Genomic DNA, 72,089 nt, shown 5'->3' on the forward strand with positions numbered 1-72,089 from the left:
GATGGTTATGTTTCCTGACCATAGACAAGAGTTGTCATTTGATTAACGGGATCACATCAGTGGAGAATGATGTGATTGACTTAACCCATCCATTAGCTTAGCACGATGATCGTTTAGTTTGTTGCTATTGCTTTCTCCATAACTTATACATGTTCCTTTGACTATGAGATCATGCAACTCCCGAATACCGGAGGAACACTTAGTGTGCTACCAAATGCCACAACGTAACTGGGTGACTATAAAGAAGCTCTATAGGTGTCTCCGATGGTGTTTGGTGAGTTGGCATAAATCGAGACTAGAATTTGTCACTCCGTGTATCGGAGAGGTATCTCTGGGCCCTCTCGGTATTGCACATCACTATAAGCCTGGCAAGCAATGTGACTAATGAGTTAGTTGCGGGATGATGCATTATGGAACGAGTAAAGAGACTTCCCAGTAATGATATTGAATTAGGTATTGAGATACCGACGATCGAATCTCGGGCAAGTAACATACCGATGACAAAGGGAACAACGTATATCGTTATGTGGTTTGACCGATAAAGATCTTCATAGAGTATCTGGGAGCCAATATGAACATCCAGGTTCCGCTATTGGTTATTGAACGGAGACGTGTCTCAGTCATGTCTACATAGTTCTCGAACCTGTAGGGTCCGTACGCTTAACGTTCGATATTATGAGTTTATGTGTTTTGATGTATCGAAGATAGTTCGGAGTCCCGGATGTGATCACGGACATGATGAGGAGTCTCGAAATGGTCTAGATATAAAGATTGATATATTGGATGACTATATTCAGACACCAGACGAGTTCCGGGGGTCATCGGAAAATTATCGGAGTGTTGGGTGTTATCGGAACCCCCGGGGGAACTAATGGGCCAACATTGGCCTTGTGAGAGAGAGGAAGGGGCCTTAGGGCTGGTCGCGCCCCCCTTGATGAGTCCGAATTGGACAAGGATGTGGGGTGGCGCCCCCTCTTTCCTTCCCTCTCTCCCTCTCCTTCCTTCCCCCTTCCTCCTCCTAGTAGGACTAGGAAAGGGGAGTCCTACTCCTACTAGGAGGAGGACTCCTCCTCTCCTGGCGCGCCCCAAGGGCCGGCCGGCCTCCCCCTTGCTCCTTTATATACGGGGGCAGGGGGCACCGGAGAACACACAAGTTGTTCATTGATCTCTTAGCCGTGTGCGGTGCCCACCTCCACCATAATCCACCTCGGTCATATCATCGTAGTGCTTAGGCGAAGCCCTGCACTGGTAGCTTCATCATCACTGTCATCACACCGTCGTGTTGACGAAGCTCTCCCTCGACACTCAGCTGGATTGAGAGTTCATGGGACACCACCGAGCCGAACGTGTGCAGATCACGGAGGTGCCGTACTTTCGGTACTAGGATCGGTCGGATCGTGAAGACGTACGACTACATCAACTGCATTGTCATAACGCTTCCTCTTACGGGCTAGGAGGGTACGTGGGCAACGCTCTCCCCTCTCGTTGCTATGCATCACCTTGATAGATCTTGCATGTGCATAGGAATGTTTTTGAAATTACTGCGTTCCCCAACAGTGGCATCCGAGCCAGGTCTATGCGTAGATGTTATATGCATGAGTAGAACACAAAGGACTTGTGGGCGTTGGTATATACATATTGCTTGCCGTCACTAGTTGGTTCTTGATTCGGCGGTATTGTTGGATGAAGTGACCCAGACCGACATTACGCGTACGCTTACGTGAGACTAGTTCTACCGACGTGCTTCGCACACAGGTGGCTAGTGGGTGTCAGTTTCTCCAACTTTAGTTGAATAGGATTCAATGAACAAGGTTCTTTCTGAAGATTAAAAATCATTCACTATACCGCATTGTGGTTTTTGATGCGTAGGTAAGAACGGTTCTTGCTCAGCCCGTAGCAAGCACGTAAAACTTGCAAAACAAAGTAGAGGACGTCTAACTTATTTTTGCAGGGCATGTTGTGATGTGATATGGTCAAGACATGATGCTAAATTTTATTGTATGTGATGATCATGTTTTGTAACACAGTTATCGGCAACTGGCAGGAGCCATATGGTTGTCGCTTTATTGTATGAAATACAATCGCCATGTAATTTCTTAACTTTATCACTAAGCGGTAGCGATAGTCGTAGAAGCAATTGTTGGCGAGACGACAACGATGCTTCGATGGAGATCAAGGTGTCAAGCCGGTGACGACGATGATCATGATGGTGCTTTGGAGAGGGAGATCAAAGGCACAAGATGATGATGGCCATATCATATCACTTATATTGATTGCATGTGATGTTTATCCTTTATGCATCTTATTTTGCTTAGTTCGGCGGTAGCATTATAAGATGATCTCTCACTAAATTTCAAGGTATAAGTGTTCTCCCTGAGTATGCACTGTTGCTACAGTTTGTCGTGCTGAGACACCACGTGATGATCGGGTGTGATAAGCTCTACGTTCACATACAACGGGTGCAAGCCAGTTTTGCACACGCAGAATACTCGGGTTAAACTTGACGAGCCTAGCATATGCAGATATGGCCTCGGAACACTGAGACCGAAAGGTCGAGCGTGAATCATATAGTAGATATGATCAACATAGTGATGTTCACCATTGAAAACTACTCCATCTCACGTGATAATCAGACATGGTTTAGTTGATATGGATCACATGAGCACTTAGATAATTAGAGAGATGTCTATCTAAGTGGGAGTTCTTAAGTAATTTGATTATTTGAACTTTAATTTATCATGAACTTAGTACCTAATAGTATTTTTCATGTCTATGTTGTTGTAGATAGATGGCCCGTGCTGTTGTTTCGTTGAATTTTAATGCATTTCTAGAGAAAGCTAAGTTGAAAGATGATGGTAGCAACTACACGGACTAGGTCCATAACTTGAGGATTATCCTCATTGCTTCATAGAAGAATTACGTCCTGGAAGCACCGCTAGGTGACAAACCCACTGTAGGAGCAATGCCAGATGTTGTGAACACCTGGCAGAGCAAAGCTGATGACTACTTGATAGTTCAGTGTGCCATGCTTTACGACTTAGAACCGGGACTTCAACGACATTTTGAACGTCATGGAGCATATGAGATGTTCCAGGAGTTGAAGTTAATATTTCAAGCAAATCCCCGGATTGAGAGATATGAAGTCTCCAATAAGTTCTACAGCTGGAAAATGGAGGAGAATAGTTCTGTCAGTGAACATATACTCAGAATGTCTAGGTACCACAACCACTTGACTCAGCTGGGAATTAATCTTCCTCATGATGGTGTCATTGACAGAGTTCTTCAATCACTGCCACCAAGCTACAAGAGCTTTGTGATGAACTATAATCTGCAAGGGATGGATAAGACGATTCCTAAGCTCTTCACAATGCTAAAAGCTGCGGAGGTAGAAATCAAGAAGGAGCATCAAGTGTTGATGGTCAACAAGACCACCAGTTTCAAGAAAAAAGGTAAAAGGAAGAAGGGGAACTTCAGGAAGAACAGTAAGTCAGTTGCTGCTCAGGTGAAGAAACCCAAGTATGGACCTAAGCCTGGGACTGAGTGCTTCTACTGCAAAGGGACTGGTCACTAGAAGCGGAACTGCTCCAAGTACTTGGCGGAGAAGAAGGATGGCAAAGTGAAAGGTATATTTGATATACATGTTATTGATGTGTACCTTACTAATGCTCACAGTAGCACCTGGTTATTTGATACTGGTTTTGTTGCTAATATTTGCAACTCGAAACAGGGGCTACGGATTAAGCGAAGATTGGCTAAGGACGAGGTGATGATGTGCGTGGGAAATGGTTCCAAAGTCGATGTGATCGCCGTCTGCACGCTACCTCTACATCTACCTTTGGGACTAGTTTTAGACCTAAATAATTGTTATTTGGTGACAGCGTTGAGCATGAACATTATATCTGGATATTGTTTGATGCGAGATGGTTATTCATTTAAATCAGAGAATAACGGTTGTTCTATTTATATGAGTAATATCTTTTATGGTCATGCACCCTTAATGAGTGGTCTATTTTTACTAAATCTTGATAGTAGTGATACACATTTTCAGAGTATTGAAGCCAAAAGATCTAGAGTTGATAATTATAATGCAACTTATTTGTGGCACTGCCGTTTAGGTCATATTGGTGTAAAGCGCATGAAGAAACTCCATTCTGATGGACTTTTGGAATCACTTGATTATGAATCACTTGGTAGTTGCGAACCATGCCTCATGGGCAAGATGACTAAAACTCCGTTCTCCAGAACAATGGAGTGAGCAATAGAGTTACTGGAAATCATACATACTGATGTATGTGGTCCAATGAACATTGAGGCTTGCGGCGGATATCGTTATTTTCTCACCTTCACAGATGATTTGAGCAGATATGGGTATATCTACTTAATGAAACACAAGTCTAAAACATTTGAAAAGTTCAAAGAATTTTAGAGTGAAGTGGAAAATCATCGTAACAAGAAAATAAAAATTTCTACGATCTGATCATGGAGGAGAATATTTGAGTTACGAGTTTGGTCTTCATTTCAAACAATGCGGAATAGTTTCGCAACTCACGCCACCCGGAACACCACAACATAATGGTGTGTCCGAACATCGTAATCGTACTTTACCGGATATGGTGCGATCTATGATGTCTCTTACTAATTTACCGCTATCGTTTTGGGGTTATGCTTTAGAGACGGCTGTATTCACGTTAAATAGGGCACCATATAAATCCGTTGAGACGACACCTTATGAACTGTGGTTTGACAAGAAACCCAAGTTGCTGTTTCTTAAAGTTTGGGGCTGCGATGCTTATGTGAAGAAGCTTCAAGCTGATAAGCTTGAACCCAAATCAGAGAAATGTGTCTTCATAGGATACCCAAAGGAGACTGTTGGGTACACCTTCTATCACAGATCCGAAGGCAAAATATTCATTACTAAGAATGGATCCTTTCTAGAGAAGGAGTTTCTCTCGAAAGAAGTGAGTGGGAGGAAAGTAGAACTTGATGAGGTAATTGTACCTGGTCCCTTATTGGAAAGTAGTTCATCACTGAAATCAGCTCCAGTGATTCCTACACCAGTAAGTGAGGAAGCTAATGATGATGATCATGAAACTTCTGATCAAGTTACTATCGAACCTCGTAGGTCAACCAGAGTAAGATCTGCACCAGAGTGGTACGGTAATCCTATTCTGGAGGTCATGTTACTTGACCATGACGAACCTACGAACTATGAGGAAGTGATGATGAGCCCAGATTCCGCAAAATGGCTTGAGGCCATGAAATCTGAGATGGGATCCATGTATGAGAACAAAGTGTGGATTTTGGTTGACTTGCCCGATGACTGGCATGCCATAAAGAATAAATGGATCTTCAAGAAGAAGACTGACACCGACAGTAATGTTACTGTCTAGAAAGCTCGACTTTTTGCAAAAGGTTTTCGACAAGTTCAAGGAGTTGACTATGATGAGACCTCACCCGTAGCGATTCTTAAGTCCGTCCAAATCATGTTAGCAATTGCCACATTTTATGATTATGAAATTTGGCAAATGTATGTCAAAACTGCATTCCTTAATGGATATCTTAAAGAAGAGTTGTATATGATGGAACCAAAAGGTTTTGTCGATCCAAAAGGTGCTAACAAAGTGTGCAAGCTCCAGTGCTCCATTTATGGACTAGTGCAAGCCTCTCAGAGTTGGAATATACGCTTTGATAGTGTGATCAAAGCATATGGTTTTATACAAACTTTTGGAGAAGCCTGTATTTACAAGGAAGTGAGTGGGAGCTCAGTAGCATTTCTGATATTATACGTAGATGACATATTGTTGATCGGAAATGATACTGAATTTCTGAATAGCATAAAAGGATACTTGAATAAGATTTTTCCAATGGAAGACCTCGGTGAAGCTACTTATATATTGGGCATCAAGATCTACACAGATAGATCAAGACGCTTAATTGGACTTTCACAAAGCACATACCTTGATAAAGTTTTGAAGAAGTTCAAAATGGATCAGGCAAAGAAAGGGTTCTTGCCTGTGTTACAAGGTGTGAAGTTGAGTCAGACTCAATGCCCGACCATTGCAGAAGATAGAGAGAAAATGAAAGGCATTCCCTATGATTCAGCCATAGGTTATATCATGTATGCAATACTATGTACCAGACCTGATGTGTGCCTTGCTATTAGTTTAGCAGGGAGGTACCAAAGTAATCCAGGAGTGGATCACTGGACAGCGGTCAAGAACATCCTGAAATACCTAAAAAGGACTAAGGATATGTTTCTCGTTTATGGAGGTGACAAAGAGCTTGTCATAAATGGTTACGTTGATGCAAGCTTTGACACTGATCCAGATGACTCTAAGTCACAAACCTGATACGTATTTTTATTAAATGGTGGAGTTGTCAGTTAGTGCAGTTCCAAGCAGAGCATTGTGGCGGGATCTACATGTGAAGCGGAATACATAGCTTCTTCAGAAGCAGCAAATGAAGGAGTATGGATGAAGGAGTTCATATCTGATCTAGGTGTAATACCTAGTGCATCGGGTCCAATGAAAATCTTTTGTGACAATACTGGTGCAATTGCCTTGGCAAAGGAATCCAGATTTCACAAGAGAACCAAGCACATCAAGAGACATTTCAATTCCATCCGCGATCAAGTCAAGGAGGGAGACATAGAGATTTGCAAGATACATTCGGATATGAATGTTGCATACCGATTGACTAAGCCTCTCTCACGAGCAAAACATGATTAGCACCAAGACTCCATGGGTGTTAGAATCACTACAATGTAATCTAGATTATTGACTCTAGTGCAAGTGGGAGACTGAAGGAAATATGCCCTAGAGGCAATAATAAAGTTGTTATTTATATTTCCTTATATCATGATAAATGTTTATTATTCATGCTAGAATTGTATTAACCGGAAACTTAGTACATGTGTGAACACATAGACAAACAGAATGTCATTAGTATGCCTCTACTTGACTAGCTCATTGAATCAATGATGTTGTCATTTGATTAACAGGATCACATCATTGGATAATGATGTGATTTACTTGACCCATCAGTTAGCTTAGCACGATGATCATTTAGTTTGTTGGCATTGCTTTCTCCATAACTTATACATGTTCCTATGACTATGAGATCATGCAACTCCTGAATACCGGAGGAACACTTAGTGTGCTATCAAATGTCACAACGTAACTGGGTGACTATAAAGATGCTCTACAGGTATCTCCGATGATGTTTGTTGAGTTGGCATAAATCAAGATTATGATTTGTCACTCCGTGTATCGGAGAGGTATCTCTGGGCCCTCTCGGTAATTCACATCACTATAAGCCTTGCAAGCAATGTGACTAATGAGTTACTTGCGGGATGATGCATTACAGAACGAGTAAAGAGACTTGCCGGTAACAAGATTGAACTAGATATTGATATACCGACGATCGAATCTCGGGCAAGTAACATACCGATGACAAAGGGAACAACGTATATCGTTATGCGGTTTGACCGATAAAGATCTTCATAGAATATGTGGGAGCCAATATGAACATCCTGGTTCCGCTATTGGTTATTGACCGGAGACGTGTCTCGGTCATGTCTACATAGTTCTCGAACCCGTAGGGTCCGCATGCTTAACGTTTGGTGACGATTGGTATTATGAGTTTATGTGTTTTGATGTACCGAAGATAGTTCGGAGTCCCGGATGTGATGACGGACATGATGACGAGTCTCGAAATGGTCGATACATAAAGATTGATATATTGGATGACTATATTCAGACACCGGATGAGTTCCGGGGGTCGCCGGATAATTATCGGAGTGCCGGGGGGGTATCGGAACCCCCGGGGGAACTAATGGGCCAGCATGTGCCTTGTGAGAGGGAGAGGAAGGGGCCTTAGGGGTGGCTGCCCCCCTTGAGGAGTCTGAATTGGACAAGGAGGGGGGAGGCGCCCCCTCTTTCGTTCCCTCTCTCCCTCTCTTTCCTCCCCCCTTCCTCCTGTACGACTAGGATAGGAGAGTCCTACTCCTACTAGGAGGAGGACTCCTCCTCTCCTGGCGCACCCCAAGGGCTGGCGGGCCTCCTCCCTTCCTCCTTTATATACGGGGGCAGGGGGCACCCTAGAACACACAAGTTGATCATTGATCTCTTAGCCGTGTGTGGTGCCCGCCTCCACCATAATCCACCTCGGTCATATCATCGTTGTGCTTAGGAGAAGCCCTACGCCGGTAGCTTCTTCATCACCGTCATCACGCCGTCATGTTGACGAAGCTCTCCCTCGACACTCATCTGGATCGAGAGTTCGTGGGACATCACCGAGCCGAACGTGTGCAGATCGTGGAGGTGCCATACTTTTGGTACTAGGATTGGTCGGATCGTGAAGACGTATGACTACATCAACCGTGTTGTCATAACGCTTCCTCTTATGGTCTATGAGGGTACATGGAAAACACTCTTCCCTCTCGTTGCTATGCATCACCTTGATAGATCTTGTGTGTGCGTAGGAATTTTTTTGAAATTACTGCGTTCCCCAACATGTTTGAGCTTGTCAAAAGCAACACATGAAAATTAGTCCCAAATTGATAGATATTCAAGAAGGATATAATAAAAACTTCCATGAAGATCATTGGGCAAAATAAACTTGATTTTTAGTAATAGTTTTGAGATATGATGATGTGATATGTGAGTCATCTTGATGAGTAATTATGCTTTAGTAAGAATATTGGTGTTAAGGTTTGTGATTCCCTATGCAAGCACGAAAGTCAATAGTTATGAAATGAAATTATATCCTACTTATGTTGCATTATTCTGTGTTAGTTATGCTTAATGCTCGCTTATGAGATTATTCGTTTCTTGGTTGGTCGCTTCTCAATCTTTTGCTAGCCTTCATTTTGAACTTAGTATGATCACTACTTGTGCATCCAAAAAACCTTTAACCTAGTTTTGCCACGTGAGTCCACTATATCTACCTATATGTGGTATTCTTTTGCCTTTCTAAGCAAATTTGCATGTGCCATCACTAATTTTCAAAAATAAACTTCTCTTTTGTGTGTTTGTTTCGCTAGCGTAGCGGTGAGGGGTGTCTAATATTTTCCATTCTAGATGTGTTATTCTCAAGATGAGTGTTTATTCACTTGTCATTGCACGAGAGTAAGCCAAAGTTATTAGGGATGCCTAGTCCCGAAATGAAAAAAAATGAATTTACTTTATAAAATAATACATTCCTTGGAAAATGTTGGTATGGAGGGCACCCGTGGATACAGTTAACCATGGAAAGTGAAAGTATGGTGGAAAAAGGAATAAACTTTATTTTCTGTTTGGGAACCGCCTATGATATATCTAAGCATGGAAAGTATTGGGAATTCTAAGTCGTCTTCGTTGGTGGTATGGATACACCTCCCAAAATATTTGTATCTCTAAGTTTTTCGCTTTGAGCTCTGGCACCTCTACAAATCCCTACTTCCCTCTACGAAGGGCCTATCTTTTACTTTATGCAATTTTTATTTTTTTAATTTGAGTCTCCGTATTCTCTTATAAAAGCACCAACTAGGTGGCAATATGATCGTACTTGAGTATTGGATATAGCTAATATGCGAGTGTGTTTCATGAATGGATCAATGGTTGAGCATGATGGGCGAAGGAGAGCTTATTTTCGCGTTGATATTTTGAAAGACATGGTTGCTTGTTGATATGCTTGAGTATTTAAAGTATCATGTCAAAACTAGACTATTGCTTTGAACAATATAAAATTCCAAATGTCCATGCTATAAGGAAAGAAATATGATATGGCATGTTAGGCAACATACCACACCAAAAATTCTGGTTTTTATCACTTCCCTACTCGAGGATGAGTAGGAGTTAAGCTTGGGGATGCTGATACGTCTCTAACATATCTATAATTTTTGATTGTTCCATGCTATTATATTATCAATCTTGGATGTTTTATAATCATTTTATAGTCATTTTATATCATTTTTTGGTACTAACCTATTGACATAGTGCCAAGTGCCAGTTACTGTTTTTCCATGTTTTTTACATCCCTGAAAATCAATGTCAAACGGAGTCCAAATGCCAGGAAACTTTATAGAGAATTTTTATGGGCCAAAAGGAACACAACGGGCCCTGGCTGCCCCTGGGGGGTGCCCCGAGGGAGGCACAACCACCAGGGCGCGCCCTGGTGGGTTGTACCCACCTCGGGTGCCCCCCGGACCGCCTCTTTGCTCTATAAATACCCCAATATTCCAGAAACCCTAGGGGAGTTGACGAAATATTGATCCAGCCGCCACAGAGTCCAGAACCACCAGATCCAATCTAGACACCATCTCGGATGGGGTTCACCACCTCCATTGGTGCCTCTCCGATGATGCGTGAGTAGTTCTTCGTGGAACTTCGGGTCCATAGTTAGTAGCTAGATGGCTTTATCTCTCTTTCTCTCGCTTGATTCTCAATACAATGGTCTCTTGGAGATCCATATGATGTAACTCTTTTGTGGCGTGTTTGTTGGGATCTTCGTAGACCTTCGGGTCCATAGTTAGTAGCTAGATGCCTTCATCCCTCTCTCTCTTGATTCTCAATACAATGGTCTCTTGGTGATGAGGACATCAATACCATTGTTCACCCACAGCCCCTACTGTTACATATACTGGACCAATTACTAGAGCCCGCGCACGCCAATTAAATTACCAAGTACTTTCGTTTCTTGGTAATGATTCTAATGTTCATGAGATTATGATGCTGCCTAAATTGGATACATTTGTTTTGCTTACAAATGAAGGGCCTAGCTTGGAGAAGGATGAACATTGGAGCAAGAACACGCATGGAGTTGATGGCATGCGCAAGGGGATCAAGAACGGAGTTACAAGTGATGATTTCAGGACTTTGAAGCCGCCATAAGGAGTGCATGAAGCCTTGGACGAAATATACAAGATGCCACTTCATAATATTCGTCCATAGGCTATTCTAGGTGCTGCGTCACCTTATTAATGGGCCAGGCCCATGTAATTTCGAAATACTTAAGTATAGGCTATTTTTAGAGTCCGTATGTGTGGGGAAACAAGAGTTAGGGTTGGTTTCGGACCCCACCCTCAAGGGCCACGAAATTCCCCCCTCTTCCTCCATATATACAGCCCTTAGGGCGTCGTTTAGACTTTGGGTTTTGTTTAGATTAAAAGTTCGCCATAGCTGCAACTTCGCGTACTTCGTTTGTGTCCAACGACCAGACCAAGACGTCACAGAACCCCACCTTGATCAATAAAGCTTTCATCTTATATTCGCAATATCCCGATTGCAATCTCAGTTTCTTGCTTGTTCTTCGTTTGCTCGCAGGAAACAGACCCTCGTGGTCAGGTTGATCGTGCTCTGGCGTGGTCAATAACCCTCGGAAGTTGGTTTAGCGATTGCTAAGGCGCGACGTCTCGCATGTTCGTAGTCGGATCGTCAAGGTCGACTCCCACAGAAAACGATAGCCACCATCTCATCGAAACATCGGGACACCTTAGCCTCTATCAAGTGGTATCAGATTTTCAGGTTGCTCGGTGAGATTTTTACAGTTTTTCGTAGATTAGATCGAGTCTGTTCTTCATACCTACAGTCCACGAAAAAAAAGCCACGAAAAAAATTTAGGGTTAGTTCATCATATCCGAACCAATCTGAGCCTTTGCATAATCTTTTTAGGGTTTTTGCTTTGTTGAATTTGCGGTTGCATCGTCGTGTCAAGTTGCTGGTCTTAGAGTCTAGTCTTTTAGAGTTTCGAGTTCTGGTCATAAGTTGTCACGCCGCCGCCGCACCATCATCATCGCCCATCTACCACTTTTGCTTATCCGCCACCGCTCTGAATCCATATCCATATACCACTATCAATTCGTATCCATATACCACCACCAATCTGTATCCATATACCACCACCGCTACCATATACCACCACCGCTGCCATATACCACAACCATATATCCACCACCAATCCGAGTTCTTCTCATATTAGGTTTGTTCTTGAGATCAATCTAAATTCCGATTCGTGTTTCCTTGCCTGCGTAGGTCTCGGAAAAAAAAGGAGTCTGGAGACCCCCGGGCAGTTTTTAGGCCAAAATTTTCACGGGCAATTTTTTTTCCCTATCCTATTTTTAGGCTTTTCTGAGTCTTTTGAGCCACGTGCCATCATAGTGATTTTTTGTCGCACTTTTTCGTCATCGCTGCCCTGATTTCCGAAAAAAAAAGTGAATTTTTTTTTCGTGCCCATCCCATCAGTTTGACGAGGGAAGAGTTTTGAGACACTCGCCATTATAGCGATTTTTCGCAAAAAAAATAGAGGAGCGCAAAAAAAAGGAGCGCAAAAAAAAAGAGCGAAAAAAAAAGTTCCAGAGTGTGCTTTTTCCCTTATTTACGTGCAACGCCGTGATTTTGTTAGTGTTCTAGGCTCGCGTCTCTAGCACGGTCTAGCCTAGGACCAGCACAGTACCGTCGTTGAGCGTTTATTCAACTTTGCATCTCTGAATTGATTATTGCTCACCCTTTTTGCTACCATACTATAAGACTTCCCAGCTCCACATACATCTACGTCGTGCGTTTGACTCTCCCTGGCAATCACTCTATCCAAGCTTTTGAGAGTTTTTGACTACAACGGTTGCCGATCACCGCCTGCTGCTGGGTAAGAACTGGTAAGAATTTGAGATTTGCTTGACGGATTTGTGACACCCGCCACCACCACCACTTGTTAGTAGTCTGTAGGATCATATTCTTGTGTGTTTCTATTGCTGCTAACCATGCCGGGATCACAAGCCGACGAGACTGACTGGGAGAACTTGACGAACAAGGAGCTTCATGATACGTTTCAGCAAATGATGAATGGACAGGTGCAAGATGTGATAAACAGATTTGAAGAGGCCATGGAGAAGATAGATGGCATGGAGAAGACGTTTGAAACAAAGCTCGATAACAAGTTTGCTGAATTGCTTTCGTGTTTTCCACCATCACCACCGGCTGCTCCTGCCGCACCTCTGCAGCAACAACAGCAACAACACCGACTACCTCCACATCGGGAAACAGCCCTCCGCCGAGCGAGCCGTGTCCCTCTTCAGTCGGGCCAAACTGCTGGTGCTGCTGTTGATACTTCTGTGGCTCCTACTGCTGATGTGGAGGAGGATGCTTATGTGGGAGATTATGAGGATGAGGTTGATCAAAATCAGAACTACATGCTACCAACAGCACAGCAACCACCAGGTCGTCCACATGCAAATAATGGCAATGGTAGGGCTCACCCTCAGGTACGAGATCATGACCATCTCCCTAAACTAAAATTGAATATTCCACCATTTCAGGGTAGATATGTTCCTGATATATATCTTACTTGGGAGTTAGAAACTGAACAACGATTTACATGTTTACAATATCCCGAGGAGAGACGTGTTCCTGCTGCTGTTTGTGCTTTCACTAGTTTTGCATGTGTTTGGTGGTCTGAGCATTGTAGATTATATCCTATTCCGGCTACTTGGGCTACTTTGAAAACTGCTATGCGTACTCGTTGGGTTCCACCATATTATCAACGTGAATTACTTCAAAAATTGCAGCGCTTAAGACAGGGAAAAAATTCTGTAGAAGAATATTATCAGGAATTACAAACTGGCATGATTAGATGTGGTATTGTTGAGGAGAATGAAGCTATGCTTGCACGTTTTATGGGTGGATTAAATAGAGAGATTCAGACGATTCTAGAGTATAAGGAGTATACTAATATCACCCGTTTATTCCATCTTGCTTGTAAAGCTGAACGTGAAGTGCAGGATCGACAGGCATTGGCGCGGACTAACTTTTCTGCAGGTCGACCTTCATCATGGACACCACATGCATCATCTACTTCCACACGTTCTGCTACACCGGCGCCTACGTCGGCTACCACCTCCAACCGTGATACAATAAAGCAGGCACAATCACCACTATCTGCCAAGAGCACACCTTCTGGGCCTGCAAAGAGCTCTTCTTCATCCATGGCATCAACAGGGCAAACACATGATATTATTTGTCGACGTTGCAAGGGTGGAGGTCATTATGCGAGAGAATGCCCATCTAAGCGTGTGATGATTGTTACTGAGGATGGTGGGTATGAGTCCGCTAGTGACTATGATGAGGAGACTTTGGATCTTATTACACGTGACGAACACGGTGGAGACGATTCTGATCATGAGATGCAATACATGGCTCCTGAAGATGCTGACAGGTATGAATGTTTAGTTGCTCAACGTGTTTTGAGTGTGCAGGTTACACAAGCTGAGCAAAATCAGAGGCATAATTTGTTCCATACAAAGGGAGTTGTGAAGGAACGTTCTGTTCGCGTGATCATAGATGGAGGGAGATGCAATAACTTGGCTAGCATGGAGATGGTGGAGAAGCTATCTCTCACCACAAGACCACATCCACATCCTTACTACATCCAATGGTTCAACAACAGCGGCAAGGTTAAGGTAACACGTACTGTTCGTGTGCATTTTAGTATCTCTACATATGCTGATTACGTTGATTGTGATGTGGTACCTATGCAAGCATGTTCCTTATTACTTGGTAGACCATGGCAATTTGATAAAAATTCTGCACACCATGGTAGAAACAATCAGTATACTCTTGTTCATAACGATAAAAATATTACTTTGCTTCCTATGACTCCTGATTCCATTTTGAAAGATGATATTAATAGAGCTAATCAAGCAAAACAGGAGACAAATAAGAGTGAAAATCAGATTGTGGCAAAAGAATTTGAGCACCAAATGAAGCCTAATAATAAACCATCTACTGTTGTTTCTAAAATTAAATTGAAAAGTGCATGTTTACTTGCCACCAAATCTGATATTGATGAGCTAGATTTCAGCAAATCTGTTTGCTATGCTTTTGTGTGCACAGAGGCATTATTTCCATTCGAGGACGTGCCTTCCTCTTTGCCCCCTGCTGTCACTAACATTTTGCAGGAGTTCGTTGACGTCTTTCCACAAGACGTGCCACCGGGATTACCACCTATTTGAGGGATTGAGCATCAAATTGACTTAATTCCCGGTGCTTCGCTACCCAACCGTGCACCATACCGTACCAATCCAGAGGAGACGAAGGAGATTATGCGTCAAGTACAAGAACTGCTCGACAAAGGTTATATACGCGAATCCCTTAGTCCTTGTGCTGTTCCTATCATTTTAGTGCCGAAAAAGGATGGTACGTCGCGTATGTGCGTTGATTGTAGAGGTATTAATAATATTACTATTCGTTATCGTCATCCTATTCCTAGGCTAGATGATATGCTTGATGAATTGAGTGGCTCTACAATATTCTCCAAAGTTGATTTGCGTAGTGGATACCATCAAATTCGTATGAAATTGGGTGATGAATGGAAAACAGCATTTAAAACTAAGTTTGGATTATATGAGTGGTTAGTCATGCCTTTTGGGTTAACTAATGCACCTAGTACTTTCGTGAGGTTAATGAACGAAGTTTTACGTGCTTTCATTGGACGATTTGTGGTAGTTTACTTTGATGACATATTGATTTATAGCAAATCTTTGGAGGAACATTTGGAACATTTACGTGCTGTTTTTATTGCTCTACGTGATGCACGTTTGTTTGGAAACCTTGGAAAGTGCACCTTTTGCACCGACCGAGTATCTTTTCTTGGCTATGTTGTTACTCCACAGGGAATTGAAGTTGATAAAGCCAAGATTGAAGCTATTGAGAGTTGTCCGCAGCCCAAAACGGTCACACAAGTGAGGAGTTTCCTTGGCCTCGCTGGTTTCTATAGGCGTTTTGTGAGAGATTTCAGCACCATTGCTGCACCTCTCAACGAGCTTACAAGAGAAGGATGTGCCTTTTGTTTGGGTTACCGCACAGGAAGAAGCCTTCACGGTTTTGAAAGATAAGTTGACACATGCTCCTTTACTCCAACTTCCTAATTTCAATAAGACTTTTGAGCTTGAATGTGATGCTAGTGGAATTGGATTAGGAGGTGTGTTATTACAAGATGGAAAACCTGTTGCATACTTTTCTGAAAAATTAAGTGGGCCTAGTCTGAACTATTCTACTTATGATAAAGAATTATATGCTCTTGTTCGGACCTTAGAAACATGGCAACATTATTTATGGCCCAAGGAATTTGTTATACATTCTGATCATGAATCTTTGAAACACATTAAAAGTCAAGCAAAACTGAATCGTAGACATGCTAAATGGGTTGAATTCAATGAGACTTTCCCTTATGTCATTAAACACAAGAAGGGTAAAGAAAATGTTATTGCTGATGCCTTGTCTCGTCGTTATACTATGCTTTCACAACAAGACTTTAAAATATTTGGTTTGGAGACCATCAAAGATCAATATGTTCATGATGCTGAATTTGAAGATGTATTGCAGAATTGTAAGGAAGGGAGAACTTGGAACAAGTTTGTTCTTAACGATGGATTTTTGTTTCGTGCTAACAAGCTATGCATTCCAGCTAGCTTCGTTCGTCTTTTTTTGTTGCAGGAGGCGCATGGAGGAGGATTAATGGGACACTTTGGCGTCAAGAAGACGGAGGATATACTTGCTACACATTTCTTGTGGCCAAAGATGAGACGGGATGTTGAGCGTTTTGTTGCTCGCTGCACTACATGTCAAAGAGCTAAGTCACGACTCAATCCTCATGGTTTATATATGCCTTTGCCAGTACCTAGTGTTCCTTGGGAGGATATATCTATGGACTTTGTTTTAGGTTTAACTCGAACAAAGAAGGGGAGGGATAGCATATTTGTTGTCGTGGATAGGTTCTCGAAAATGGCACACTTTATACCATGTCATAAAAGCGATGATGATGTTAATGTTGCTGATTTGTTCTTTCGTGAAATTATTCGCTTACATGGTGTGCCAAATACTATTGTTTCAGATCGTGATACTAAATTTCTTAGCCACTTTTGGAGATGTTTATGGGCTAAGTTGGGGACTAAGCTGCTTTTTAGTACTACTTGTCACCCCCAAACTGATGGACAAACTGAAGTAGTCAATAGAACATTGTCTACTATGCTTAGGGCTGTTTTGAAGAATAACAAGAAAATGTGGGAAGAATGCTTGCCTCATATTGAATTTGCTTATAATCGCTCATTGCATTCTACTACTAAGATGTGCCCTTTTGAAATTGTGTATGGTTTCCTACCTCGTGCACCTATTGATTTGTTGCCTCTTCCATCTTCAGAGAAGGTTAATTTTGATGCTAAAGAACGTTCTGAATTGATTTTAAAAATGCACGAGTTAACTAAGGAAAACATTGAGCGTATGAATGCTAAATATAAACTTGCTGGAGATAAGGGTAGAAAACATGTTGTGTTTGCGCGTGGAGATCTTGTTTGGTTACATTTGCGTAAAGATAGATTTCCTAATCTGCGCAAATCAAAGCTAATGCCACGTGCTGATGGTCCTTTTAAGGTGTTAGAGAAAATAAATGATAATGCATATAAACTTGAGCTACTTGTAGATTTTGGGGTTAGTCCCACTTTTAACATTGCAGATTTGAAGCCTTATTTGGGTGAGGAAGATGCGCTTCTGTCGAGGACGACTTCATTTCAAGAAGGGGAGGATGATGAGGACATCAATACCATTGTTACACCCACAGCCCCTACTGTTACATATACTGGACCAATTACTAGAGCCCGCGCACGCCAATTAAATTACCAGGTACTTTCGTTTCTTGGTAATGATTCTAATGTTCATGAGATTATGATGCTGCCTAAATTGGATACATTTGTTTTGCTTACAAATGAAGGGCCTAGCTTGGAGAAGGATGAACATTGGAGCAAGAACACGCATGGAGTTGATGGCATGCGCAAGGGGATCAAGAACGGAGTTACAAGTGATGATTTCAGGACTTTGAAGCCGCCATAAGGAGTGCATGAAGCCTTGGACGAAATATACAAGATACCACTTCATAATATTCGTTCATAGGCTATTCTAGGTGCTCCGTCACCTTATTAATGGGCCAGGCCCATGTAATTTCGAAATACTTAAGTATAGGCTATTTTTAGAGTCCGTATGTGTGGGGAAACAAGAGTTAGGGTTGGTTTCGGACCCCACCCTCAAGGGCCACGAAATTCCCCCCTCTTCCTCCATATATACAGCCCTTAGGGCGTCGTTTAGACTTTGGGTTTTGTTTAGATTAAAAGTTCGCCATAGCTGCAACTTCGCGTACTTCGTTTGTGTCCAACGACCAGACCAAGACGTCACAGAACCCCACCTTGATCAATAAAGCTTTCATCTTATATTCGCAATATCCCGATTGCAATCTCAGTTTCTTGCTTGTTCTTCGTTTGCTCGCAGGAAACAGACCCTCGTGGTCAGGTTGATCGTGCTCTGGCGTGGTCAATAACCCTCGGAAGTTGGTTTAGCGATTGCTAAGGCGCGACGTCTCGCACGTTCGTAGTCGGATCGTCAAGGTCGACTCCCACAGAAAACGATAGCCACCATCTCATCGAAACATCGGGACACCTTAGCCTCTATCACTTGGAGATCTATATGATGTAACTCTTTTGCAGCGTGTTTGTTGGGATCGACGAATTTTGAGTTTATGATCAGATCTATGTTTTTATATCCATGAAAGCATTTGAGTTTCTTTGATCTCTTTTTGTAACATCCCAAATTTTCAATTTAGAATGTTATACAATAGATCATCATTTCATATCATATTTTTATTGCTTTCTGGTTGATCCTAGAAATTCTACGCAACTCCACGACCCTCGGAGAGAGTTGGGGATTTCGTTATTATCATATTTGAGTTTCTCTCAAATTTTGAAGATAAGATCATTTGATTTTATTTATTTTATCTTCAAATTATTTCTATTATAAAAATATGAGAGAGGGAATAAAATGACTTTCCCAAAATAAAGAAATATTGAGGATTTAATAAAAAAATCAAATAAGATTTTATTTTGGTTTTATTTGCTATTTTATTCGAATTTAGGAAAAATTGCCTGTTTTTAAAATTGTATTTAGAGCCAAAAAAATGTTCATCCTGTTCTAAATATTTTATTTAGACGGAGAAAATTTGTTTTGGCATTTTTAGATTTTTATTTATTTCTCTAGATTTTTTTAGGCGCAGCGAAATTGTTTAAAAAAAACCCCACGCCCGACTGGGCCAAGGGCCCAGCCGAGCCAGGCCGGCTCAAGTCGCCGCCGCCTTCCCCGCCGGACTCGAGGAGGAGTCCGAGCCGGAGCCGCCCTGCGCCGCCGACCCCCTCCCCAAGTCAATCCCCCTCCTTTATATAGCCACCCCGGGGCCCCCCTGGAGCGACGCCGCCCCGCATCCCAGCCGCAGCACGCCGCCTGCCGCCGCCCCGTGCCGCTGTTGTCGCCGCCCCGCATAGCCGCCGACCCGCCGGAGCCCTGCCGGACCGAGCCGAGGTAGCCGCCCATCCGCCCGGTTTTCTGGAAAAAAACGATCTGTTTTTTTGAAAACCCTAGTTCTGTTTTTTAAATAAATAGATCGGTTTTTTCGGTTTATTTATTTAGCGAGCACCCGTTCGTCCGTTCGTTTTAACGAAAGCGTTTTTCGTTTAGTTTCTGTTAACGAACGTTCGTTCGTTAACTTTTCGTCGTTTTTCTTTTTCTCGGATTAAATCCGCGGTTTTTCTGATCGCGATCTCTGATCCGATGTTCGTTCTAGTTTAACTTTTCGCTCGTTTATCGGAATCAGGCGATTCAAGCGCCTGGAGTTTCGTCTCAAAACCCTCTTTCCGTTTAACTAACTCGAACAAGTTTTTGCCACTGTAAAAATTGCCTTAGACCCAGAATAGTAAATAAAGCTTGTTTCTCTTGCCGTTTGTCTTTCGTTGCTTCGTTCGTTTTGATTCTTTTTGCCAACCGGAGTTCTTAAGTTGAACTTTCTGGTTAGTTCTCTTGTTCGAGTTTTACCTATGCATTAGTTGAGTACTTATTGTATGTTTGTTTGTTTGCGATAGAGTACCCGGAGTGCGCCGCTTGCTACTTCGAATCGCTAGGTTTCTCGGATCATCAGCAAGGCAAGTAACACTTTGATCATACCTCCTACTACCCAGTTTTATTGCATTAGATCAATCCTCACACATTGCATGATTAGGATCTAATTAAATTCTGGGTTTGGGGAGTAGTTGAGGTAGAACCTATTACCTGTTTATTATCAAACCTTTGGGAGTTACTCTACGTTTGCTTATTATTGCTATGCTATGCTAGTAGACGTGGATTGGGTGAGTGTATCCATGACAAATGTGAGATTTGTTAATTAATGGTTTATTTAAGGTGGCAACCTAAACACACATCTGGGTGGATTGAGGCACCTGGGTATTCCAGCGATTGCCTGTTTTCTTTTGGACAGCCATCCAGGCTCAAAGGGATCATGAGATTATTCATACTAGAAACTTCCGTGTGCAGCCACAAGCTACTATGGGCTCTAGCATAGTTGACTAAGTCGTGCGAACTCTTACAGTGGTAGACTAGCAGATGTAGGGTACGTAGGTTGGTACAGTCTACCCGTTCGTAAGGTGCTAGCACTTCTAAAAGACTATGTCTCGGTCATCCGTTTCTAAAACACCATGAAGTGCGAGAAAACCAACGGAGGAGATCGAGTCTTGTGGGGAAAAGTGCGCAAGCCTCTGCAGAGTGTATAAACTAATCATGGTTAGCTGTGTCCCCGGTTATGGACATCTTGAGTATCTAGTACCTGGATTATCATGTGAATCTCATCATGTTACTCTAAAGTTAATTGTTGGGTTTTAATGATGATGCTTAATTGGGATTGAGAATGCTGTCAACCATTCTCAATGTTTAACAACTACCATGATAGTTAAATAAAATTTATTCCTTTGCAGTAGGGAAAAATTGGCTTTACGCAAAACTGTAACCATAGAGCTTTCCACCAGCCATATATGCATATAGAATAGCCTATTTTATTCCATTACTCTCTCTATGTGTTACATTGCCAGCATATTCCATGTGCTGACCCGTTTTGGGCTGCAACGTTAATGTTGCAGACTTTTCAGACGACGATTAAGGTGCCGTTAGGTCGTGGTTCTATACTCAGTGATGTCGTTGGAGTTGATGGACTCACTTATCTTCCAAGCCTTCCGTTGTTATCGTTGTTAGATGGCCTTAAGCCATATTTATTTTAATAAGTTCTCTTTTGAGACACTCGATGTAATAAGTGTGTGATTGCTACTCTGTTATAAATCCTTCAAGTACTGTGTGGTGTCAGCATTACTGATCCAGGGATGACACCGGAGCACAGAGATTGGACCGTTTGAGGTCTGGTCTCTACAAGATGGTATCAGAGCACACGCTGACTGTAGGACACGACCACTAAGTTAAAGCCCTAGATCACTACTTACTCTTCTCCTTCTGACCTCTCATCTTTTCTACTCTTTTAGGATGGCGGATGCAAGGAACAAGTTCACGCAACCGGATGAAGATACACCCTTTGGACGTCACTTGAAGGAAGTCACTAGATACCTGAACATAGGAGTACCAAGCTTCACCAGAACCTACAACGCCACATTACCTGAAGAAGAGCGTTGGATGATTCAAGTTCAAGTTCCAGGAAGGACATTCATGCCAGTCACTGAGCCCATAGAGTTTTCTTTTGATGCACCAACTTGGAGTCTAGGAAAGAGCATGGCAGCTCACATTGCCATGGGACGCATTGGAGAAGTTTACCACAATGATCTCAAGGATACTATCTACCAGATTTGTGGGCGCCGAGATGAGCACTAGGAGATGATCAGCATCAGGAAGGATAGATCAATTGCAGCTTTTATCCAGGAGTTAAACCAGCATATTCGATGTTAGGAGAACCAGATGTGCGCCGACATGATAGATCTGAAGAAGGCGAGGACAAGAATCAAGGAACTGGAGGAAGAACTCAAGGCTACACATGAAGATTATGAAGAGGAAATCGAAGTATTAGTAGAGAAGAATGACGATCTGATCAAGAAGATTGGAATATTTATGGGAGGCCCTACACCAGTAGAAGAAGACGAAGAACCCAAGGAGATTCGCCCGGAAGACTATATCATCATCGACGACACCGACTCGGATCCAGATGATAGCGATGATGACTATGTTGATGAAGCTGGAGTAGATATCATGGAGTCTGCAACCGAAGAATATTTCTAGTAGACCACCCCAACAGTAGTAGTAGTCCACCATGTAAATATAGTAGTCTTAGCACTTTTGCGATAGTTAGATCGATTGTATGTCCTTGTTTGATTGATTGAATGAAGTGAATTGTTTGCTTTTGCCTCATGTGCATATGGGTAGTGTTTTCTCTTTAGGCCCCCTCTATTCTTAAATCTCATCTTTTCTAAACCCTCAGATGCCTCCGAGACGTGACCCCGGATTTACCTTCCCACCGGAGCTCACTTAGTTGATCCAGCAGCAGAACACATTGATGCAGTTACTAGTCCAGAACCAGAATCAGGGGAACAACAACAACAACCCACCACCACCACCACCTGTTGATCACTTAGCCCGTTTTCTTAGGCTGAATCTGCCGGTGTTTTCTAGTAGCACCGAGCCGATAGTAGCAGATGATTGGCTCCGCAAGACAGCTAGAGAGTTGACCACATCAGGATGCACAGATGCGGAAAAGGTGAAGTTTGCCGCACATCAGCTTGAAGGACCCGCAGCCTCATTGATAGAGGCTAAGGTATCCCGATGTTTCGATGAGATGGTGGCTATTGTTTTCTGTGGGAGTCGACCTTGATGATCTGACTACGAACGTGCGAGACGTCGCGCCTTAGCAATCGCTAAACCAACTTCCGAGGGTTATTGACCACGCCGGAGCACGATCAACCTGACCACGAGGGTCTGTTTCCTGCGAGCAAACGAAGAACAAGCAAGAAACTAAGATTGCAATCGGGATATTGCGAATATAAGATGAAAGCTTTATTGATCAAGGTGGGGTTCTGTGACGTCTTGGTCTGGTCGTTGGACACAAACGAAGTACGCGAAGTTGCAGCTATAGCGAACTTTTAATCTAAACAAAACCCAAAGTCTAAACGACGCCCTAAGGGCTGTATATATGGAGGAAGATGGGGGAATTTCGTGGCCCTTGAGGGTGGGGTCCGAAACCAACCCTAACTCTTGTTTCCCCACACATACGGACTCTAAAAATAGCCTATACTTAAGTATTTCGAAATTACAAGGGCCTGGCCCATTAATAAGGTGACGCAGCACCTAGAATAGCCTATGGACGAATATTATGAAGTGGCATCTTGTATATTTCGTCCAAGGCTTCATGCACTCCTTATGGCGGCTTCAAAGTCCTGAAATCATCACTTGTAACTCCGTTCTTGATCCCCTTGCGCATGCCATCAACTCCATGCATGTTCTTGCTCCAATGTTCATCCTTCTCCAAGCTAGGCCCTTCATTTGTAAGCAAAACAAATGTATCCAATTTAGGCAGCATCATAATCTCATGAACATTAAAATCATTACCAAGAAACGAAAGTACCTGGTAATTTAATTGGCGTGCGCGAGCTCTAGTAATTGGTCCAGTATATGTAACAGTAGGGGCTGTGGGTGTAACAATGGTATTGATGTCCTCATCATCCTCCCCTTCTTGAAATGAAGTCGTCCTCGACGGAAGCGCATCTTCCTCACCCAAATAAGGCTTCAAATCTGCAATGTTAAAAGTGGGACTAACCCCAAAATCTACAGGTAGCTCAAGTTTATATGCATTATCATTTATTTTCTCTAACACCTTAAAAGGACCATCAGCACGTGGCATTAGCTTTGATTTGTGCAGATTAGGAAATCTATCTTTACGCAAATGTAACCAAACAAGATCTCCAGGCGCAAACACAACATGTTTTCTACCCTTATCTCCAGCAAGTTTATATTTAGCATTCATACGCTCAATGTTTTCCTTAGTTAACTCATGCATTTTTAAAATCAATTTAGAACGTTCTTTAGCATCAAAATTAACCTTCTCTGAAGATGGAAGAGGCAACAAATCAATAGGTGCACGAGGTAGGAAACCATACACAATTTCAAAAGGGCACATCTTAGTAGTAGAATGCAATGAACGATTATAAGCAAATTCAATATGAGGCAAGCATTCTTCCCACATTTTCTTGTTATTCTTCAAAACAGCCCTAAGCATAGTAGACAATGTTCTATTGACTACTTCAGTTTGTCCATCAGTTTGGGGGTGACAAGTAGTACTAAAAAGCAGCTTAGTCCCCAACTTAGCCCATAAACATCTCCAAAAGTGGCTAAGAAATTTAGTATCACGATCTGAAACAATAGTATTTGGCACACCATGTAAGCGAATAATTTCACGAAAGAACAAATCAGCAACATTAACAGCATCATCGCTTTTATGACATGGTATAAAGTGTGCCATTTTCGAGAACCTATCCACGACAACAAATATGCTATCCCTCCCCTTCTTTGTTCGAGGTAAACCTAAAACAAAGTACATAGATATATCCTCCCAAGGAACACTAGGTACAGGCAAAGGCATATATAAACCATGAGGATTGAGTCGTGACTTAGCTCTTTGACATGTAGTGCAGCGAGCAACAAAACGCTCAACATCCCGTCTCATCTTTGGCCAAAAGAAATGTGTAGCAAGTATATCCTCCGTCTTCTTGACGCCAAAGTGTCCCATTAATCCTCCTCCATGCGCCTCCTGCAACAAAAAAAGACGAACGAAGCTAGCTGGAATGCATAGCTTGTTAGCACGAAACAAAAATCCATCGTTAAGAACAAACTTGTTCCAAGTTCTCCCTTCCTTACAATTCTGCAATACATCTTCAAATTCAGCATCATGAACATATTGATCTTTGATGGTCTCCAAACCAAATATTTTAAAGTCAAGTTGTGAAAGCATAGTATAACGACGAGACAAGGCATCAGCAATAACATTTTCTTTACCCTTCTTGTGTTTAATGACATAAGGGAAAGTCTCAATGAATTCAACCCATTTAGCATGTCTACGGTTCAGTTTTGCTTGACTTTTAATGTGTTTCAAAGATTCATGATTAGAATGTATAACAAATTCCTTGGGCCATAAATAATGTTGCCATGTTTCTAAGGTCCGAACAAGAGCATATAATTCTTTATCATAAGTAGAATAGTTCAGACTAGGCCCACTCAATTTTTCAGAAAAGTATGCAACAGGTTTTCCATCTTGTAATAACACACCTCCTAATCCAATTCCACTAGCATCACATTCAAGCTCAAAAGTCTTATTGAAATTAGGAAGTTGGAGTAAAGGAGCATGTGTCAACTTATCTTTCAATACCGTGAAGGCTTCTTCCTGTGCGGTACCCCAAACAAAAGGCACTTCCTTCTTTGTAAGCTCGTTGAGAGGTGCAGCAATGGTGCTGAAATCTCTCACAAAACGCCTATAGAAACCAGCAAGGCCAAGGAAACTCCTCACTTGTGTGACCGTTTTGGGCTGCGGCCAACTCTCAATAGCTTCAATGTTGGCTTTATCAACTTCAATTCCCTGTGGAGTAACAACATAGCCAAGAAAAGATACTCGGTCGGTGCAAAAGGTGCACTTTCCAAGGTTTCCAAACAAACGTGCATCACGTAGAGCAATAAAAACAACACGTAAATGTTCCAAATGTTCCTCCAAAGATCCGCTATAAATCAATATGTCATCAAAGTAAACTACCACAAATCGTTTAATGAAATCATGTAAAACTTCATTCATTAATCTCATGAAAGTACTAGGTGCATTAGTTAACCCAAAAGGCATGACTAACCACTCATATAATCCAAACTTAGTTTTAAATGCTGTTTTCCATTAATCACCCAATTTCATACGAATTTGATGGTATCCACTACGCAAATCAACTTTGGAGAATATTGTAGAGCCACTCAATTCATCAAGCATATCATCTAGCCCAGGAATAGGATGACGATAACGAATAGTAATATTATTAATGCCTCTACAATCAACGCACATACGCGACGTACCATCCTTTTTCGGCACTAAAATGATAGGAACAGCACAAGGACTAAGGGATTCACGTATATAACCTTTGTCGAGCAGTTCTTGTACTTGACGCATAATCTCCTTCGTCTCCTCTGGATTGGTACGGTATGGTGCATGGTTGGGTAGCGAAGCACCGGGAATTAAGTCAATTTGATGCTCAATCCCTCGAATAGGTGGTAATCCCGGTGGCACGTCTTGTGCAAAGACGTCAGCGAACTCCTGCAAAATGTTAGTGACAGCAGGGGGCAAAGAGGAAGGCACGTCCTCGAATGAAAATAATGCCTCTTTGCACACAAAAGCATAGCAAACATATTTGCTAAAATCTAGCTCATCAATATCAGATTTGGTGGCAAGTAAACATGCACTTTTCAATTTAATTTCAGAAACAACAGTAGATGCTTTATTATTAGGCTTCATTTGGTGCTCAAATTCTTTTGCCACAATCTGATTTTCACTCTTATTTGTCTCCTTTTTTGCTTTATTAGCTCTATTAATATCATCTTTCAAAATGGAATTAGGAGTCATAGGAAGCAAAGTAATATTTTTATCGTTATGAACAAGAGTATACTGATTGTTTCTACCATGGTGTATAGAATTTTTATCAAATTGCCATGGTCTACCAACTAATAAGGAACATGCTTGCATAGGTACCACATCACAATCAACATAATCAGCATATGTAGAGATACTAAAATGCACACGAACAGTACGTGTTACCTTAACCTTGCCGCTGTTGTTGAACCATTGGATGTAGTAAGGATGTGGATGTGGTCTTGTGGTGAGAGATAGCTTCTCCACCATCTCCATGCTAGCCAAGTTATTGCAGCTCCCTCCATCTATGATCACGCGAACAGAACGTTCCTTCACAACTCCCTTTGTATGGAACAAATTATGCCTCTGATTTTGCTCAGCTTGTGTAACCTGCACACTCAAAACACGTTGAGCAACTAAACATTCATACCTGTCAGCATCTTCAGGAGCCATGTATTGCGTCTCATGATCAGAATCGTCTCCACCGTGTTCTTCACGTGTAATAAGAGCCAAAGTCTCCTCATCATAGTCACTAGCGGACTCATACCCACCATCCTCAATAACAATCATCACACTCTTAGATGGGCATTCTCTCGCATAATGACCTCCACCCTTGCAACGTCGACAAATAATATCATGTGTTTGCCCTGTTGATGCCATGGATGAAGAAGAGCTCTTTGCAGGCCCAGAAGGTGTGCTCTTGGCAGATAGTGGTGATTGTGCCTGCTTTATTGTATCACGGTTGGAGGTGGCTGCCGACGGAGGCGCCGGTGTAGCAGAACGTGTGGAAGTAGATGATGCACGTGGTGTCCATGATGAAGGTCGACCTGCAGAAAAGTTAGTCCGCGCCAATGCCTGTCGATCCTGCACTTCACGTTCAGCTTTACAAGCAAGATGGAATAAACGAGTGATATTAGTATACTCCTTATACTCTAGAATCGTCTGAATCTCTCTATTTAATCCACCCATAAAACGTGCAAGCATAGCTTCATTCTCCTCAACAATACCACATCTAATCATGCCAGTTTGTAATTCCTGATAATATTCTTCTACAGAATGTTTTCCCTGTCTTAAGCGCTGCAATTTTTGAAGTAATTCACGTTGATAATATGGTGGAACCCAACGAGTACGCATAGCAGTTTTCAAAGCAGCCCAAGTAGCCGGAATAGGATATAATCTACAATGCTCAGACCACCAAACACATGCAAAACTAGTGAATGCACAAACAGCAGCAGGAACACGTCTCTCCTCGGGATATTGTAAACATGTAAATCGTTGTTCAGTTTCTAACTCCCAAGTAAGATATATATCAGGAACATATCTACCCTCAAATGGTGGAATATTCAATTTTAGTTTAGGGAGATGGTCATGATCTCGTACCTGAGGGTGAGCCCTACCATTGCCATTATTTGCATGTGGACGACCTGGTGGTTGCTGTGCTGGTGGTGGCACGTAGTTCTGATTTTGATCAACCTTATCCTCATAATCTCCCACATAATCATCCTCCTCCACATCAGCAGTAGGAGCCACAGAAGTATCAACAGCAGCACCAGCAGTTTGGCCCGACTGAAGAGGGACACGGCTCGCTCGGCGGAGGGCTGTTTCCCGACGTGGAGGTAGACGATGTTGTTGCTGTTGTTGCAGAGGTGCGGCAGGAGCAGCCGGTGGTGGTGGTGGAAAACGCGAAAGCAATTCAGCAAACTTGTTATCGAGCTTTGTTTCAAACGTCTTGTCCATGCCATCTATCTTCTCCATGGCCTCTTCAAATCTGTTTATCACATCTTGCACCTGTCCACTCATCATTTGCTGAAACGTATCATGAAGCTCCTTGTTCGTCAAGTTCTCCCAGTCGGTCTCGTCGGCTTGTGATCCTGGCATGGTTAGCAGCAATAGAAACACACAAGAATATGATCCTACAGACTACTAACAAGTGGTGGTGGTGGCGGCGGGTGTCACAAATCCGTCAAGCAAATCTCAAATTCTTACCAGTTCTTACCCAGCAGCAGGCGGTGATCGGCAACCGTTGTAGTCAAAACTCTCAAAAGCTTGGATAGAGCGATTGCCAGGGAGAGTCAAACGCACGATGTAGATGTATGTGGAGCTGGGAAGGCTTATAGTATGGTAGCAAAAAGGGTCAGCAATAATCAATTCAGAGATGCAAAGTTGAATAAACGCTCAACGACGGTACTGTGCTGGTCCTAGGCTAGACCGTGCTAGAGACGCGAGCCTAGAACACTAACAAAATCACGGCGCTGCACGTAAATAAGGGAAAAGCACACTCTGGAACTCTTTTTTTTCGCTCTTTTTTTTGCGCTCCTTTTTTTTGCGCTCCTCTTTTTTTTGCGAAAAATCACTATAATGGCGAGTGTCTCAAAACTCTTCCCTCGTCAAACTGATAGGATGGGCACGAAATTTTTTTTTCACTTTTTTTTCGGAAATCAGGGTAGCGACGACGAAAAAGTGCGACAAAAAATCACTATGATGGCATGTGGCTCAAAAGACTCAGAAAAGCCTAAAAAAAGGATAGGGGAAAAAAATTGCCGGTGAAAATTTTGGCCTAAAAACTGCCCGGGGGTCTCCAGACTCTTTTTTTTCCGAGACCTACGCAGGCAAGGAAACACGAATCCGAATTTAGATTGATCTCAAGAACAAACCTAATATGAGAAGAACTCGGATTGGTGGTGGATACATGGTTGTGGTATATGGCAGCGGTGGTGGTATATGGTAGCGGTGGTGGTATATGGATACAAATTGGTGGTGGTATATGGATACGGATTGGTGGTGGTATATGGATATGGATTCAGAGCGGTGGCGGATAAGCAAAAGTGGTAGATGGGCGATGATGATGGTGCGGCGGCGGTGTGACAACTTATGACCAGAACTCGAAACTCTAAAAGACTAGACTCTAAGACCAGCAACTTGACACGACGATGCAACCGCAAATTCAACAAAGCAAAAACCCTAAAAATATTATGCAAATGCTCAGATTGGTTCAGATATGATGAACTAACCCTAATTTTTTTTCTGGCTTTTTCGTGGACTGTAGGTATGAAGAACAGACTCGATCTAATCTATGAAAAACTGTAAAATCTCACCGAGCAACCTGGAAATCTGATACCACTTGATAGAGGCTAAGGTGTCCCGATGTTTCGATGAGATGGTGGCTATCGTTTTCTGTGGGGGTCGACCTTGACGATCCGACTACGAATGTGCGAGCGCGCCTTAGCAATCGCTAAACCAACTTCCGAGGGTTATTGACCACGCCGGAGCACGATCAACCTGACCACGAGGGTCTGTTTCCTGCGAGCAAACGAAGAACAAGCAAGAAACTGAGATTGCAATCGGGATATTGCGAATATAAGATGAAAGCTTTATTGATCAAGGTGGGGTTCTGTGACGTCTTGGTCTGGTCGTTGGACACAAACGATTGATGCGAAGTGGCAGCTATGGCGAACTTTTAATCTAAACAAAACCCAAAGTCTAAACGACGCCCTAAGGGCTGTATATATGGAGGAAGAGGGGGGAATTTCGTGGCCCTTGAGGGTGGGGTCCGAAACCAACCCTAACTCTTGTTTCCCCACACACACGGCCTCTAAAAATATCCTATACTTAAGTATTTCGAAATTACATGGGCCTGGCCCATTAATAAGGTGACACAACACCTAGAATAGCCTATGGACGAATATTATGAAGTGGCATCTTGTATATTTCGTCCAAGGCTTCATGCACTCCTTATGGCGGCTTCAAAGTCCTGAAATCATCACTTGTAACTCCGTTCTTGATCCCCTTGCGCATGCCATCAACTCCATGCGTGTTCTTGCTCCAATGTTCATCCTTCTCCAAGCCAGGCCCTTCATTTGTAAGCAAAACAAATGTATCCAATTTAGGCAGCATCATAATCTCATGAACATTAGAATCATTACCAAGAAACGAAAGTACCTGGTAATTTAATTGGCGTGCGCGAGCTCTAGTAATTGGTCCAGTATATGTAACAGTAGGGGCTGTGGGTGTAACAATGGTATTGATGTCCTCATCACTCATGGTGGGAGAATTTCACAGCCACTTTCCCTGTCGACACTGGCGTGGGACCAATTTCAGCAGGCTTTTTGTACTGCCCATGTTTCAGCAGGAGCTATGGCCATGAAGAAGCGAGAGTTTCGCAACTTACTCCAAGGAGGACGGACAGTTGGCCAGTATGTGGAGGACTTTAGTAAGTTAGCACGTTATGCCCTAGATGACGTTGCTACGGATGCAGCTAAACAAGAGAAGTTTCTGGAAGGATTGAATGATGAGTTGAGCATGCAGTTGATGGTAGCAACCTTCAACAACTACCAGGAGTTGGTAGATCATGCTCTCATGATTGAAGGGAAGCAGCAGCAGATCGAGAACCGCAAGAGGAAGTATGGACAAGGGAAGTACAATTCTGGAGCTCAGCAGAAGCCACGTTTTACCCCTAGACCGGGAGGACATTTCCAGCATACCCATGGAGGAGGTAGCTCGCACAATCACAATGGCCCCAAGACTGGTAATGGGAATGGAGGAAGCAACGGCCAGAACTGCACCAACCCATCAACCCCAGCCAAGAAAGACCTGAGCCAAGTCACTTGCTTTAAGTGCCAGAACACCGGACATTATGCCAATGAATGTCCTGAATCCCAGAATGGAAATGGCAATGGAAGCTCTGGGAAGAAGCCGAACCCTTTCAACAGGGGACGGGTGAACCACGTTAACGTGGAGGAGGTTGAAGAGCAGCCGGATGTAGTAATCGGTAAGTTTTTGGTTAAGTCATTTACTGCACTCGTTCTTTTTGATACCGGTGCATCACATTCATACATATCAAGGGGATTTGTGGATAAGTATAAACTACCAACCCAAGCCCTTAGGTAACCCATGTTAGTAACCTTGCCTGGAGCAGAGTATATGTCTAGCCTATGGTGTGATCGGTTACCATTAAGGATTGGTAACTACGTATTTCCCTTAGACCTAATAGTGTTGGAATCTCAAGGATTGGATGTGATATTAGGCATGGATTGGTTGTCAAAGTATGAAGGAAATATTGAATGTGCCAGTAAGTCAATTTTGCTTACCACCCTAGAAGGAAGAAGGATCAAGTATGTATCACGGCATGTGCCAAACAGGACTCAAGTAAATTGCCTAACAGGAGTTGTGCAGGAGGAAGTACCAATAGTGAAGGATTTCCCTGATGTATTTCCCGAGGAGTTGCCAGGCATGCCACCGGATAGAGATATTGAGTTTTTGATTGAGCTTTTGCCAGGCACAGGGCCAATATCAAAGAGACCATTTAGGATGCCCGCAAAGGATTTGGTGGAGATTAAGAAGCAGATTAAGGAGTTACTGGATAAGGGTTATATTCGCCCAAGTTCTTCACCTTGGGGATCGCCAGTACTTCTAGTAGAAAAGAAGGATGGATCGTTAAGGATGGTTGTTGATTATCGAGGTTTGAATGAAGTAACCATCAAGAACAAGTACCCACTACCAATGATCAATGATCTGTTTGATCGATTGCAAGGAGCTAAGGTATTTTCCAAGATTGATCTGCGATCAGGATACCACCAGTTGAAGATTCGAGAACAAGATATACCTAAGACGGCTTTTACCACCAGGTATGGGATGTACGAGTATACCGTTATGTCATTTGGTCTGACTAACGCACCGGCATATTTCATGAACATGATGAACAAGGTGTTTATGGAGTTTCTGGATAAATTCGTGGTAGTGTTCATTGATGATATCCTGGTTTACTCAAAGAATGAAGAGAAGCATAAGGAACATTTGCGTTTGGTGCTTGGTAAACTCAGAAAACATCAATTATATGCCAAGTTTAGCAAATGTGAGTTTTGGTTGAAGGAAGTTGGATTTCTCAGACACGTTATATCGGGAGAAGGTATAGCAGTAGATCCCACTAAAGTTGATACCGTGACCAATTGGGAAGCGCCAACAACAGTTGGAGAGATCCGGAGTTTTCTTGGACTCGCAGGATACTACCAGAGATTCATTGAGAATTTCTCAAAGATTGCAAAGCCTATGACGAAGTTGTTGAAAAAGGATACCAGGTTCATATGGACTGAGGAATGTGAGGCCAGTTTCCAGGAATTGAAGAAATGTTTGGTTACATCACCTATGCTGATTTTGCCAGATTAGACCAAGGATTATGAGGTGTACTGCGATGCTTCATGTCAAGGACTTGGAGCAGTGCTTATGCAGGAAGGAAGATTTGTTTCCTATGCCTCACGACAGCTTAAGCCTCATGAGTTGAATTATTCCACGCATAATTTGGAGTTAGCAGCCGCAGTGCATGCATTGAAAACTTGGAGACATTTTCTCATTGGAAACCATTGTGAGGTATACACGGATCACAAGAGTTTGAGGTATATTTTCACGCAGAAAGAGTTAAATCTCAGGCAAAGAAGATGGTTGGAGCTCATCAAGGATTACGATATGAGATTACATTATCACCCCGGAAAGGCTAACGTAGTAGCTGACGCGTTGAGCCGTAAAAGCCACATCAACACCCTAATGACGGGAGATTTACCAAGGGAGTTAGCTGAAAACTTTCGTGAGCTATGTTTGGAGATAGTTCCGAGAGGCTATGTAGCAGCATTGGAGATTCAGTCTACCTTGATGGATAAGATCAGAGAAGCTCAAAGGGCTGACAAGGAGATTGCCTCTATTAAGGAGAAAATGAGAAAGGAAAAGCTAAGGGATTTCGTGAGGATGAGAACGATACCCTATGGTTTGAAGACCATGTTTATGTGCCTAATGATTTGGAGATCATGAAGTTAATTCTGCAAGAGGCACATGATTCACCATATTCGATTCACCCAAGAAATACCAAGATGTATTTGGATTTGAAGGATACTTTCTGGTGGACCGGAATGAAGAAGGATATTGCGGAGTATGTAGCAGTTTGTGACGTATGTCAGAGAGTAAAGGCAGAGCATCAGAAGCCACCAGGATTGCTACAACCATTGCCAATACCCGAATGGAAGTGGGATAAGTTAGGCATGGATTTTATTACGGGTTTACCCAGAACTCGTTCAGGCTATGACTCAATATAGGTTGTAGTCGATCGTTTGACAAAGGTAGCTCATTTCATTCAAGTGAAGACTACCTATACCAGTGCAAAGTTGGCAAAGATATACATGACCAGAATCGTATGTCTGCATGGAGTTCCAAAGAGCATTGTATCAGATAGAGGAACCCAATTTACCTCAAAGTTCTGGAATCAGTTGCATGAAACTTTGGGTACCAGACTAGAGTTTAGTATAGCCTTCCATCCGCAGACAGATGGACAGACCGAGAGAGTCAATCATATTTTGGAGGATATGCTGAGAGCTTGTGCGCTAGATTATGGATCTAGTTGGGACGAGAATTTGCCATATGCAGTTTGAAGATGGCCCCTTTCGAAGCCTTGTACGGAAGGAGGTGCAGGACCCCATTATCTTGGGATGAAGTTTGAGACTGTCAGTTGTTTGGACCGGATCTGATTAAGGAGTCTGAACAGAAAGTGAAATTGAGGAGACAGTTTACGAAGTCGGAGACCGAGTTTATCTTCGAGTATCACCACTTCGAGGAGTTAAGCGCTTTGGAGTTAAGGGAAAGTTAGCGCCACGTTTTGTAGGCCCATACAAAGTTTTGGAGCGTATGGGAGAAGTAGCCTATAAGTTGGAATTGCCCGAAGGATTGTCAGGAGTTCACGACGTGTTCCACGTTTCCCAGTTGAAGACGTGCCACGCAGAGATGGCTGATATACCGTTAAGCGATACAGTGCCACTGGAAGCAATTCAGTTGGACAGTGATTTGACCTATGAGGAGAAACTAGTTAAGATTCTAGAGTATGCCAGTCGAGTCACCCGCAGCAAGGTTATCAAGTTTTGCAAAGTTCAGTGGAGCCACCACACGGAGGATGAAGCCACCTGGGAGCGAGAGGAAGAATTGCTGAAGGACCACCCTCACCTATTTTCTAGCCAACCCGAATCTCGAGGGCGAGATTCATCTTAAGGGGGGTAGGTTTCTAACATCCCAAAATTTCAATTTGGAATGTTATACAATAGATCATCATTGCGTATCATATTTTATTGCTTTCTGGTTGATCCTAGAAATTATACGCAACTCAATGACCCTCGGAGAGAGTTGGGGATTTCGTTATTATCATATTTGAGTTTCTCTCAAAATTTGAAGATAGGATCATTGGATTTTATTTATTTTATCTTCAAATTATTTCTATTATAAAAATATGAGAGAGGGAATAAATTGACTTTCCCAAAATAAAGAAATATTGAGGATTTAATAAAAAAATAAAATAAGATTTTATTTTGGTTTTATTTGCTATTTTATTCGAATTTAGGAAAAATTGCACGTTTTTAAAAATTGCATTTAGAGCCAAAGAATGTTCATCGTGTTCTAAATATTTTATTTAGACGGAGAAAATTTGTTTTGGCATTTTTAGATTTTTATTTATTTTTCTAGATTTTTTTAGGCCCATCAAAATTGTTTTAAAAGAAAAACCCCGCGCCCGAGTGGGCCAAGGGCCTAGCGGAGCCAGGCCGGCCCAAGCCGCCGCCGCTGCCTTCCCCGCCGGACTCGAGGAGGAGTCCGAGTCGGAGCCGCCCTGCGCCGCCGACCCCCTCCCCAAGTCAACCCCCCTCCTTTATATAGCCACCCCGGGGCCCCCCTGGAGCCCCGAGTCGCCGCCGCAGCCGCCCCGCATCCCCGCCGCCAGCTGCCGCACGCCGCCTGCTGCCGCCCCGCGCCGCTGTTGCCGCTGCCCCGCATAGCCGCCGACCCGCCGAAGCCCTGCCGGGCCGAGCCGAGGTAGCCGGTCCTCCGCCCGATTTTCTGAAAAAAAAACCAATCCATTTTTTTAAACCCTAGTTCCGTTTAAAATAAAATAAATAGATCATTTTTTTCTGGTTTATTTATTTAGCAAGCGCCCGTTCGTCCGTTCGTTTTAATGAACGCGTTTTTTGTTTAGTTTCTGTTAATGAACGTTCGTTCGTTAACTGCTCGTCGTTTTTCTTTTTCTCGGATTAAATCCGCGATTTTTCTGATCGCGATCTCTGATCCGATGTTCGTTCTAGTTTAACTTTTCGCTCGTTTATCGGAATCAGGCGATTCAAGCACCTGGAGTTTTGTCTCGAAACCCTCTTTCCGTTTAACCAACTCAAACAAGTTTTTGCCACTGTAAAAATTTCCTTAGACCCAAAATAGTAAACGAAGCTTGTTTCTCTTGTCGTTTGTCTTTCGTTGCTTTGTTCGTTTTGATTCTTTTTGCCAACCGGAGTTCTTAAGTTGAACTTTATGGTTAGTTCTCTTGTTCGAGTTTTACCTGTGCGTTAGTTGAGTACTTATTGTATGTTTGTTTGTTTGTTTGCGATAGAGTACCCGGAGTGCGCCGCTTGCTACTTCGAATCGCTAGGTTTCCCGGATCATCAGCAAGGCAAGTAACACGTTGATCATACCTCCTACTACCCAGTTTTATTGCATTAGATCAATCCTCACACATTGCATGATTAGGATCTAATTAAATTGTGGGTTTGGGGAGTAGTTGAGGTAGAACCTATTACCTGTTTATTATCAAACCTTTGGGGGTTACTCTACGTTTGCTTATTATTGCTATCCTATGCTAGTAGACGTGGATTGGGTGAGTGTATCCATGACAGATGTGAGATTTGTTAATTAATGGTTTATTTAAGGTGGCAACCTAAACACACATCTGGGTGGATTGAGGGACCTGGGTATTCCAGCGATTGCCTGTTTTTCTTTTGGACCGCCCCCAGGCTCAAAGGGATCATGAGATTATTCATACTAGAAACGTCCGTGTGCAGCCACAAGCTACTATGGGCTCTAGCATAGTTGACTAGTCGTGCGAACTCTTACAGTGGTAGACTAGTAGATATAGGGGATGTAGATTGGTACGGTCTATTCGTAAGGTGCTAGCGCTTCTGAAAGACTATGTCTCGGTCATCCGTTTCTAAAACACCATGCAGTGCGAGAAAACCAACGGAGGAGATCGAGTCTTGTGGGGAAAAGTGCGCAAGCCTCTGCAGAGTGTATAAACTAATCATGGTTAGCCGTGTCTCCGGTTATGGACATCTTGAGTATCTAGTACCTGGATTATCATGTGAATCTCATCATGTTACTCTAAAGTTAATTGTTGGGTTTTAATGATGATGCTTAATTGGGATTGAGAATGCTGTCAACCATTCTCAATGTTTAACAACTACCATGATAGTTAAATAAAATTTATTCCTTTGCAGTAGGGAAAAATTAGCTTTACGCAAAACTGTAACCATAGAGCTTTCCACCAGCCATATATGCATATAGAATAGCCTATTTTATTCCTTTACTCTCTCTATGTGTTACATTGCCAGCATATTCCATGTGCTGACCTGTTTCGGGCTGCAACGTTAATGTTGCAGATTTTTCAGACGACGATTAAGGTGCCGTTAGGTCGTGGTTCTATACTCAGTGATGTCGTTGGAGTTGATGGACTCACTTATCTTCCAAGCCTTCCGTTGTTATCATTGTTAGATGGCCTTAAGCCATATTTATTTTAATAAGTTCTCTTTTGAGACACTCGATGTAATAAGTGTGTGATTGCTACTCTGTTATAAATCCTTCAAGTACTGTGTGGTGTCAGCATTACTGATCCAGGGATGACACTGGAGCACAGAGATTGGACCGTTTGAGGTCTGGTCGCTACACTTTTATGCATGATCTCTTATATCCTCATATTTGTTCTCAAATATTTGGGTTTTGTTTGGCCAACTTGATCTATTTATCTTGCAATGGGAAGAGGTTCTTTGTAGTGGGTTCGATCTTATGGTGCTTGATCCTAGCGACAGAAAGGGATTCGACACGTATGTATCATTGCTACTATGGATAAAATGATGGGGTCTATCCCTACATAGATAGATCTTGTCTACATCATGTCATCATTATTATTGCATTACTCCATTTCTCCATGAACTTAATACACTACATGCAGGCTGGATATCGGTCGATGTGTGAAGTAATAGTAGTAGATGCAGGCAGGAGTAAGTCTACTAATCTTGGACATGATGCCTATATAATGATCATTTCCTGGATATCTTCATGAGTATTTGAAGTTCTATCAATTGCCCAATAGTAATTTGTTCACCCGCCGCTTTGCTATTTTTCTCGAGAGAAGCCACTAGTGGAACCTACGACCCCCGGATATCTTTCTCATATTTTTTGCCTTTGAGATCTACTTTTATTTGCATTTATTTTCAGATCTATTAATCCAAAAATCCAAAAAAATACTTTGATGCACTTTATTTTATTTGAGATCTATTTATCCAATCTATTACAACCTTTTCCCCGTCACGCACCAATTTCTGGCATCGTTACCTGAAAGGGATTAACAACCCCTTTAACACGTCGGGTTGTGAGCATTTGTTATCTGTGTGCAGGGGCTGTTTACGTTGTGTTGCTTGGTTCTCCTACTGGTTCAATAACCTTGGTTTCATATCTGAGGGAAATACCTATCGCCGCTGTGCTGCACCATCTCTTCCACTTTGGGGAAATACCGGCGTAGCTTCAAGCGACATCACTACACTATGACTATGATGATTAAATAGCTAGTGTTGGTGGTAATGACTATGATGATTATTATTACCTAGTGTTGGTGGTGATTAGATAGCTACACTATGACTATGATGATTAAATAGTGTTGGTGGTAATGACTATGATGATTATTAGCTAGTGTTGTTGGTGATGATATGCTGCAAGAGTTTTTATATTAATATGATGATGATGAGTTTTTATATCATTGGGTGAAATTAAGAACCGCAGATTAGTTTCAAGTGGATGGATCCTAAGTGATCAAGTAATCGATTATCATGATAATCCATGACTCGGTCAGTTAGGATCCATCCACTTGAAACTAGTCCACGGTTCTTTCACCCAGTGATGTAATAACTCATTATGATGTAAAAACAATCTTTAAATTGCTACTGTAAGAAAACTTGTATAAAGGTGTATGAATACGATATGAAATATAAAAAATACAGAATAATAGTAGTAGCTCGGGCAAAGAGATGCGCTACTACTAATTACCAGTAGCGCCCTTTGTTGGAAGAGCTACTACTAAGTGGATATTACAGTAGCGCGGGTAAAACCATGCTACTGCTAACCTTTAGCTGTAGCGCCGTACCAGTAGCATGGTCACCCGCGCTGCTGGTAGGCCAAAAACACGCGCTGCTGCTAGGCTTTTCCCTAGTAGTCTTGGTAGAGCATGAGTAGAACGGTATCTCCAATTTTCCAATATGGATGCATTGCCACAACAAGCGAGAACTTGTTAATTTGAATGGTTCCATTTCTACGGAAAATGCAGTACCTTGCAATCACTTGGGCATTATTAGTAGGCACAAGTGTAATTCGACCACGCCAGGAAATCGATCTAGGAATATCTACAGCGGGCAATTTATGTTGAAATGTAAAATAAAAACCTATTGTAACATATCGTTGAAGATATATATAGTTTATGTGCATCAACATAAAAATAAGACTTTATACCCACGTTTTGTGCACACAATTGGTCTTGTTCAATGTGTGCACCATAGGTATAATTAATCCCATCCAAAATCTAGCGTTCATACGCACTGCTATCTCTGTCAGATTATCAACAAAGTTTATGACATGCTTCAAGTCCTTCCAGTGAAATTTGGTATGCTTAGTAACATACAGATCATTCACTATGCATCCAACATATCCTACTTAAAAGGTGGAAAGGTATTATTTATTCAAAACATGGCAGAAGAATATATAGTGCACATAAATTGGTAAATAAATTTGTTACTGCCTAGGAACGGAGTCAGAAAACGAAATCCCAATTGGTTGCTTAAATACTGATCAATTAGTCAGAACAAATACCCCGATTTTGCTAAGTAATATGCTAGCATGGATAAAGTTGAAAGGACACTAACCTCGATCACACTTTGATCGGCTAATGATGTTGGGGAAGTAAACATCCATGTTAATTAAACCAGGCTGTGGTGCACGCACTAGAATTTTATTGCCAGCTTTTAGTTCATAACACTTAGAAATTTTTCTCCAAAGGTTCGCATCAAAATAGGAGTGACCATCTTTATCAAGTTTTATGCTAACTGTCATTGTAAATCCATGCCGCGCTGTCAATATGACATCCATGGAGTCATCAAAAAAGTAAAGACCAAGATTTCCTTCTACTCCTGTTCATGCAAAGCAAGGGATGTACTGCTTGAAATGAAAATTAAGATTGTAAATTAGATATATGGAAATAACAGAGCAAGATGCAAATATGGGAGTAACTGAAAGAACAGATAAATATATAGATGAAAGCAAAGTACAAAAATATATAATTAAAAATAGATAATGTAACAAAGATTTGATGCAAATATGAGAATAGCTAAATGAACAATACATCTAATTTGCCTAATATAGGGGCAAAATCGGCTTCGACATCTAGGATGCACGTAGCACCGTACCTTTTATCCAAATGTAGCAACAAACGGTATATGTTCACAAATTTAGGCCATGCCGACCGTGGTAGGGTGAGATTGAACATACCGAAAGCTCCCTGAAGTCATCCGGAATGGTGATATAGAACTTCGTTTCCACTGGCCGCGACCACACTTGCCCGATTTGTGCTCGCACTGTGGACACATGACCGAAAACCCTCGAATCAGCTAGAAGAGAAATGAATCCACGGTTTCCGCCGGTTGATTAACAACGACGGACGGACTGCGATAAAGAGATGAGTCAATATTTTGCTAAATTGATTACCTTCTCCATGAGAAAATCCCCGGCCCAATCCCGCAGAAAACCCCAATCGACCAGAGTCTAGAATGTCAGTGCAGATAGGCGACAAAAAGCGGTAGTGGTGAAATCATGTGCAGTTTGGAGTGCAAGATCTACCCACCGACAACAACCGTCGAGCATAGGATGGCTGCCGCCATAGAAGTTGATGAGGTGCAGAGTTGCGAAGGAATCCGCCGCGAGTGGGTGGGGACGAAGTGGGGGAGGGTTTTCTTTTTCCTTTTCCATGTGTGGGTGAACACACACGGTTCGCAGAGGCGAAGGAGATGAATCATGTGCGATAGTAAATCACCGAGATTGAAGGGGAATCCAACTTTCCTTTGTCCATTGTCCATGAGTTTTTTTCTACGATGAACATAAACCCTGCAAATCACCGTGTTCAAATTTGGCACCTTTTCGGGTTCATTTACAATATTGAGGGGATTATGTTCATTTTCTAGGCATTAATGCACATAATTCAAATTCAAACAATCGGTGCATGAGAACGATCTAGAAAACCTTGATCGTGCTATTTAGTAAATTCTCACACCGTTTACAAGGAATGGGCATAGATTTCACAGAAATGAGTGGCAATAGTCAACCACAAACACGTCGTTTATTGGTTTTACAACTATATAAAAATGAAATACATGCTTGAAAAACATGACGACTGGCATGGTGCCATGGTATGGCCTCACCATGCCCTAGTAAAAATTTGAGAATGTTTGGCTTATGTCGTCGTGCATGCCATTCATAAATCGAACCATCACCGAGGAATTTTCATGGGTTTGAGGGGGAAATCACCAAGATTGAAGGGGTCGGGAATCCAAATTTCCTTCCTAGTTTGTCATTCAGTTTTTTCTACAATCAACATACCCCATCGAATGCAACGTGTTCAAATTTGGCATTTTTCCGGGCTCATTTACCATATTTAGGGGGATTATGTGCATTTTCTAGGCATTAATCCACATAATTCGAATTCGAACAATTGGTGCATGAAAAGGTGCACAAGAACAGTTTGGAAAACCATACTCTTGGTATTTAGTAAATTCTCATGCCTTATACAAGGAATGGGTAGAGATTTCAAGGGAATGCATGCCAATAGTCAACCACACACGCGTCATTTAATGGGTTATCAACTATAAAAAATGAAATACGGGCTTGAAAAACATGACGCCTGGCATGGTGCCATGGTATCACCTCACCTTGCCCTGGTAAAAAATGAGAATGTTTGGTTTATGTCGTCATGCACACCCTTCATAAATCGAACCGTCACCAAGGAAGTTCCATGCTTTCGAGAGGGAAATCACCAAGATTGAAGGGGAATCGAAATTTCCGTCCTAGTTTGTCATTCAGTTTTTTTCCGACGATCAACATACCCCCTCCAATGCAACGTGTTCAAATTTGACATTTTTCCGGGCTCATTTACCATATTGAGGGGATTATGTGCATTTTCTAGGCATTAATGCACATAATTCAAATTCAAACAATCGGTGCATGAAAAGGTGCACAAGAACGGTCTGGAAAACCATTCTCATGCTATTAAGTAAATTCTCATGACTTTTACAAGGAATGGTTTGAGATTTCAAGGAAATGTGTGGCAATAGTCAACCACAAACGCGTCATTTACTGGGTTAACAACTATACAAAAATGAAATACATGATTGGAAAACATGACACCCGGCGTGGTGCCATGGTATGGGCTCACCATGCCCTGGTAAAAATTTGAGAATGTTTGCCTTATGTCGTCATGCACACCTTTCATAAATCAAACCATCACCAAGGAAGTTTCATGGTTTCAAGGGGGAAATCACAAAGACTGAAGGGGGATCCAAATTTCCTTTGTTCTTTGTCCAAGAGTTTTTTCTATGATGAACATACAACCTGCAAATCACCCTTTTCAAATTTGGCACTTTTCTGGGTTCATTTACCATATTTAGGGGATTATGTGCATTTTCTAGGCATTAATGCACATAATTCAAGTTCAGACAATTAGTGCATGAAAGGGTGCACAAGAACGGCCTGGAAAACCATGCTCGTGTCATTTAGTAAATTCTCATGCCTTTTACAAGAAATGGGCAGATATTTCGATGAAATGTGTGGCAATAGTCAACCACAAATGTTTGTTTATTGGGTTTTCAACTATAAAAAATGAAATAAATGTTTGAAAAACATGACGCCTGGCATGGTGCCATGGTATGACCTCACCATGCCCTGGTAAAAATTTGAGAACGTTTGGCTTATGTTGTCATGCATGCCCTTCATAAACCGAACCATCACCGAGGAAGTTCCATGCTTTCGAGAGGGAAATCACCAAGATTGAAGGGAATCCAATTTTTCTTTGTTCTTTTCCCTGGAGTTTTTTTCTACGACGAACATACACTGTGCAAATCACCGTGTTCAAATTTCACATTTTTCCGGGCTCATTTACCATATTTAGGGGATTATGTGCATTTTCTAGGCATTCAACGCATATAATTCTAATCTAGCTACAGCTGCACGAGTGTGATGTGAGGGACGTGGATTGTCGTTCGATCACGGTGCATCCTACGGTGCACACCCCTGATCCGCGTGGCTGGGGTTCTGGCCAATCATAACGCAACACACGATAGGCTCAGCGCACACTGTTTTTCGAGGCAATAGAGATGAACCGTATGCGATAATGAACGAGCAAAATTGTAAGGGAAGCCAAATTTCCTTCGTCGTTTGTTGTTAGGCTCTTAAAAACCACCGCACTGTACGGCTAACCGGCCACTCCATCTTAGAGCTCTCTCCAATCGTCGTTCATGTCATCGCGGCGCACAGTAACTGGTAAGTAAGCGATGGCATCCCGCTATGTCGCGTTCTTCCCCGCCTACGACCACACACATGGTAAGGAAGCGATGGCATCTCGCCACGCCGAGTTCATCGCCGCCGGCGGCCACACAGTTACATGGGCGGACTTTGAGGCTGGCATGGCCAAATGGGCGGTGGATCTAGAGGCGGCCAAAGCCACACAGAAGGAGCGGAAAAGGCAGAAAGAAGTCAAGAAAAGAGAGTCCCACCACCGCAAGAAATAAGAGGCCGCACACCGTGCTTAGGAGAGCTTGGCGGAGAACGAAGCACGGTGGGCTGCCACCTACAAGGCCGGGAAGGAGAAAGCCGGCGTCTGGCCAGCATGCCCCGATGGCAGCATGTCAAAAGTAGTTAGTGCGTGTGTCGCGCGTAAGTTTGTATAATTAATTATGAGCATCTACCAGTACTACATACGTACTAGTGTTAGAGCAAATTACCACTAGTACTTTAAGTTCGTACTATCTATTATCAACGTATAATGTCAGAAAGTGCATACTTTGAGGGCTTTGAGCATTGATTAGCATGTATTCACTGAAGTTCTGTAGCCGCACCCCGGCCCTAACACTGGTACATGTCGGTGCTATACAAATGGTTTTAACCACTTTCCATGACGGCATTTGGAAACGTCGCCAAGTGAGTGTGGATGATAGGGGGATCCTTCCCACATGACCTAGAAATCGTCGGGGATAGGCCCTCCTAGGACATAGGCTGGGGCCGTGCGCGATCAGGCGAGGCATCGAAACCCAATCATTTTCGTAGGTATGTACATCCCACACGGTGAATCCCAGAAAAACATTTCCATAGGTATGTACATCCCACATGGTGAATCCCAGAAAAACATTTCCATAGGTATGTACATCCCACACGGTGAATCCCATAAAAACATTTCCGTAGGTATGTACATCCCACACGATGAATCCCAGAAAAACATTTCCGTAGGTATGTATATCACACACGGTCAATCCATGGAATACGTTTCCATTCTTATGTACATCCCACACAGTCAATCCAGGCAAAACGTTTCTGTTCATATGTACATCCCACATAGTTTTATGTGTAGGCTCGTGTGTGAAAGGTGTAACTATCAGACACGGTCTGCCTTGGTTAACTGTTTGCTTTTATCAACTACATCACACATGATTTGATGAAGAAAACAATGTGGCATTGGGCTATCCGTCGCAAGTGCTTTTACTACCAGAACCGTTTGCAAAGGTCCATGACACATTTAGCAGGTTTATTAATTTACAATTAATAATTCTAGTATTATGCAAATTCACATTTCATATCGAACAACTGTTTGCCAATTTCATATCAGGCACATAAATATATTATAACATCACAATACGATAGCTACATGAAAACAACACAATACAACATATAGCTAGTTCAACTTCATAGGAACAATATATTCATTTCCCTAATCGAGATCATCCAGGCTCGCCTTATCCACCTCTACTTTCAGTTCAGTAAGAACCTATTTGCACTGGCCAACTGGGAAAGTGCCTCCTCCTTCGCCAACGCCATCTTAGCAAAGTCTAATTTAAAAAATCTGAGCTCATTCCCCACCTTCCTCTTTTTATCCTGCATCTTCGAACATTCTTCAGCGTTGACAAAAATTTCTCTAAGCCTACGTCTATTCTCTTCCTCATACATGCTCCAGAGCTTCGCTAGGCACATCTTCAAAGACTATAGCCACTCTTGATCAACCCACTCCAGGTAAGAACACTTTCGTTCATCCTATAATATTTGAAATTAGATCAGCAACAATTTTAGGGGAAATGGGTTTATAGCAACATAGAAAATCACCAATACTTATTTTGAAAAACTGAAGAAACATGTTAATTAGGTCATATCTTCTCAAAAAGATCAATGTGCAAATGAATTAACTGCTACCGAGACAATAATCAAATTCTGGAACATCAGAAGCTATAATTAACCACAATAACGCTACAAGTTCTTACACATGTACAATAAATAACAAACTGAACATTTTATGAGGAAGGTAAATATAACTACAAGAACATAGCGACAGCGTTTGGATGACAGCAAATTGATACTCACAGGTCTATACATGCACAAATTTAGTAACATAGAACAAATAGCACTAAGGCCGTCCACTATGTATGCCAAAACTAGGGTAAAAACAACTATTGCTACATCTCGCACTGGTGCCCTGCAGTGGCGAGCCGATGCAGCGGAAAAAATCTGGGACCCGGACTCCGGAGCACGTTGTTGCTCCGATGCCCAATTCCTTCGTGCCATAAAGATTTAGTATTTTACTGCTTGGCTGCTCGGATGTGTGGACCAAAGTTGGCTGCACAAACTGCTGAAGTGGTGCCAAATAATTTTCTAATGGCACGGCCGATGAGATGGCAACAATTTAAGATACTAGGTACAAACTGTGACACTGTCTTAGGATGTGTTTGGTTGAAGGTGTGGTATGCATGGGTTGGGACCGTGATAGTGTCTAAATCACATCTAAAAAATGATTTGTAACAAAGAAAGAGGGTATAACCTTCTCTGCACATGCCAGAAACTTCCTCCCACTGTGCACAGATTCAAACGCAACTAGCTTCACGCATGGAGATTGATGGTGACAACGAGCAGATAGATCTTCAGCAACCCCGCTCCATTCATTGCCACTGATGGTCCTAGGGACCTACAAGAGGAAGAAATGACTCAAATTGACCGCCGGGTAAAAATCCTTCATTCCAAGACATAGCCCAAGAGAGAGAAAAGAGACATACCCGAGTGGTGAAGGAGTTGTCGCCGGAGGAGGAACCCCTGGAGAGGTATTTGAAGAAGACCATCGTGACCCCAGCGATAGGATGCGAGACGGCGAGAGCGAGGAAGCGGCTATAGCTTAGGAAGGAAGGAAGGATGAAGCAGGGGAAATGTGACTTGTGGTCGGGGAGAAAAGGGGATGGGGAAGGGGGGAGGGGGTAGATATTTTGGCGGTAGGCCAAAATTTTGGAAATGTGGAAGGAAACTTTGCGCGCGGTGCCACTGGACCATTCATTTTGAACGATTGTGTGCTTCGTTTGGACATTTTTATGCATTAACTAAGTTTTCAATGCATTCATTTGCATAATTCAAATTTGAACTACATACACATGCTATAATGCATATAAATTGGCTAAAAATTCAAATCTGTGCCCTTGGTTGCATGCTTAGGTCCCATGCAAGAAATGGGAATGAATGTCAAACACCCTGCCACGGTCACTCGGCCGCAAACATTGAGATACCTGGTTTTTAAATTTTAGTAGATCCAATGCTCGTCAGAAATTCATGAAACTTGGCATGCTATCATGGAGCGGCATCAACATGTCGTGGTAAATTTTTTGTCCCATTTGGGGCAGGTTTGAGGATATGCTTCTCACAAAACCAGAGCTTCTCACAACAAGCCTGATGGTTTCGGTAGGGAACGTCCCACCTTTGGGGATGAAACGATATCCATTGCCTCTTCTTGCTTTCAAAAAATTTCTCGTGTCAACATAGAACAACAGGAGTTTGTGCCAATTTTTCGGATTTTTCGGGGTTCGTTTGGACATTTTTATGCACTAACTGAGTATTCAATGCATTCATGTGCATAATTCAAATTTGAACTACATGCACATGCTCTAATGCATACAAATTTGTTGAAAATTCAAATTTGTTTCCTTGGTTGCATGCTCAGGTCCCATGCATGAAATGGGAATGAATGTCAAACACCCTGCCACAGTCACTCGGCCGCAAACATTGAGATACCTGGTTTTTAAATTCTAGTAAATCCAAAGCTCGTCCGAAATTGATGAAACTTGGCATGCTATCATGGAGCGGCATCAACATGCTGTGGTAAATTTTTGTCCCATTTGGGGCAGGTTTGGAGATATGCTTCTCACAATCCAGAGCTTCTCACAACAAGCCTGATGGTTTCGGTAGGGAACGTCCCACCTTTGGGATGAAATGATATCCATTGCCTCTTATTGCTTTCAAATTTTTTGTTGTGTCAACATAGAACAACAGGAGCGTTGTGTCAATTTTAGGGCTTTTTAGGCAGTCGTTTGGACTTTTTTATACATTAACTGGGTTTTCTAGGCATTTTATGTGCATAATTCAAATTTGATATACATGCACATGCTCTAATGCATATAAATTGGTTGAAAATTCAAATTTGTGTCCTTGGTTGCATGCTTAGGTCCCATTCAATAAGTGGGAATGAATGTCAAACACCCTGCCACGGTCACTCGGCCGCAAACATTGAGATACCTGGTTTTTAAATTCTAGTAAATCCAAAGCTCGTCCGAAATTCATGAAACTTGGCAATCTTTTATTAAGCGACATCAACATGCCGTGGTAAATTTTTTGTCCCATTTGGGGTAGGTTTGGGGATATGCTTCTCACAAACCAGAGCTTCTCACAACAAGCCTAATGGTTTCGGTAGGGAACGTCCCACCTTTGGGGACGAAACAATATCCATTGCCTCTTATTGCTTCCAAATGTTTTTCTCGTGTCAACATAGAACAACAGGAGTGTTGTGTCAATTTTTGGGATTTTTCGAGGTTCGTTTGGATATTTTTATGTATTAATTGAGTTTTCAATGCATTTATTTGCATAATTCAACTACATGCACATGCTCTAATGCATATAAATTGGTTGAAAAATCAAATATGTGTCCTTGGGTGCATGCTTAGGTCCCATGCAAGAAATGGGAATGTATGTCAAACACCCTGCCACGGTCACTCGGCCGCAAAGATTGAGATACTTGGTTTTTAAATTCTAGTAAATCCGAAGCTCATCCGATATTCATGAAACTTGGCATGCTATCATGGAGCGGCATCAACATGTTGTGGTAAATTTTTTGTCCCATTTGGGACAGGTTTGGGGATATGCTTCTCACAAACCAGAGCTTCTCACAACAAGCGTGATGGTTTCGGCAGGGAACGTCCAACCTTTGGGGGCAAAATGATATCCATTTCCTCTTATTGCTTTCAAAAATTTTCTCATGTCAACATAGAACAACAGGAGTGTTGTGTCAATTTTTTGGATTTTTCGGGGTTCGTTTGGGCATTTTTATGCATTAATTGAGTTTTCAATGCATTTATGTGCATAATTCAAATTTGAACTACATGCACATGCTCCAGTGCATATAAATTAGTTGAAAAATCAAATATGTGTCCTTGGGTGCATGCTTAGGTCCCATGCAAGAAATGGGAATGAATGTCAAACACCCTGCCACGGTCACTCGGCCGCAAACATTGAGATACCTGATTTTTAAATTCTAGTAAATCGAAAGCTCGTCCAAAGAATGAATGTCAAACACCCTGCCACGGTCACTCGGCCGCAAATATTGAGATACCTGATTTTTTAAATTCTAGTAAATCGAAAGCTCGTCCAAAATTCATGAAACTTGGCATGCTATCATGGAGCGGCATCAACATGTCGTGGTAATTTTTTTGCCCCGTTTGGGGTAGGTTTGGGGATATGATTCTCACAAACTAGAGCTTCTCACAACAAGCATGGTGGTTTCGGTAGGGAACGTCCCACCTTTGGGGACGAAACGATATCCATTGCCTCTTATTACTTTCATTTTTTTCTTGTGTCAACATAGAACAACAGGAGTGTTGTGTCAATTTTTTGGATTTTTCATGGTTCGTTTGGACATTTTTATGCATTAATTGAGTTTCGAGTGCATTTATGTGCATTATTCAAATTTGAACTACATGCACATACTCTAATGCATATAAATTGGTTGAAAAAAATCAAATATGTGTCGTTGGGTGCATGCTTAGGTCCCATGCAAGAAATGGGAATGAATTTCAAACACCAGGGCACCGTTGATTGCCGGCAAAACGTTGAGATACTTTGTTTTTAAATTCTAGTAAATCCTAAACTCGTCTGAAATTCATGAAACTCGGCATGCTTTCATGGAATGGCACCCGACATGCTATGGTATTTTTCGTGTCCACTTTGAGAGAAGGCGCACTTGAATAACAGCCAACAAAGGCATTTTGAAAAAATAGCTGCCACTTTATCAAAAGGTTGTGTAATTCAAATCGTGTGCGTTCTGTTAACCATTCACGTGACACCACGTGTCTTCGTTTTAATGGCTATAGGAGATGCCGCGTGGACTGCTGCTTGACCTTGACTGAACGGGAGGCGTGCGAGCGGAGTCCGGTGCGTAAGCTGACCGAGAGGCATGCAAGCTGTCCTCCAATGCGCAGGCTCACCGGGAAGCATGTGAGCTGTACGCTGCGCAGGCTCACTTGGAAGTGAGCCCTTTGACTTCCATGGCCGCCCACCTTCCTCTCCATTAATGGCGCCCGAGCCGCTGTTTAATAAAGGAAACCTTACCGTTCGCCTCACATTCCCCTCCCTCCCGCAGACCTCCACCAACGTCATGGTGCAGAATGATCATCTGCCACTAGTCTTCGAGTTTGGTGAAGTCAACTCCGAGCCAGAGGAGATAGAAAATAAGGAGGAATGGGGCCTCATGGACATGGCCCAGAACGAGCAGGCTGCGGCGATTGCTGCCCCTGCTCCCGTCCCAGCACCCATCCCCGCGCCCGCGCCAGCGACCATCCCTGTAGCACGGGCTGGTCGCCGAGCACTATCGTAGAGCTGGAAGCCCCGAGCGTCAGTGAGGTCTCCGCGGACCCGTGCGAGCTTGTGTACATGCCAGCACCAGCGCCCGTGCCCGTGCCCATGCACGCCCCTCCACCCACCATGGCGCCGACCCCCGTGCGTTCGGCTGTACCTGCCACGTCCGTGCCCCTGCCCGTGCGCACCCCTCCACCCACCGCGGCGCCGATCCCCGTGCGTTTGGCTGCACCTGCCACACCCATGCTCGTGCCCGTGCACCCCCCTCCTCAGCGGCATGGGACGCTGCCGTCAACCGCTACCTCTCAGCGGCGCCAGTTGCTGTCCTCCCGCGCCCCGCCCATCCATCATGCGACGAGATGATGTTTGATTTATAGGTGAAGAACATTTTGTGCTATGTTTAAGACTTCAACAATGGCGTCCCGCAGGATAACAACGACAACGACGGCGTGGCACGCTGCCTCCGCCGCCACCGGAAATAGTTTTTTTGGGTTTTAATACTATATCTCGAATTCTCGATCATATGAATATAAATTGGCAGTGTGACTGAATGAAAGATATGGTTTGAATGAACTTGTGTTTTTCTCTCTTAATGTACAGACTTATCAAACGATTTTCATTTGAAAAAAATGTCAATGGTATTTAACTATAAAACACTCATCACAAACGTTTTAGTTACAACACCCGTATGCAAACCGACAGCTTCCCCAGGAAGCCAAGGGCAAATGTGCCGAGCAGGATTTCTGCAGCTCTTGATCGCAAACGTTTTAGATAGAACACCCGTATGCAAAGTGAGAGCTATGGTCTTCCCTCGCAGTGCAGGATTTATGCATCCCTTCAATGCAAACGGTTGTTTTGCATGACCCGTGTGCAACCATGTGGAAACAATTGGATAACCTTTGCATCTATCATTTTGGGTATGTTGCCATTTGTCAAACTGGAAAGATTGACATTTTTTTAGCTAGTAACATTGCCATTTGTCAACCTTGTAACACTGCGATTTGTCAAAATATGCATCTAAAAATCACTAGCACTATATAATTTTTGCAACTAAAATCACTAGCACTGTTCACATGGACACCACTAGCAGGCATGAGTTGATGGATGCATATGCAAATGTACCATTGATTACATACAACAAGTCATCAACCCACAATGACAACGAGGATACACGTTGGATTATACATCATTTCCAACAAAACATTCTAGTAAAGTATAGTTTTTCTCACACAACAAACAACAAAGCGATGAAATGAACTTAAGCTCAACCACTTGTTGGCGTTGGAAACACTTGCTTTGAGCCAGAAGTGATTCTCTGGGAAGGGCCATCTACTGTCAATCTCGAGACCAACACAGGACTGATCATCTAGGCTGAAGCGGCCTATGTTAGGACCCATATTGGGACGGCAAGCAAGCATAGCAATGTCCGAGGTATAGATACAATTGCTTCTCATAAATGGTAGTAACGTTGTGTCAACAGCAGCTGGATCGCCGCCTTTCACCATCATTGGATAGTTTTGTCCAAGGAAGAGCGAGTTTCCTCCAAGACTTTCAATACTGAACCAGGGAGAAGGTGTTGGCTCTAGTACACCAGTATCCATCTCGAATACCCTACAACGGATGTTGAAATAGGTCCGGAGAGTGCGACCATGCGAGACAACACCTACTTCCTTAGTAACATCAGCAGTGCCCTGTATACAGACAAGAAGAGGTGATCCATCGGAATAAGTTTCCAGGCGCCACTGAGTATATGGGTCTTGCTCGTCCTCATGCTCGTGATCATCAACATCTTCATCTCCCCCTTGGTTATTAAAATTTTCAAGTATAGGTGGTGGAATGTTCACAGGACCTTGGAAACACAAGAAGGTTAATTAGTAAAGGGAAACTAGCTAACCCGCGTGCATGTGGATGAAACAATTATAACTACGGTGGAAGACAAATGTACCGAAAGCATCAGCATTCCATGCAAAAACAGTGCCACGAGTGGTGGCAGCAAACACAAGACCCTCGTACTGAATTGCATCACAGTACTCATCCGTGTACAGAAATTGATTTCTAAGCAATATCCATTGAGGCGTGGAAGTAAGGACAACAACAAGCTTGTCGAAGATAGCAACAACTTCATAGTTCGTGTAATCCCAAGAGCAGTTGGGAACTCGACAAGTTGCTATCTTCCATAGACGACAGTCACCATGATCGTATTTGAACTCACGTAGAATACCAGTGTACTCAACCTCTGGGCAGTCTGAGATTTTTGGAAGTGGAACCCGGTGACGAGTGTACACATTCACAAGTTCCCACTCACAGTTGTACCCAATATAAACAACCCAATCTCCATTTGCGCCTGCCCAAGCCTTTCCCTCTAGCGATGGCATCTTAACATCATATGTATCATTATCAAGCGGCATCAACTTGCACAAGGCGTGGCTTCCCTCATCCCTGCGCCAGTCAGCAGGGTCACGGCGAAGAATATAGGGGAGATCAAACCGCTCATGGATCCTTGGGTTCCTTGTAATGATGTTATTAGTTGAGTCGATAATGGTCGTGAACGAACCTGCCATGCTAGCTGAGGTGATGATGTTGCACCGATCAATGAGTTCCTCCACCACGTCATCTTTCAGATCGGGGCAAGAACAACGGGTTCATTTCCAGCCTGTTCCCTCCATGGAGAAGATGATCGAACAATGGCAGAAGCAAGGGTGAAGGAAAATGGAGGGAGGACGAGCATGCGACAACAGTTCCAAATCGAGAGGGAAAGGCGAAGAGGTGGTGGACGGTTGCCATGGTGTAAGAATAGGCTAGTGGGGAGCGAACGGTTGCCACAGAGGTCACACACACTAACGACAAGGCCGAGTGAACCGCATGCCGTATATCGCACACACCTTGATCTGGCTGACCGTTTCTTTTGTGTTGCCTAATCACAAACAGTTCGTCCGAGTGAACCATATGTTGTACATCGCACACACCTTCATTTGGCTGACCGTTTCTTTTGTGTTGCATAATCACGATCAGTTCATCCGAGTGAACCTTATGTTGTACATTGCACATGCCTTCATCTGGCTGCCCATTTCTTTTGTGTTGCCTAATCACAAATAGTTCATCCAAGTGTACCGTATGCTGTACATCGCACACACCTTCATCTGGCTGCCCGTTTCTTTTGTGTTGCCTAATCAAAAACAGTTCATCCGAGTGAACCATATGCTGTGTATCGCACACACCTTCATCTGGCTGCCCGTTTCTTTTGTTCCTCCTCATCACGAACAATTAATTGAACTGAACCGTATGCCCTGCATCGCACACGCAACTAAAATCCGAACCGTGTTTGATGCATCCGTCATCGCAAATGTTTTGCACCTTTTTTGACGGGTTTTTACACCACCGTTTGCGATTATTGCATCGCACACAGTTTCATCGAAGGGTCTCCGATCGTAGTGTCGCGTTAGCAGCATCCTGTAGTAGTGTAAATACTCCAGAAACGTCCTCCCGCAGCCACGGGTGAGAATAGAGCTGGCCGCAGGTGGTTTTTAGTCCCACCTCACCGTGGGGAGTTGGCCGCACACCGGCTTAAATTGCCGCACCGGCGGATGGCAGCAAGCCTCTCTCTTGTTGCATATGATCAAATCTGGCTATGCGAGCGAGGCAGGTTGACACTTGATTGCATTTCATAAACCGATGATTGCTCATCGGGTGTCACCTTGCCTCGTTCATGTACATTGAATAATCCTGATACAATGAAAGAGAATTTTGAAATTAGGTGCGGTTGGAGATGCTGATAGATATAAGAATTATTAGAAGATCACAAAACACACGGTTTCTATGGCATACCCGTGTGCGTTTTTTGCGTTAATGATCCCGAAGTCAGTTACCTATGCGATGTTTCCTAATAAACTAAGCGTACCATTGACCGAAAAAATCAACTGCACATGTACATTTTTTTGGAGACGGGATCTGGCAATTTTCACTTTTTTTGCACACGAGTATTTTACGCGCTCCGTCTGCGTTGTGTGTTTTCCCCACCCAAGTTTCACGTTTCGCAGCGAAATTTTCAATAAGCACGCAGTTTTAGAATTTATTCCTCCCACCACATCCCCACCCATCAAATTTACTCAGTATCTCCCCCTCCCCCCTATCGGCAGCTCAAACCGCCACCGTTGCAACCACAGCTTTAACCACATATACGTTCTGCCCGAGCATCGTCGATCCAGTCAGGTAACCCACCAACCTCTATCACGGACCCGGTCTGATTTCTTAAATGGCGCCGGTGAAACATCTTGATGCCTCCAAATCCCCACCGCCCTACCTCTAGAGTATCGTCACGCAAGCCCAACCACATATCACGTGGAGGTCGAGGAGCTGATGGTGGTCGATGGCGCGATGGCTGCTATGCGTGTTGACCTGGACACTACTAGGAAAAGGGCTATAGATGGAAATGACACTAATGGCGCACCAGACATGTGGTGCGCCATTACTATATACTAATGGCGCACCATCTATTGGTGCGCCATTAGTGTGGAAGACACTAATGGCGCACCAGGCACACGGTGCGCCACTAGTAACAAATGTTTTTTTTCATTTTTTCAAACATACTGATGGCGCATCCGGGCAGAGTGCGCCATTAGTAGTTAGAACTACTAATGGCGCACCAACCACAGAGTGCGCCACTACTGTATTTTTTTTTATTTTTTTGCAAAACTACTAATGGCGCACCGTTGCATAGTGCGCCATTACTAGTTTAAACTAGTAATGGCGCACTGTGCCACGGTGCGCCATTAGTATAAAAATTATTTTTTTACTTTTTTGCAAAACTACTAATGGTGCATGTCTGTGTGGTGCGCCATTAGTATGTTGGGTTACTAATGGCGCATGTCTCTGTGGTGCGCCATTAGTAACCTGGGACCAGCTAGATATTTTTGGACAGCCACACCTACACACTCACTTTCCCCACTTCATTCCCCCCACCTCCTTCTCTAAGCTTGTCGGCTGCCTCCTCCTCCTCACCTCATTTGCACCATAGATTCATCAAAATTAAGTGTTGAAATTACCTTTTTTTGATAGGTAAGTAAGGGGAAAGCTATCTTCATGTTGTAGATCTACTTTTTTCTCCCTAGCTCGCTCCAACAACGTGCACATGCACTTTTGTGGCCTAGCTAGATCTATGTATGTTTGTGGTGTTGCATATGTTTGTGGTGTTGCATATATGTTTGTGTTTGCAGGTACCGGTATTTGAAATGCGATAGTTGCCAATATTTTGCCGGAGTGTTGATTCATTTCCGTTTCGGCGAGAATTTTGGCACTATGCATTCTTTTTGGTCCTATTTTTAGGGAAAGTCATGCCAATTTTTTTCTTGGTTCTAAAATATCGTTTTGCTCTACCCCGCAGGCGACCATGGTCCGCACGATGACCGAAGGCATCGTGAATAGGTTTTTGAGCTCCGTGAAGGCCGAGATGCTTCAAAAGAATGAGATGGAGATAAGATGTCCATGTCGAAGATGCAAGCTGAAGAGCCTTATTGCGAACCCGGATTCCAGGCAGGTGCGGGACCACCTGCTCTTGCGTGGTTTCATGGATGGCTATCGGTGGCAAGGTGATGAAGATGACTATGAAGTCGTCCATGGGGGTCGGGCAAGAAATGAGGAAGGGCAGCAAGACAACCACCGCGGCTTGGGCGGGCGAGAAGACGAAGAATCTCCAGGACATGATCACGACGGTGATGCTGTACACAGTCATCATGTAGAAGATGCCGGACATGATGTTGAGGAAGATGCCGGAGCAGACGAAGGGCATGATCATGAAGATCTAGATGCCGGAGGAGCAGACGACTATGGACCATCGATGGGCTGGGTGCAGGACCCTCATATTCAAGAGCTGCTTCTCAAGCAGACGGATAACGCAAGAGCTGCCGCCCGAGAGAAAGCCAAGCTGGATCAACTGGAGATAGACGCGGTTACTCCATTGTATGAAGGATGTAGACCCGAGGATACCCGCCTGAAAGTAATGCTCATGGCTTTGGAGATGAAGGTAAAACACAAAATGACCGACGCATGCTTCGACGAGAACATGTCATTCTGACACGAACATCTTCCCAAGGGGAACAAGTGCCCAACCAGTTTCGAGGAGGCGAAGAAAGTCGTGTGTCCTCTGGATTTACCGCATGTGAAATACCATGTGTGCATGAACAATTGCATCATTTATCGGGTCGAGCACGCGGAGTCTACCATATGTCCGGTGTGCGGCGTCACTCGATACAAGAAGAGGAAGAAAGCTCCTCGAAAAGTGGTGTGGTACTTTTCGATCACTCCTCGTCTGCAGCGGTATTTCACGGACCCTAAGGTAGCAAAGCTCCTGCGTTGGCACGCGGATAGGGAGGAGAAGAAGCGAGAAGATGACACAAATGATCCGGAGATAAATAAAAAAGACAAGATGCTGAGTCACCCTAAGGATCGGAGCCAGTGGCAAGCGTTGAACTTCGAACACCCAGAATTTGGGAAGGATCCAAGGAAAATCGTGCTGGGCGCGAGCACCGATGGAGTCTATCCGTTTGGCAGCCAGAGAAGCACACATAGCACCTGGCCTGTGTTTGTGTGGATGTACAACCTTCCCCCCTGGTTGTGCATGAAGAGGAAGTACATTCACATGAGTATGCTAATTGAAGGGCCAAAACAACCAGCGAACGACATCAATCTGTATCTGGGGCTGCTGAAAGAGGAGCTAGACACGCCATGGAAAACGCCAGCCAATACGTGGGAAGCCGCAGAGAAAGAATATTTCGCTATGAGAGCCGCACTGCTCACGACGGTGCACGACTATCTCGGTTACGGATATCTCACGGGGCAGGTGGTCCACGGATTTTCTGGATGCGTCAGGTGCATGGATGACACAATGTATCGCCAGCTAGATAGAGATCCCGGGTCTTCGAAAACCGTGTTCATGGGACATCGAAGGTGGCTTCGCGACGATGACCCGTGGAGGAAACACAAGGATCTGTTCGATGGTGAAACCGAACTCCGAAGACGCCCGCGTACAAGGAGCAGCTTGGAAATAGACGGGCTGTTGAAAAATTGGAAAGATTGCCCACTGCCGGGAAAGAAGCAAAAGGCGCCAGAGCCGGGAAAGAAGCGAAAGGCGCCAGAGCTGCTGCTGAAGGTATGGAAAACGAGGTCTGTTTTCTGGGACTTGTCGTACTAGAAGATCCACCGTGTGCCTCACAGCCATGATGCCATGCATATCACGAAGAACGTGTGCGAGAGTCTGCTTGGTACCCTGCTCAACATGCCAGAGAGGACCAAAGATGGGCCGAAAGCAAGGGCAGACTTGAAATCAATGGGCATCAGGCAGGAGCTTCACGCTAATGATGATGATGATGATGATGAGGCGAAGCAGGACACAGAAAGTCGTCGCAAAGGCAAAAAGGCCAAGAAGACTGGAAATGACTACCCTCCCGCGTGCTTCACTCTAAGTCAGGAGGAGATCGAGTAGTTTTTCACCTGCCTCGTAGGAGTAAAACTTCCTTACAGTTACACAGGGAAGATAAGCAGATACCTAGACCCAGCGAAGCAGAAGTTCAGCGGGATGAAGTCTCACGACTGTCACGTGCTGATGACGCAGATACTTCTAGTTGCAATCCGTGGGATCATGGACGCACACGTCCGTGAAACGCTATTCGGCCTACGCAACTTTTTCGACGTCATCTCTCAGAAGTCGGTTGGCGTGAGGAAACTCAGAAGGCTACAGGAAGAGATAGTGGTGATACTATGCGAGCTTGAGATGTACTTCCCGCCCGCATTCTTCGACTTTATGGTGCATCTGCTGGTCCATATCGTGGAGGATATCATCCAACTCGGGCCGACGTTCCTGCACAACATGATGCCGTTCGAAAGGATGAATGGTGTCATCAAAGGATACGTTCGCAACATGTCATGTCCAGAGGGAAGTATAGCCAGGGGCTTTCTGATCGAAGAGTGCATCTCCTACTGCACGAATTATCTAGTCATCGAGAACCCCGTTGGTCTGCCCGTCAACAGGCACCTCGGCAGGCTCGCTGGATGGGGTCACCGTGAGGGTCGCCGCGAAATGCATGTCGACTTCGAGGGTCGACTCGCCGACTTTGAAAGAGCAAACCTAGTCGCGCTACAACACATAGACGTGGTCGATCCTTGGGTGGTAGAGCACAAAACCTTTATTGAGAAGACGTACAATGACCGAGGCCAACAGAGGACGGACAGAGATATAATCAAAGAGCACAACTCATGTTTCACGCATTGGTTCAAGCAGAAGCTTCTGTCGAACCCTTTACATGAGGATTCTTCCGCGGAAGAACAACTCATATTCGCCTTGTCACAGGGCGCCGAGCACAATCTGATGACCTATGAGGCGTACGATATCAACGGCTACACATTGTACACCGAGGACAAGGACATGAAGAGCGATGGTTATCGGAACTCCGGGGTAACAATGGAATCTTACACCGGTAATGACAAGGACAGATACTACGGAAGGATCGAGGAGATCTGGGAGCTGAGCTACGCTGGAGAGAAGGTCCCGATGTTCCGTGTCAGATGGGCCAAGAGCGTCCTAAAAGAAGACTAGTATTTCACCACCATGGTTATACCCGAAACCAAATCCAAGACCGCGGGCACAAACGTCACCGCAAAAAATGAGCCAAGGGTACTGGCTTCCCAAGTGGACCAATGCTTCTTCATTACCGACCCGTCAAAGCCCACTCGTGTTGTCATGAGGAGAGGCAAAAGGAAGATCATCGGAATGGATGGAGTAGCCAATGAGCAAGACTTCAACAAGTACGGCGACCCGAAGATCGAACATGACGACGACGATGAAGTAGCAGCATACACCACAAGAAGAAGCAGGACCACCCTACCTAAAGGACGTCCGTTCCATAGAAGAACTCCATTTGCGAAAAAGAAAGGCAAGAAGATTATGAATAGATAGCTAGCTAGGATCGACTGTATTTAAATCGTAGTCTTCATTTCTCGGTTGTATTTCATGGGCACTTTTTGATATCATGAATATTTTTAAATTTCATGGGCACTTTTTGAATTCATGAATATTTTTTCAAATTTGATGATATTTTTTCATATTCAATATGATAAAATATTGAATATTCATGAGGACACTCGATCTTGATCCCCCTCCATCTCGATCTCGATTCCCCCTCCATCTCGATCTCGATCCCACCCGCGCCTCCTCTCCCCGGCCCTCTTCATTGTTTAAAAAATAATAATAAAAAAGTGTAGACTACAGTTGTTGTTAAACAACAATTATTACTGTTTTTATAAAAAAATATTACTGTTTCATATTCATATTCATTTTCTAAAAATTTATTACATGCAACAAAAAAATTTACTTATGGCGCACCTCTAGCTGGTGTGCCATTGCTATATATATAAAAAAGATTACTAATGGCGCACCTCTGCCTGGTGCGCCATTGCTGTGTAAAAAAAAGATTACTAATGGCGCACCTCTTCCTAGTGCGCCATTGCTATGTAAAAAAAATATTACTAATGGAGCACCGGCCGCAGGTGCGCCATTAGTAAGATTCCCTCCTAGCTAATTCCCTCCCTCTCGCCAGATCCCCTTCGTCCCTCTCCCTCGCCCCGCCCCTAGCTAATTCCGCCCCATTAGCACCGGCCGCAGGTGCGCCATTAGTAAGATTCCCCCCTAGCTAATTCCCCCCGCTGCCCCCGACCCACGCCGCCGCCGCTGAAAGTGCAACTATCCCTAGGTGGTTTTGGTAATTCATAACAACATATAGCTCATTGAGCTAATGCTATTCCAAGATGACTATTTCAGGAAAGCTCAATGATTGGCATGGCATGGATGTGAAAGTGGAACCCTCAAAATGATAAGGACAAAGGATTGGCTCAAGCTCAAAAGCTCAAGACTCTTCATTTTATATTTTAGTGATCCAAGATCACATTGAGTCTTTAGGAAAAGCCAATACTATCAAGGAGGGATGAGGTGTTTCTTAATGAGCCTTTTGCTTCATGTGCTTAGTGATATGCTCCAAAACCCTCAACTACTTTCCCATATCCACATATGACCTAAACCCTAAGCCAAACTCGGTCCTACTGATTCTTTCTATCCGGCGCCACCGAGTTTCACTTGTCATAAGCCACTGCCAAACCCTAGCAATTCGGTTCTACCGATAGGGATCTCGGTCTCACCGAGATGGGATTGCAAACTCTCTGTTTCCCTTTCGTAACTTTTTGGTCTCACCGAAAGAGCGAATCGGTCCCACCGAGATTGCAGTGTAAACTCTTTGTTTCCTTTTTGTAACTTTTCGGTCTCACCGAAAGAGCAAATCGGTCCCACCGAGTTTACCTGACCAACTCTCTGGTTAGCTTATTACCAAACTCGGTCTCACCGAGTTTGTGTAATCGGTCTCACCGAGATTACATTATGCCCAAACCCTAACCATATCGGTCCTACCGAGTTGCATGTCAGTCCCACCGAAAATCTCTAACGGTCACTAGGTTTACCTTTTCGGTCCGACCGAGTTTGTTGATTCGGTCCCACCGAGATTGGAAAACTGTGTGTAACGGTTGGATTTTGTGTGGAGGCTATATATACCCCTCCACCTCCTCTTCATTCGTAGAGAGAGCCATCAGAACACATACACAATTCCAACTCATATGTTCTGAGAGAGAACCACCTACTCATGTGTTGAGACCAAGATATTCCATTCCTACCATATGAATCTTGATCTCTAGCCTTCCCCAAGTTGCTTTCCACTCAAATCTTCTTTCCACAAAATCCAAATCCTATGAGAGAGAGTTGAGTGTTGGGGAGATTATCATTTGAAGCACAAGAGAAAGGAGTTCATCATCAACACACCATTTGTTACTTCTTGGAGAGTGGTGTCTCCTAGATTGGCTAGGTGTCACTTGGGAGCCTCCGACAAGATTGTGGAGTTGAACCAAGGAGTTTGTAAGGGCAAGGAGATCGCCTACTTTGTGAAGATCTACCGCTAGTGAGGCAAGTCCTTCGTGGGCGATGGCCATGGTGGGATACACAAGGTTGCTTCTTCGTGGATCCTTCATGGGTGGTTGCTTCTTCGTGGACCCTTCGTGGGTGGAGCCCTCCGTGGACTCGCGCAACCATTACCCTTCATGGGTGGAGCCCTCCGTGGACTCGCGCAACCGTTACCCTTCGTGGGTTGAAGTCTCCATCAACGTGGATGTAGGATAGCACCACCTATCCGAACCACGGGAAAACACATCCGTGTCTCCAATTGCGTTTGAATTCTCCAAACCCTTCCCTTTACATTCTTGCAAGTTGCATGCTTTACTTTCCTCTGCCAATATACTCTTTGCATGCTTGCTTGAATTGTGTGATGATTGCTTGACTTGTCCTACAATAGCTAAAATCTGCCAAGAACTAAAATTGGGAAAAGGTTAAGTTTTTATTTGGTCAAGTAGTCTAATCACCCCCCTCTAGACATACTTTCGATCCTACAAGCGGTATCAGAGCTTTGGTCTCCATTTGCTTTGATCTCCATAGCGTTTGGTGGTCATAGCCTTGGTTTCACAACCTAGGAGAGTATGGCGTCTAGCGAGGGAAATTATCACCGTAGAGGTCCTTACTTTGATGGTACTAATTTTGCTAGTTGGAAGCATAAAATGAAAATGCATATTCTTGGACATAACCCCGCCGTTTGGGCTATTGTGTGTGTTGGTTTGCAAGGTGACTTCTTTGATGGGAAAGAACCAAACCGTGAAGCTACCGCGGATGAGTTGAAGATGTTGCAATACAATGCTCAAGCTTGTGATATTCTCTTCAACGGATTGTGCCCCAAAGAATTCAACAAAATCAGCCGTCTTGAGAATGCAAAGGAAATTTGGGACACTTTGATTGATATGCACGAAGGTACCGACTCCGTCAAGGAATCCAAGTTGGATGTGCTTCAAAGTCAACTTGACAAGTTCAAAATGAAGGATGGTGAAGGTGTCGCTGAAATGTACTCTAGGCTTGCTCTCATCACAAATGAGATTGCCGGCTTAGGAAGTGAAGAGATGACCGATAGATTCATCATCAAGAAGATTCTAAGAGCCTTGGATGGAAAATATGATACCGTGTGCACATTGATCCAAATGATGCCCAATTACAAAGATCTCAAGCCAACAGAGGTGATTGGAAGAATTGTTGCTCATGAGATGTCACTTAAGGATAAAGAGGAACTTCACAACAAATCAAGTGGTGCCTACAAAGCCTCATGTGAAGCCCCTACATCATCAAGTGAGAAACAAAACTTCAATGAAGAATTGAGCTTAATGGTGAAGAACTTCAACAAGTTCTACAAGAGTAGAAGCAAAGATAGAAGCTTCAAGTCAAGGTCCTACAATGACAAAAGATCTTCTAGTCGAGAGCGAAACTGCTACAGTTGTGGAAGACCCGGACACTATTCCAATGAGTGTACGGCTCCCTACAAGAGAAGAGAAGATTCTCCAAAAAGAAGAAGCAAAGAATCACCACCAAGAGAGAGAAGGAGTAGAGATGATCGTTATGAACGAAGATACTCATGGAGAAGCAAGGATTCGGAAAGGAAGGAAAAATCATCAAGGAGCTACACAAAACGAAGACATCAAGCTCATGTTGGTGAATGGGTATCCGGCTCCGACCCCGACAGCCACTCTGAGAGAAGTTATCACTCTGAGTCCTAAGATACTCAAGATGAAGGTGTTTCCGGTGTAGAACTTGTGTCAACCAACTCCTACGACATATTTGACTCACCAAATGAAGGAATTGGAAGATGCTTCATGGCCAAAGGTCCTAAGGTAACACACCCCGAGTATGTTGATTTCAATAGTGATGAAGATGACTTGTTAGGTGATGATTTGCTTGTTGACAACTCTAGTGATGAATACTATGATGAAACGTCAATTAATCATGGTAATCAAGATAAAACGAATGACAATGATAAGGAGAAGATTAAGGCTCTAACTAAAGAACTAAACACTCTTAAGTTAGCTCATGAAACTATCTTCGAAGATCATCGAGAACTTTTAAGAGCTCATGAGAAATTACGCTTTGAAAAGCTCAATCTTGAGCAAGAGCATGAGTTCTTAAAAGCAATCAATGATGATCCCCGCAAGAAAAGTTCTTCTTACATTGCCAAGCATTTACTCTTATCCACTTACATGCCTCAAGTCAAGTCTAGTAACAAGAACAAGAAAGATTCTTCCTCTAGCAGTAACAATGATCATGATAAATCCAATATTGTTGCTTCTAGTAGTTCTCTTGATTCCACTAATGATTCTCTTAGCCAAGTTACACTTGAGAAAGAAAATAGCTTATTGAAGGGAATTATAGAGAAAGGAGTGTACAAAAGCCTTTCCGGGAGTAAGCAATTCGAGGAAATTGTACGCAAGCAAGGAATGCACCGGAAGAATCAAGGTGTTGGTTTTGAACGAAAGTTCAATGCCAATGGAGTTGAGTGGGAAGAAGATCAATACCCCAAGACAAAGTTTGTTCCTCAACAAGAGAAGTATGATACTTCTTTCAAGGGGACACAAGCTCAAGATGATCTTCCACCACAAGACTACAAGCAAAAAGGCAAGGACAAGATTCAAGAGGAAATTGATGCATTTGAAGAAGCTCCTAAGACCTTAGTCAAGTGGATTCCCAAGACTACTTCAAGTTCCACTTCATCAAGTACGACTACAACTCCAAGGATTCCCATCAAGATGGTGTGGATCCAAAAGAAGAAGAACTAGAGAGTTCTTGAGGGTGACTCCGCCAACATACTTCACTCTTATCATTTTGGCAAGAACAAGTGCAATCAACTTCCACATCTTGCACTAGTTCAAGGAGTCACAAACCCTCTTGTTGGTAAGACAAGGGACAAGGTAACCTAAAAGTTTTCATGGACATCATCTTGTGTTTGCATCACTCTATGTCTATGGATATCCTTGTTTGTTCCTTGTGGGACTAACCCATGTAGGTATTGAAAGTGCAATTCACTCAAATGGATAGCTCCAAGTGATCTACATCAACATTGAGCATCCACATCTTCAACATCTACATGAAGTCATCATCGACAAAACCCGAGGTTAGTTCATCCCTCTAAGGGGGGATATCACATCTAGGGGGAGCTTTACTCTAAGACTTGAGCTAAAGCAACTCTAAAGATGTGAACACAACAATGCTTTATGTAAAAGTGGTAACCCCACTTGAGCTTAAACGATGAGTATGACCTATGATCAAGTGTTCTCACTTGACTCCTAAGTCAATATACTCATATATAGATGACCTTGTCATCGCAAATTGCTTGATAGATGCTAGAATTGGTTGTGCATGCCTTGTCACATATTTCATTTGCCATCTTATTGTGTGAGCATGCTGGTTGCATATTTTACTCATTCGAGGACATCCACTTGTTGTTTTGATTGTTTGGTTTTATTTCCTTTTGCCAAGTGGATGGACAAGAATGCCTAAGAACCTCCTCTAGCTATCTATGCTTTTCTCGTCTCAAACTCTATTCATGCTACATCACAAAATTTGATCAAGTCAGATTCGAACCACTCTGTGTGAGGAGCGCTTGGAGTCCCCGATTCGTCATAGACTTAAACTTCCAAAAACTCTTTATGATTTTCGGTCTGACCGATACCCTACTTTCGGTCCTACCGAGATCATTAAGTTGATCTAGGTTTCGGATCTCGGTGCAACCGATTTGAACCATTCGGTCACACCGAGTTGCAACAACTGTATACAGTTTTGCATCTCGGTGCCACTGAGTTGTTCCACTCGGTCACACCGACAGGGTCAGGCTATATACAGTCACGGGCAAAAATTTGGAAATTTCTCCGAACCCCTTCGCCCGCGCGATAGCCTGCTCTGCCAACTTGGTCTCCGGATCGTCTCCTCGCCGCCAGCCGCCTCCAGTCGCTGGTCTCCGTTGCCGTCAACGGAAATTTAACCCCGCCGTTGCCGCCGTAGCGAGTCTCCGCCGAACTAGGGTATGGACTCGATCTTTGTGCTATTCCCCAATCCGATTCTTAGCACATTGTGATCATCATGATTCTTGCCACGTTTGTTAAACTTCTATCCAGTCAATGAACTCGTAGATTAGGTTTAATTCAAAAATTTTAGGGTTAGGTTTCCACCGAAACCATCTCGGACCCACCGAGTTGAAAAACTCGGTCCCACCGATTTGGCTTATGCCATTGCACAAGTGAGACTCGGTCTGACCGAGAATTACTTATCGGTGTGACCGATTTTGGAACTCTGTGAAACCCTAGCAGTCTCGGTGCCACCAAACTGTGACTCGGTCTGACCGAGTTCGCTGGTTTAGGTGCCAAAACTGCTTCGGTATCACCGAGTTTAGAAATCGGTAGATCCGAGATGCTTTCAGTGGGAAATTAAAACTAAGTTTTTGAATTATTCTTCTACAAAAATCTCTGCATTTTGTGATGCTTATCCACTCTATCTCATCTATAACCTATTCACAAGGTCAGCAGTCAGAGTTTGCATCATGTCAGACCAAAGTGATAGCCAGAACTTGTCAGAGCAGCAAGTGCAGATGAGTGAGGGCACTAGTCCCTCAAGTTCCTCAGATGATGGTAGCAGGAGCACCCCTAGCAATCTGCCTAAAGCTGCCACAAGACAGAGAAAGAAGAGAACCTCAGACTCAGAAGATGAGGATTATGTGGCAGAAGAGGAAGCAAGTTCCAAGAGAGTTGAGCCAGCACAGGGCATAAAACCAGGGATGAAGATCAAAAGGCCAGCAGGCAGGCAGCCTATGTCAAAGTCCAGAGCTTCAACTGAGAAGCCCACTCCCATTGAGCCAGTTGCTGCTGAAGGCAAGAAGAGGAAAGAAAGGGTGAAGAAAACTGTAGCCAGAGTGCTTGGCAAGGCTTCCATCATGGAAGATGAGGAGGAAGAAGAAGAGGTAGCTGCACCAGCACCTAAGGCACCCAAGCTGATGGGTGATGCCATAAGAACAGGGGCAGCTGCTTCCAAGGCCAAGCCAGCTCCAAAGCCAAAGCCAAAGAGGAACACAAGAAGCATCCCAGCTACAGCCTCAGTTCCACCAGCTCCAGCGTCCACTTCAGCCTCGACTCCGACCACGTCTACAGAAGGCTTCATCCTTGGAGTGCTCCAGACTCCACCACCACCTGAAGATCAAGCCTGAGTGTCGACTTAGCACTATGCATTTTCTAGGAACATTTTGGTAACTTGTTGCCAAAGGGGGAGAAAATGTATAAATCATAGGCTTCGAGAGAGAGTGTTGCTTTTAGTGTTGCTTTTATTCTCTCTTGTTTTATTTGGTGGTTTTTCGAACTTTGTTTGCTTTTGTGTGAGATACTATGTCATTGTTCATGAGACATTGATGATCATGTGTTTGATCATAAGCTACACTTAATGTTTGCTTAATATTATCATCTTATCTACCTTATGTGATCATTCACTATTCTTGGTGATGAGTGCATGTATTTCATTCTTATCATTTTAAGCGCTCCACCAAGATGTATGTGACATGGAAGAGTAACCCATGACTCTAACTCTTTGTGCATTTGCAGTCCAAAGCAAATTTTAAATATGCACAAATTTAGGGGGAGCTCTTACTTGTCACATACTTCTCAAAGCGACGATATATTTCATGCTTATTATCATTTGTCGAAGCTTTGATCTATATGTTGTCATCAATTACCAAAAAGGGGGAGATTGAAAGTGCAACTATCCCTAGGTGGTTTTGGTAATTCATAACAACATATAGCTCATTGAGCTAATGCTATTCCAAGATGACTATTTCAGGAAAGCTCAATGATTGGCATGGCATGGATGTGAAAGTGGAACCCTCAAAATGATAAGGACAAAGGATTGGCTCAAGCTCAAAAGCTCAAGACTCTTCATTTTATATTTTAGTGATCCAAGATCACATTGAGTCTTTAGGAAAAGCCAATACTATCAAGGAGGGATGAGGTGTTTCTTAATGAGCCTTTTGCTTCATGTGCTTAGTGATATGCTCCAAAACCCTCAACTACTTTCCCATATCCACATATGACCTAAACCCTAAGACAAACTCGGTCCTACCGATTCTTTCTATCCGGCGCCACCGAGTTTCACTTGTCATAAGCCACAGCCAAACCCTAGCAGTTCGGTTCTACCGATAGGGATCTCGGTCTCACCGAGATGGGATTGCAAACTCTCTGTTTCCCTTTCGTAACTTTTCGGTCTCACCGAAAGAGCGAATCGGTCCCACCGAGATTGCAGTATAAACTCTTTGTTTCCTTTTTGTAACTTTTTGGTCTCACCGAAAGAGCAAATCGGTCCCACCGAGTTTACCTGACCAACTCTCTGGTTAGCTTATTACCAAACTCGGTCTCACCGAGTTTGTGTAATCGGTCTCACCGAGATTACGTTATGCCCAAACCCTAACCATATCGGTCCTACCGAGTTGCATGTCAATCCCACCGAAAATCTCTAACGGTCACTAGGTTTACCTTTTCGGTCCGACCGAGTTTGTTGATTCGGTCCCACAGAGATTGGAAAACTGTGTGTAACGGTTGGATTTTGTGTGGAGGCTATATATACCCCTCCACCTCCTCTTCATTCGTAGAGAGAGCCATCAGAACACATACACAATTCCAACTCATATGTTCTAAGAGAGAACCACCTACTCATGTGTTGAGACCAAGATATTCCATTCCTACCATATGAATCTTGATCTCTAGCCTTCCCCAAGTTGCTTTCCACTCAAATCTTCTTTCCACAAAATCCAAATCCTATGAGAGAGAGTTGAGTGTTGGGGAGACTATCATTTGAAGCACAAGAGCAAGGAGTTCATCATCAACACACCATTTGTTACTTCTTGGAGAGTGGTGTCTCCTAGATTGGCTAGGTGTCACTTGGGAGCCTCCAACAAGATTGTGGAGTTGAACCAAGGAGTTTGTAAGGGCAAGGAGATCGCCTACTTCGTGAAGATCTACCGCTAGTGAGGCAAGTCCTTCGTGGGCGATGGCCATGGTGGGATACACAAGGTTGCTTCTTCGTGGACCCTTCGTGGGTGGTTGCTTCTTCGTGGACCCTACGTGGGTGGAGCCCTCCGTGGACTTGCGCAACCATTACCCTTCGTGGGTGGAGCCCTCCATGGACTCGCGCAACCGTTACCCTTCGTGGGTTGAAGTCTCCATCAACGTGGATGTAGGATAGCACCACCTATCCGAACCACGGGAAAAACATCCGTGTCTCCAATTGCGTTTGAATTCTCCAAACCCTTCCCTTTACATTCTTGCAAGTTGCATGCTTTACTTTCCGCTGCCAATATACTCTTTGCATGCTTGCTTGAATTGTGTGATGATTGCTTGACTTGTCCTACAATAGCTAAAATCTGCCAAGAACTAAAATTGGGAAAAGGTTAAGTTTTTATTTGGTCAAGTAGTCTAATCACCCCCCCTCTAGACATACTTTCGATCCTACAGCCGCCCGCGCCTCCGTCTCCGTCGCCGCCCCCACGCCGCCGCCGCCCCCGCGCCTCCGTCTCCGTCGCCGCCCCCACGCCGCCGCCCCCGCGCCCCCACGTCGCCGCCCCCACGCCGCCGCCGCCCCCGCGCCTCCGTCTCCGTCGCCGCCCCCACGCCGCCGCCCCCGCGCCCCCACGTCGCCGCCCCCACGCCGCCGCCGCCCCCGCGCCTCCTCATCGTGGTCAGGTAACCCTCCTCCCTCTACCTCTCTTCTCCTCTCTTCCTCCTCTCTTCTCCTCTCTTCCTCCTCTGCCTCTCTTCTCCTCTCTTCATCCTCTCCTCTCAGGTAACCCGAACTTAATTTTGTGATGGTGCATTAGGAGGATCAGGAGGCAAGTTGCAGTGCTGCAAGTGGCAAGAAGAAGAGCAGCAAGCATTAGATGCTTGCACTCCTGCTCTTATTTGCTTTTGAAGCAAAGTTTTTTTCCTAGCTGGAATAACACAATAAAAAAGAAGTGTCTGAACAGGCTGTTGCTTTTTGCTGTTAATGTGCAGGTGTTCCTGGGTTGAGGGGGAGGATAGAGGCACGAGGAGGAGAAGAGCACCTGGACCAGAGGTGAGAATGAATGAGCTGGTGTTTAAACCATGGCTAACTTAATTTGTGTTTGGGGTTGGAGCTGGGAAAGAGAGACAGAGGGGTAGGAGGGGGGAGGGGAAAGAGAAATGTTTAGTTTAGGGTTTAATTAGACTCAAGATTCTGGTGATTAACCCTGTTGTGTTGCTTCTAGAAATAATATAAAAGCTGTGATGAGGACATGAATACCTTGGATACGACCAAAAATATTGCATACATGCATATTTGTCAGGTGATTTCTAATGCAAACTATTCAATAATCTATTTATGTTATCCAGAACAAAAATACTTCACACACTTGTGTTTTGTCTAATTGTAGGTGTATGGGACATTTGTACAATCCACATATGAAGATAAGGGAAAAGGAGAAGTTTAGGTTGTGTTCAAAAAGTCCTCTCACGTCACTTTTGGGCCAAGAGAAGATAGAGTCCAAGTCTCTCACGTTCTGGATTCAGATTTGGACTGCACAGACATACCTGACTCAAAACGCCAACAACTTTTTCATACGGACTCCGAATTGGGTGATTCTTTTTTGGTTGGAAACTAGATTTCGTGCTCTTTCCAACCCAATTGGATTCACCTTCAAATTCGTCCGGAGCGTTGAGTTACGGACGAAACAATCTGACGTTGCAGCAGAATCCGAGTCAAACTACAAGCCCAAAGGTGTTGCATCACCTCCACTTGGGCCCATGAGCCTTGTACGACCTAGGGTTAGTTTTAGGATGCCTTGGGACGTCCTCCCACCTCCTTGGCCGCCACCCCTTGCTCCTATATAAGTAGATCCATCTAGTAGCTTTTTCCTTGGGTTTTGTTTAGATTAAAAGTTCGCCATAGCTGCAACTTCTCGTACTTCGTTTGTGTCCAACGACCAGACCAAGACATCACAGAACCCCACCTTGATCAATAAAGCTTTCATCTTATATTCGCAATATCCAGATTGCAATCTCAGTTTCTTGCTTGTTCTTCGTTTGCTCGCAGGAAACAGGCCCTCGTGGTCAGGTTGATCGTGCTCCGGCGTGGTCAATAACCCCTCGGAAGTTGGTTTAGCGATTGCTAAGGCGCGACGTCTCGCACGTTCGTAGTCGGATCGTCAAGGTCGACTCCCACAGAAAATGATAGCCACCATCTCATCAAAACATCGGGACACCTTTGCCTCTATCAAGCTGTGAAAAAGAAATCTGTGGAGTTGGCACTTTACATAAGGTTGTAGATCATTGTAGTGTCCTAATGTCTAAGACTGTTGCATTGGAGGTTCATCTTGCAAACATATCAGAACTTGCAAACATTTTATTACTTGTTGCATTGGAGGTTCATCTTGTCTTGAGGCAAACAAATCAGCATTGGAGGCTCATCTTTGAGGCTCATCTTTATTACATATCAGAACTTGCAAACAAATCTATGAAAGACTTGTAAAGTTGCTGGGTTTTGTCTCCGACCATTGTGTCGTGATGAATTTGCAGGTACCCCGAGAGGCCCTTGAGTTTGCCGTAATGTCGATTAACTTCCGTTCTGGCAAATTCGGGTACTCCATATGTCCTATTTTCAGCAAAGGTCATGCTAAAATTTTCCGTGAATTTTAGCATGACTTTGCTAAAATAGGACATATGGGGTACTTGCGACTAATGCATGGGCCGGGGTATCTTAGTACTTAGTTAAGTAGGATCAACTGCCCCGCCATTCTTGCTGCATTAAACCATAGGTGGCAATAGAGCCAAGTGATTAGGCCCTAAACCCTAGATGATAAACCCAACATAGGTGGCAATAGAGCCAAGTGATTAGGCCCAACCTAGGGTGCCTTGGCATCGATAAACCCTAAATGATGAAAACTTAACTTGGCTTCTATAGGGTGCCTCGGTGTCGATGAGAACCTAAATGATGTACGCTTAGGCTTTTAGGGTGCCTCGGCATCGACAAAACCTAAATGATGAAAGCTTAGGCTTTTAGGGTACCTCGACGTCGACAAACCCTAAATGATAAAACCTTGGCTTTTAGGGTGCCTCGGTGTCGATAAGAACCTAAATGATGAAAGCTTAGGCTTTTAGGGTGCCTCAGCGTCGACAAACCCTAAATGATAAAAAGCTTAGCTTTTAGGATGCCTTGGTGTCGACAAACCCTAAATGATGTAGTTTTGAATTATGAACGTAGGATATGTCGTCATCATCATCAGACGACGAAAGGGACGACGAAAGCCTCCCGACAGAGTGCGACTGGTGCCACGACGATCGAGGTCTATGCGACATGCCTCACCTGGATGATGATCGGTGCTTCAGCATTAAGCTCGAGTTGACCTTCGAAGTTGAAACGGTACACAATGACGACAAGTGTTATTTTCATAATTAAGCATGACTTCAACTATTTCAACATGTAATTTTCATCTTTTACTATTCGAGTATAGCTTATCTCATTCCATGCAAGACGCTATGTCTTGGAGAGGATGGATTTTGAAGACCATGAAATTTCTGAAACAAAGAAAATTCACCTAAGGACTCATCACGATGTGGACTTTGAAGTAAATCTATATAATTCTAAGAGCGTAACCCATTTTGGTTGCAAAAATTGGGAAGCATTTTGCAAGATGTATGGTTTTGATGAGGGTATGCTTATCACCATGGATCTTGGTAATCCTGACATCAACCAAGACAATATGGACATTTGGGTCCTTGTTGATACGCCTCCAGTTCTACCGCTATGTGAGTTTCTCAAACATAGTTATTAGCTAATTTATATTGTTTATTTCAAAATAGTTGACAGCTTATTTCCATTAACAACTTATTTTTATTGTTCAAAGAATGTGCGGGAGATGGTAGACAAAACCCACTACACCGATGGCTCCGAATTAACAACTTACAAGGAGAAAAATCATCTGGTCGGATTTTGTACTGACATTGAGAATTACATTATCCACAAACAAACTCCTCAACATTATGGTAAATACGTGCCACTAGTGCATGTGTTCAACTACGGTAACTACCATGGAGATACCCTGGTAAGATTTTTACTATTACAACATCCGTGCATCTTTTGCATACTTCTAAAATTAGTACATCATTGCTAACTATGAAGTTATTACTATGTTTTCCAACAAATAATCCCAGAGAATTGTGTGCCTCATATGATGTATCAAAAAGGTAGTGTTAATGTTTTGAACATACAGCCAGGTCATCCTACGAATCTCAACTGTCCATACGAGATTTCTAAAAGAAGTGGAGACATGAAAATCAAAGGATGGAAAAAATGTATGGACAGTCGTAAGGAGCTTCTTGGAAGCAAAAGGAAGCGAAGCGCGAGAATTGGAGACAGGATGTTCTCCATTCTCCATAAT

Source organism: Triticum urartu, chromosome 2A (assembly GCF_056163025.1).
Source record: "Triticum urartu cultivar PI428250 chromosome 2A, HENAU_Tu73, whole genome shotgun sequence".
NCBI classification, from domain to species: domain Eukaryota; kingdom Viridiplantae; phylum Streptophyta; class Magnoliopsida; order Poales; family Poaceae; genus Triticum; species Triticum urartu.